At 44.1% G+C, this 60,684-nt stretch overlaps 2 protein-coding genes across 3 annotated transcripts; one reads left to right on the forward strand and one right to left on the reverse strand.

Moving 5' to 3' along the window:
• Positions 1 to 4,866: 4,866 nt before the first annotated feature.
• Positions 4,867 to 53,446, reverse strand: WDR93 (WD repeat domain 93). Its single transcript, XM_040257559.1, has 17 exons — positions 53,412 to 53,446; positions 43,170 to 43,539; positions 41,703 to 41,895; positions 39,412 to 39,476; positions 32,320 to 32,398; positions 29,823 to 29,941; positions 28,512 to 28,550; positions 25,900 to 25,984; positions 21,664 to 21,835; positions 19,971 to 20,041; positions 18,925 to 19,011; positions 17,562 to 17,681; positions 16,798 to 17,011; positions 14,507 to 14,570; positions 13,962 to 14,118; positions 13,404 to 13,605; positions 4,867 to 5,227 (listed from the first exon to the last, which is right to left on the reverse strand). The coding sequence occupies exons 2-17, from the start codon at positions 43,470 to 43,472 to the stop codon at positions 5,128 to 5,130; spliced, it is 2,070 nt and encodes a 689-aa protein (XP_040113493.1). The 5' UTR covers positions 43,473 to 43,539; positions 53,412 to 53,446; the 3' UTR covers positions 4,867 to 5,127.
• Positions 53,447 to 53,499: 53 nt separating this feature from the next.
• Positions 53,500 to 60,357, forward strand: PEX11A (peroxisomal biogenesis factor 11 alpha). Of its 2 annotated transcripts, XM_040257560.1 has the most exons (3): positions 53,500 to 53,683; positions 55,862 to 55,977; positions 57,941 to 60,348. In XM_040257560.1, the coding sequence occupies exons 1-3, from the start codon at positions 53,628 to 53,630 to the stop codon at positions 58,510 to 58,512; spliced, it is 744 nt and encodes a 247-aa protein (XP_040113494.1). In that variant the 5' UTR covers positions 53,500 to 53,627; the 3' UTR covers positions 58,513 to 60,348. The 2 variants fall into 2 exon arrangements, with proteins under 2 accessions (XP_040113494.1, XP_040113495.1); XM_040257561.1 differs by lacking the exon at positions 55,862 to 55,977 and having other exon boundaries at positions 53,592 to 53,683; positions 57,941 to 60,357.
• Positions 60,358 to 60,684: the final 327 nt, after the last annotated feature.

Genomic DNA, 60,684 nt, shown 5'->3' on the forward strand with positions numbered 1-60,684 from the left:
TATCTCTGTAGAAAATGCGTTTCCATTAGTGCATACTTACTGTGCACCGGGTCTTTACACATTTTATTCCTAAGTAATTATTTTGCAGAAGGATAAACCAAGGATCAGCACTTAAACCCAGATATGACTTCCAGAATCCGAGCTCTCGGGCCTGGTTGGGTTTTGCCTGCTCCATTCTTTCTGGGGTCTACAGGACGCCAGCTCCAAGGGCTCACTGCATGGGTCTACTGCCCTTGTGCTGGAGTATCAAGGCCTAGACCCTGGGATTCTCCCATCTCCCTTCACTGTGGTTTCTCTCCCATGTTTAGGGACATAAAATAACAGGTGGGTCAGTCCCAATTTTAAATAGCTGTGACCTCCCAGAGGCCTGGCTCAGGCCAAGATGAGAGGTCCATTGGTTGTATCCAGATCCACAGAACTGACCTGGATCTAGGCTTGGATTCAGATGCGGGAAATGCTGTATGGGGGAAGGGGAAACCTGGGTTCAGTCAGGGGGTCTGATGAGCAGTCAAGCCTGGGAGTTGGTGAGGTGGGGTAAGGGGTCTCTCAGCCGTCTATGAATGCTCAGTTCTCCTCTGCCCCCCTCAAGCATCTTTGAAATACTGACCTTGGCATTTTTTTTAAAATACCTTTATTGAGATATAATTTATACCATGAAATGCATTCAAGTACATAATTCAATGGTTTTAGTATATTCATAGTTAGGTAACCATCACCACTGTCTTACTTTGGGTCATTTTTACTACCCCTCAAAAGAGACCCTGTAACCATTTAGCAGTGATTCCCTGTTACTCCATCCCCCTATTCTCCACCCCAACCCACTCATCTGCTTTCTTCTAGCTCTACAGATTTGCCTATTCTGGACTTTCATATGAATGAAAGCATCATGTTTTCTCGTGTATCAGTACTTCATTTATATTTATTGCTCAGTAATATTCCATTGCATGGGTGTAGCACAGTTTATCTATTTATAGGTTGATATTGATTTGTTTTGAAACCACTTCAGAGATCATTTCCAATGCTCTGGCCCAGGCCAGGAGGGGCAGTAACTCAGACTGGGGTGGGGGTCATAGTGTGTAATTCAGGAGTCCTGGCGCACCCTGGCCAGCATTTGGTTGTAGGGAGTGGGATCCAAAAGCAGAGGCCCTGCAGGGGGCGGGACCTCACACCTTCACTGATCCGCCCCCTTTCCCGCGGATCCGCCCCCTTTCCCGCGCCTCCGCCCCCAACTCTCTCTTCCCTCCCAGGGCCCTAAGGAACTGAGCGGGAAGTCTCCAGGACCCTGCCCAGTTTAGAAAAATCTATTTGCATAGTAAAGGCCCCGTGGTTTAGGACGGGGAATTAAAGTTATTAGCAAGTCTTTTCATAGATAAGTGGGGCTCATCGGCCAGCCCCCTCCCCTGGGGTGCGCCTCCCCTCGCTCTCCAGCCCAGGAGCGGCCCACTGTTTATTAGCACCTGGGTGTGAATTTCCATTAACAAGTCCCCGCTAATAAGAGGGCTGGAGATGGGAAGGGGCGCCTCCCACCCCTCCCGCACCCCACCCCCTTCTTGGGGGGCCCCGCTTGCATCCCCCGGGAGGAGGGCAGAGAGCAGCTCCCAGGTAGGTGAGCCCTGGGCGCTGTCAGTTCTCTGCTAACCTGTTGAGCTAAGCCGTTAGCGGGGCCGTTTGGAGGATGGGAAGTTGAGGACGATCAGGGGCCGCGTTGAGACTGGGACCTGGGTGTGACTCCGGGGCCAGTGTGCTTCCCCGCGGGCGCATCGCCTATGCGACAGCTGAGCAGGGACAGACGCGTTGGGTGGCGCGTCCCCTCACCGTGGGGGGCTGGTCCGGAGCGGGCTGCGCGCAGGCCTGCTGGAAGTGGGGTGGGGGTGGGCGTGGGGGTAGGGGGGCGGAGGGTGGCATCAGCGGCGGATCCTGCCTGGCTCTAGTCGCCGCTGGCCGCCTTCGCAGCCCCCAGGGGTCAGAACTGTCATGGTGGAGAAGCTCATATATACGGAGCAGCCAGACGAGCCGGGGCTGTGTTTAAGGCTTTAAATTCACCAACTGGGGGCGCTTCCCTGGTGGTTAAGACTCCAGGCTTCCAATGCGGGTTCCATCCAGGGTCAGGAACCTAGATAGAATTCCACATGCCCTGAGGAAAGGTCAAAAGGTTAAAGGAGAATGCTATTTATATATATTGCTAAAAAATAAAATGTTTAAAAAAATAAATCCAACAACTAATTTCAAGTCATTTTAGCCTCAGATCCACAGGCGAGGTGGGCAGGTGGTGGGGCAGCTGTAGCTATTTTACAGATGACACTGGAGCACAGAAAAAGGACAAGGAAATTTTCGCAAAGCTAGTGTACCTGGTTGGGGCTTCCCAGGTGGTGCAGTGGTAAAGAATCCACCAGCCAACGCAGGAGATGCAAGAGACATGGGCCGGGGAAATCCCCTGGAGAAGGAAATGGCAACCCACTCCAGTATCTTTGCCTGGAGAATCCCCATGGACAGAGGAGTCTGGCAGGGTACAGTCCATGGGGTCTCAAAAAGTTGGACACAACTGAGTGACTAAACAACAACAAAGTATACCTGTTCATTGGGTGGCGACATTGGTGAGTGGTACGCAACAGATCTGGGCTTTGCTGTAGCCTGTCAAGCAGGTAGTTATGTATGTGTGTTGAGGGGTCTGAAATAAAGCTCCTAAAGCACATGGGCCACCAGTGCCATCACCAGCAGGGACCTGCCACTGCCTGCTGACCACATGTATTGCTCCCGTGAGACAGCCGTATTTTGTAGATGCTGCTCTCCCTTCCTTAGTTCGGGTGGCCATGACCTCCATGCCCCTCTAGGGATGGGCACGTGTGCAGGTTTAAATGGTCATCACAGTGAGTGGTTCAGGGATGTGACCACATGCAGGCCACTGAGGAGTAGGCTCAGGACTTTGCTGGAACCACCGAAAAAGGGACAGTCACCGTGGGTGCTGTTAGTGGTCATTTTGCCACCCAAGCAGAAGGGCCTACCTGAAAAAGGGAATCAAAACTGGGGGGTGGGGACTTCCCTGGTGGTCCAGTAGTTAAGACTCTATGCTCCCAATGCAGGGGACCCAGGTTCAATCCCTGGTCAGGGAACTAGATCCTGCATGCTGAAACTAAGACCTGGTGTAGCCAAATAAGTAAATAAAGAAAAATAGATACGAAAACAAAACAAAACAAAAATAAACAACCTGACCTGGGGCCAACCACATGGAAAGCATTATGTCTAGACTTTTACACTCCATGAGCCAACAAATTCTCCTTGTTGCTGGTTAGTTTGAGTTGGGTTTCTGACTTTTGCTATTGAAAAAGTCCACCAGGATTTGATAAGGTTGTTCCAAGTCTTGACTGCAGTCTCAATTTCCCTCTTTGTTAGATGGGGATAATCATACTTACATTTCACAAAGTGACTTAAGGCTTTTATCTAAAATACAGAGACCCAGGTAGATGTCCTGTAAATGTCAGTCCCCGTCACATTTAGGTGGCATGTAAAGCCAAGACCATCATACTAAATTTTCCTTCCTCATCCCAGAGAGACCTGCCAGCCACCATGCCTACTGTGTAGAGGAAAAGGATACTGTAGAGCGTTCTGTTTTCGTTTTTTTCCTGCTGTGTTTTCATTCTCGTGAGGATGGCGAGGGGCAGAATGTCTCGGGTGGGGATCTCTTCACCCAGGGAGCATTCAACTAGTCAGGTGTCATGTCACCTGCCATGAGGCAGGAGTCATGCCAACAAAGACTGTGTATGACTCAGGGGAGAAGGTGGATGGGGACACAGAAACAGTTCAGTTCAGTCGCTTAGTCGTGTCCGACTCTTTGTGACCCCATGGACTACAGCACATCAGGCCTCCCTGTCCATCACCAACTCAAATTCATGTCCATTGAATCAGTGATGCCATCCAACCATTTCATCCTCTGTTGTCCCCTTCCCCTCCCATCTTCAAACTTTTCCAGCATCAGGGTCTTTTCAAATGAGTGAGTTCTTCACATCAGGTGGCCAAAGTATTGGAGTTTCAGCTTCAGCATCAGTCCTTCCAGTGAATATTTAGGACTGATTTCCTTTAGGATTGACTGGTTGGATCTCCTTGCAGTCCAAGGGACTCTCAAGAGTCTTCAACACCACAGTTCAAAAGCATCAATTATTTGGCGCTCAACTTTCTTTATAGTCCAACTCTCACATCCATACATGACTACTGGAAAAACCATAGCCTTGACTAGACAGACCTTTGATGACAAAGTAATGTCTCTGCTTTTTAATATGCTGTCTAGGTTGGTCACAAACCATGCAAGCATCCAGCCTTGGGAGAGGCTGGGGCGCACTAACCGCCTGCAGTTCTCAAAGGCACCACACGGTGTCCTCAGAGAGGCAGGCGTAAGCTTTGAGCGGCAGGGGACTGACTCCACCCAATTTTCCTGGGAAGGGCAGTTTCTAGAAAAGAAAAAGGTACCTCTGCACCTCCCTCCTGGGCCCCCAGCCCCCCAGTCTCCTCTAGGATTCCCACGCAGCAGACAAGAGGCAGCAGTGGCAAAATTCCTGCATGCACCCACTTTGCCTCTCACACCTCTGTGACCTCAGGCAATCAACCACTCTGAGCCTCAGCCTCTCCAGAGCCATTCCACAAAGGTTATGCAACAGCAAAGAGAGGGCAGACAAGTGGGCCAAGAGAAAAGGGGGCCATACAGAGCCTGGCGAACTGGGTGTCTTGCTTATTTGAGCAGAATGGCTCCTGCTCTCCTTGGGGGCCTAGGAGGCAAACAGTCCTCACCAGGCCTGGGACTCTGGCTGACCTCATTGCCTGGGCCCTGCTGGGGGTCTGGACTGAGTGGGAATGAAGGATACACACCACAGCAGCTTTGGAGTCTGGAAACAATATCGCTGTTTATTTAGGTGACATCTGCTCTCCTGAGCATTCTGACAAGTGGCTTATAGGTTGAAGGCGCCCCCACCCCAAATCATGTCTCTCCCCTTGCTGGCTTGCAGAGGTCCCAGACTGCAAGGCAGGCCCCTGAGGCCTACTGAGCTGCAGCCCTTTGTCTTGTCTCTTGATCTCAGAGCGTTCCAGGGCAAAGCCTGCCTGCTGCCAACCTCTTCGGAGCCTAGGGCCGCAGCCTGGTCACTTCTTAAGGTCCTCTTTTTGGAGAAGCAAGGAATACCTCCGCAGCCGGGTCCAGTGCTCTTCCTCTTTCACCTTGTACTTCGCCAGGTTCTGAATACTGTGGGACAGGCCGTTGATGAGAGGAACCAGCTTTGTACCGCGTCCCCCGACTCCCTATTCCCCCCCACCCCACCCCCCCACCCAGGGCTTCTAGGTCCCCTGACCACCATGGGCTGATACGAGAAACTCCCCAGATAACACGTCTGCTTCCTGTCTGTGTTCTTAGGACTCAGCCTGGTGCACAGAAGGTACCTGAATCAGCTTTGCAGAAGGAATAATGGGAGTGATGGAAGGTGAATTTATGAACTAAAAGTCTATTTGCAGGACCAACGTTAAATACATCCGAATGCCACTAGTTCTGTGTAACATTTCTTGAGCATGTACTAGTGACCAGCACTGGGGGAAGTGTTGGAAAGATCAAAGTGGCTAAAACAGCTGCCCTCTCCCCGACCACGGTTTAGTGAGGTGATCAGTCACTAAGTCGTGTCCGACTCTTTGCAACCCCATGGACTGTTAGCCCGCCAGGCTCCTCTGTCCATGGAATTTCCCGGGCAAGAATATTGGAATGGGCTGCCATTTCCTACTCCAGGGGATCTTCCTGATCCAGGGAGCAAACTCTTGTCTCTTGCTGTCTCCTGCATTGGCAGGCAGATTCTTTACCATTAGCGCCACCTGGGAAGCCCAGTTTAGTGAGGTGACAAGAGGAAAAGAACATCTGTAACAGGAGGCAGTTAAAAGCAATAGAAGAAAGCTGTAGAGGAGAGCACTTCCTGCCTGGGGAGTGCTCCCAGCGGATAAGATTTCGGAGTTGAGTCTTTAAAAAAAATAAATGCACAGTCAGTGTGGCAGAATCAGAGAAGCCCAGGGGCACCCTTCAGGCTACATGCAGAGCTGCACGGGGAACAGGCAGGAGAGAGGTGGTCTTCCTTCTGGGGAGGGGCGCCACCTCGGGTGCCTGAGTGAGCGGACAACGTTTAAAAACTTAGAGCAAATGGGAAGAGGGACACTTCTGGGGGGAAGACAAGGACCACAGGTTTGGGTATGTTCTGCGGCTCTGCCAGTGGGGCAGCCACACGGAGATGTCTGGTACTCAGTGCATTAAAGCATTTTTTTTTTTTAATGTAAGTAACCTATGCTTTGCTTTAAAAAAAAAAAAAAAGCAAAGGATTCAAAAGTGGGTATACAATTAAAAGTAAACCTCCTTTTCACCTCAGACCCTTATTTTCTGTTCCTGAAGAAACTGTAATGAATGGCTCCTTGTAAATCCTTGAAAACTGTTCAGACACACAAGTACAGACATGCATGTCATCTCTCGTTTTAAACTTAAAAGGAAGAGTGCAGCACACTGTCTGCCTTTTTCATTGAAAATGTATCCTGGTGGTTGCTTCCTGGCAACACTCAGATCTGCCTCTTTCTCTTTCGCTATTGACGACCCCTGGAGTTTTCAGTTCCCGTGTGTGGGGTGTGTGTGGGAGTTGGTGGGCAGAGGGCAGGCAGAGGGTGTGCAGGTCTTGGCCCCTCACAGCTCATGTGCAAAGCCAGCTCCTTCATTTAGAACCTGGTGATGCTGGACAGGCGACTTGACCTGTCAGTCTTAGCTTCCTGGCTGTACTGTGGGGATAAAGTTAACCATAGTAAGAAACAAGATGTGTCTCAAAGTACTTAGCATAGTACCTGGTACACAGCAGGTGCTCAGGAAAGGTTAATTCTTTTCATTTTTTAAAACTGAAGAATAGTTGATCTACAATGTTGTGTGAATTACTGCTGAACAGCAAAGTGATTCAGTTACATACCACCCATCAGCAAAGCCTGAGGGAAGAAGGGGAAACATCTCACTCCACAACTTCTGTTTGGCTAAACAGGCAACCAAAATTACTCCTAACCAACATCATGAGAAACGCTGGACTAGAAGAAACACAAGCTGGAATCAAGATTGCTGAGAGAAATATCAATAACCTCAGATATGCAGATGACACCACCCTTATGGCAGAAAGTGAAGAGGAACTAAAAAGCCTCTTGATGAAAGTGAAAGTGGAGAGTGAAAAAGTTGGCCTAAAGCTCAAGATTCAGAAAACGAAGATCATGGCATCCGGTCCCATCACTTCATGGGAAATAGATGGGGAAACAGTGGAAACAGTGTCAGACTTTATTTTGGGGGGCTCCAAAATCACTGCAGATGGTGATTGCAGCCATGAAATTAAAAGACACTTACTCCTTGGAAGAAAAGTTATGACCAACCTAGACAGTATATTCAAAAGCAGAGACATTACTTTGCCGACTAAGGTCCGTCTAGTCAAGGTTATGGTTTTTACTGTGGTCATGTATGGATGTGAGAGTTGGACTGTGAAGAAGGCTGAGCGCTGAAGAATTGATGCTTTTGAATTGTGGTGTTGGAGAAGACTCTTGAGAGTCCCTTGGACTGCAAGGAGATCCGACCAGTCCATTCTGAAAGAGATCAGCCCTGGGATTTCTTTGGAAGGAATGATGCTAAAGCTGAAACTCCAGTACTTTGGCCACCTCATGCGAAGAGTTGACTCATTGGAAAAGACTCTGATGCTGGGAGGGATTGAGGGCAGGAGGAGAAGGGGACGACCGAGGATGAGATGGCTGGATGGCATCACTGACTCGATGGACGTGAGTCTGAGTGAACTCTGGGAGTTGGTGATGGACAGGGAGGCCTGGTGTGCTGCGATTCATGGGGTCGCAAAGAGTCGGACACAACTGAGCGACTGAACTGAACTGAACTGAAAGACAAATCAGGCAAAATGATTTACAATGTATTAACAAAGAACTCTTTAAAATCAAAAGAAAATGAGGACTTCCTTGGTGGCCCAGTGGCTAAGACTTCCCGCACCAAGTGCAGGGGGCCTGTGTTCAATCCCTGGTCAGAGAACCAGATCCCACTTGCCACAGTTAAGACCTGGCAGAGCCATATATGTAAATAAATTAAAAAGAACTCAGCCATGAGAAAAAGAGCCAGGTCAATTTGCAGAAGGAGACAGAGAAACATAGAATAGATATAACATAAAGATGCTCAACCTCCTTAATTTCCAAAATAAAATAGTTACGAACTATGAGTTTTGTCCCTCATTTCTTGGCCAGTCTGGGGAGGGGGTTAAGGACGCAGGGTGAATCTGCCCTTTCAGACGTACCTCCCCTGTAACTCTGAAAGTCCACCTCCAATTTATCCCACAGAAATACTAGGAAAAACTCACAAAAATGACTGTGGGAGGATGTTGGCTGGGAAATGGAGCCAGAGTGACCCCCGTGGTGGAGTCTGTAGTGGGCCAGGACGCAGATGGGGGAAGAGGGCTTCAGGAGTGGGGTGTAGTCACTGGGAGCTGGGCTCTGGGTGGAAGAGGAATAAGGCTGCTCAGAACTGAGAAGGCGCTGGCTTGTTTCCTAAGTTGGGAATGCAGTGGGGACACATGCCTGTGACTAAGACAATGGAGGGAAGAGGTCACCGACCCAATGGACAAGAAGGTCTGGGGGAGGAGATAGTGGTGGATATGAGCAGGAGGCCGCTTTTTCTGAATCAGGAGGGAGATGGGGTGTGGGGGTGGGGGTGACCGGGGTGAGAGGGCAGCCAAGGTCCTGGGTGCTCTGGGAAGTGGGAGGCAAGTTTATCCACCAAGGGCACCGCAGAGGTGTGGGGAGCGCGTGGAAGCTGGGCGGGTGGCTCCCGTGGCACCAGTGCCCTTTCCTTGGGCTGAGTGCCAGTGCTCAGCAGTGAGGAGGGACCCAGGAGGATACCTGGCCCCCTGAGGCTAGGTACTGACTGTCCCCGGGGACAGCCCTCCCTGGAGCTCCAGACACCCTCCCTCCACCATCAGGCAAAGAAAGGGTTTTGCTTCCCCATGATGGCATAACAAATATGACTGCAGTCTATTGCTTTGAAGCAATGCGTGTACATCCAACTTCCAAAAAGATGGGCTGTCCATCTGCAAAGTGGGAGAGCAGACGGAACATCTGTAAGGCCTCAGGCAAGACCTCTGAATTCCAGTAGCCTTACAGCCTACACATGTGGGGTCTATGGGTCTATAAATAATTTTCCAGACGTTTGTCCCTCTGTTTCTCGAGAAAAGCAGAACTTCCCTGGTGGTGCAGTAGTTAATAGTTTGCCTGCTAATGCAGGGGACATGGACTCAATCCCTGGTCTGGGGAGAGTCCGCATGCCGCGGGGCAGCTAAAGCCCGTGCGCCACAGCTACGGAAACCTGTGTGCCCTGGAGCCCTGCACAGCAGCTGGAGAGGAGCCCCTACTCACTATAGCTAAAGAAAGCCCGGGAATAGCAACAAAGACCCAGCACAGCCACAGTAAAATAGATATATTAATTAGTCAATTAATAATAAAAGAAAGGCAAAGGAAGGTTAGGATGGGCCCACAATTTCCCTCCTAGGGACAATGAAGATGGGGCAGCGGGTGTATTCTTCCTCCACCCTCAAGGGAAATGTCATCTGGTGTCCACATGGGATCTGCCCAATCCCTCGCCAAGGGAGTGTGTGCTCTGTGGACGTGCAACTGTTGGGTCAGCCCAGAAGCCCACCTTCTACTTGGCTACAGGGAATAAAGGGGGCATGGAGGGAAGAAAGAGGGGTGAGGGGGTTGTTTCTAGCAGCTTCCTGTGTCCTAAAATTTCTGGCTTGTGATCAAAAGTCTGACCCAGCCAAGAAGGCAGACCTGACATCAGGGAGTGGTACCAGATGGGAATGGTGCCCTGGAGGCTCAGGAGGGATGGGAACAGAAGCCAGGCCTGTGGAGGGGGCAGGCGGTGGTGCACTGGGTGCTAACTGGCCTTCTTCCCAATTCCAAAAGGCATGCTTCAGTTTCACACTGGCTATTTATAAAAGTCCCAAGTGCACGTTTTGCAAAAACACTTTAGACAGAGTATTTCAAGTTTGAACTCTGAATCTATTGCCGCATAAATCCATTGCCTTAAAGTTTCACCTAGTTTTTGGGCCAAGGGAAACTGTGTCAGTCACAAGGAGTAAACAGAGACCAAAAAAATGATTAAAATCCTTGGACATATTTATGTGCAAGAAACAATGAGAATAAAATATTAATGACAGAATCTACGTTGTGGGAATATAAATGCTTACCGACTCTTTTTCCGGAACTGAGGTCTATTTAACATAATAAAGTATTGGCGGTAGGATACTCTTTGGAAAAGCCCCAGACGTCAGACCTCAGAGCAAGCAGAACAGGGAAAGTGGAGGCGTCAGTCGCTCAGTCATGTCCGACTCTTTGCGACCCTATGGATGTAGCCTGTCAGGCTCCTCTGTCCATGGGATTTTTTAGGCAAGGGTCCTGGAGTGGGTTTGCCATTCCCTTCTCCAGGGGATCTTCCCGACCCAGGGATCGAACCTGGGTCTCCTGCACTGCAGGCAGATTCTTTACTGTCTGAGCCACCAGGGAACAGGAAATGCCTTGTCTAAATCAGTGTTTCCTAATTTATCTCTGGGACTGAATCCTGTGATCAGGCCCAAGTAAACGCCCCTTCAAGCTGAGCTGCCCCAACCACACCATGCAACCCCTCTCGGCTCCTGCTGGGTCCTTGGACCAAGGGAGCACTTCCCTGAGCTTTTCCCTTAACCAAGCTTTCACTGCTCTTTCAGCCCTGAGCCCTGCACCTGGCCCCCCAGCCCCCTACCTGGTCAGCCATGCTGACTCCGGCTCACTTCCCAGCAGAAGGTTCCCTGGGAGGCAAGCCCTTCCACCCCACCCCGCTTCTGCAGTCGCTCCTGGGGAGGGGCTAGGGTGTGGGACCTAGGAGCTAAGATGTGTTGATAAAGGAAGAGACACGGTTGGGAAGGGGATATAGAGGAACACCTTCTATACCCGATGGGGGCCAGGATGGGTCTCTGGAGACTGGAGGGGGTCAGGGCAGAAGGGACTGCCTTCTTAAGAGAGCAGACCCAGCCATGGGGGAGTGGGGAAGGATATTATAGACACCCTTCCCATGGAAATTTATGTACATAGACATTAAAAACCAAAGCAACAAGGAAGGTTTTCTTAAAATTAAAAGTCATTAAGTTGTATTCTGGAGTGACATAAAGCCAGATGAAAAAAGTGAACATGATCTCTATGTAGTAAAAATGCTTATGATAAAAGCACAAGGAAATGTACTGATGCATTAATGGCAGCGCTGGGATCTGGGGTGTTGGGGTGATATTAACTTAAATAATAATTAAATTATTATTTAATTTAATAAAGAAATTAAAGTTCATTTATTGTCCTGTTTCCCAAATTTCTATACGTGCATATGTATATATAAATCGTAGAAGGCTGAGCACTGAAGAATTGATGCTTCTGACCTGTGGTGTTGGAGAAGACTCTGCAGAGCCCCTTGGACAGCAAGGAGATCCAACCAGTCAATCCTAAAGGAAATCAGCCCTGAATATTCATTGGAAGGACTGATGCCAAAGCTGAAGCTTCAATACTTTGGCCACATGATGCAAAGAGCTGACTCATTGGAAAAGAATCTGATGCTGGGGAAGATTGAGGGCAGAACGTGAAGAGGGCAACAGAGGATGAGATGGCCAGATGGCATCACCAACTCAATGGACATGAGTTTGAGCAAACTCTGGGAGATGGTGAAGGACAGGGAAGCCTGGTGTGCTGCAGTCCATGGGGTTGCAGAGTCAGACACAACTGAGCAACTGAACAGCAACATAAAACTGAGAAATAATGAGTAACATTTTTTCAGTGGGTAATTACTCTGTTATGGTAGTAGCGCTACATGAGGAGCAAACTTATCAGGCTAAGCAGGGTTAGTTAAGCAGATGTCTGAGTGGTAATGTCCACCTGTGCCCTGACTGAGGGAGGAAATGGTCAGGGGCTAAGGCATCATGAGTTGCTCAGGTCCTCGGCTGCCAGGCAGGAGGTGAGCTGCCCGGAGCTGGAGCCACTGGCCTCTGGTCCCTTCCCACAGGGAGGGCAGTCAGTTGGATTTTGGGTGAAGTGGGAAGGCTCACTCTTCCTAGGCCAGTGAAAGGAGGGGGTTAGACAGAGAGGACAGAAAGGGGAACACGCTCCTTAAACAACTTCTCTGAGCCTTATCAAGCAAGAGCACCAGGAAGCTCCCTCAACCCAGGAGAATGGCCCCACTACAGCCATGACCTGACCTCATTCTCTCGACTTTTTTTTTAAGCCATTGTTTGAAATTTTCCCAAAACATCCATATGTTGGGTAAAAAAAGTTGCAAATAGGAAAAATACAAAGAAAAAACATCACACATGCTTCATTATCCAATATAATGTGTGGATGGATTAGAAGAGACCCCAGCTGGACTTGTCCAGTGATCCAGTGGTTAAGAATCTGCCTGCCAACACAGGGGACACAGATTGGATCCCTGGTCAGGGGAGATTCCACATGCCTCAGAGCAACTAAGCCCGCGGGCTTCAACTACCGAGCACTCGCTCTAGAACCCGGGACTGCAACTACCGAAGCCCGTGTGCTTAGAGCCCATGCTCCACCACGAGAGAAGCCACAGCAACGAGAAGCCCTCACACCGCAACTAGAGAAAGTCCCGTGTGCAGCAAGGAAGACCCAGTGCAGCCAGAAATAAATAAGTAAATAAATGAAATTTTTAAAAAAGAGAGACCCCTGCTTTCTCAGAATGGACTGCGTACCATTAGTGATGCTTTTATAGCAGGAAGGAACACAAGCAGAGTCCCCTTGGAGCTGGGGGTTACAGATGGGGAAAGAGGAGAGGTGTATCACGTAATTGTTTCTATGGATGATGGAGAAAGGAAAGGGGGCTCAGACAAGGGGCTGGCAAACATCTTCTCTACAAGGCCAGCTAGGAAATGATTTAGGCTTTGTGGGTCATCGCGTCTCTGCTGCAGCTGCTCAGCTCCTCTGTAACTCTTACATAAGCAGATGAGACATAAAGCAGTGGGCATGGTGTTTTCCAGTGAAACTCTATTCACAAAAACAGGCAGTGGGCCAAATCTGGCTGTCGTTTGCCAACCCCTGTCTTAGATGACCATGTCTGATAATCCAAATCTACTTAAAAAAAAAAAAAAAAAGAATTGAAAAAGCAACAAGAAAAACACAGCCTTGACAGGAAGAAAACACCAGCTTGAAGCCTTTCTTTTCTACCAGCCTGAATTCATTACTCCTTTTCTTCCAACCTGAGTGGGGTTTAAATGCCAAAAAGGATCTTATGATCAAGCAAACCACTTATTCCATGGTCCAGAGACCACCCCTGGTGCGGAGACCCAGAACTTTACCTCTTTTGGAAGAATTTCTCGCATCTCTCCTCCAGGGGCAGTGCCTGGGCAAATGTTGGGTGGTCCAATATGCTAGCTTGAGGAATGGTACAGTTTCTTGACAAGTTTTCTAGGAGTGGGTAGTCCTCAAAATTAAAATAGAAAATAGAATTTGGGATGTCTTCAGCTTTGCTGGCAGATCCAATTTCATCTGGATGGTCTCCTGGGATGAAACAGGAACATGGTGTTCTGTTATAGTGATTACCTTTTCCATGCACCTTGCGGTCAGGGTGGGTGCGAGGGGGCTGCTTTCTGCTTACAAAGCCTGGATCACTGGGGTTGGGCTAAGAGGGGCTCACTTGATCTGGCGCAGCAGGAGTGCAGATGGGAGACTTGCCCAGCATTTTATCTAAGCGCCAGTGAGGACTGAGCGGCGGTGTCCTGGCCTGTGGGGGCCGGGATGAGGAGTGGGGAGGAGACTGGACGGGGTCACCCTAGCTTTATGCGAGGACTGAGAGAGCTGGAGGTGGTCAGCAGGCCACAGGTCTGGGCGGCAGCCCTCATGGGCCCCCTCCGTACCTCGGAGCAGGAAACACGGGTGGTGTAAAGACACGACAAACACTGGGTTCCAGGGGGCCGCCAGGGAGTAGGATCTGGGGAGAGCAAAGGAGCAGACGATCTGCGACTTGGCCACGTCCATGAGGAGCACAGAGCCGTCTCTGGAAAAGGTCAGCACCTGGGGAGCAGAGATGGTGAGTGGGGACTTCTCCAGTCTGCCACTCATCCCAGTGTGAAATAAGAGAGGCAGCTAGAAATAAAAACAAATGGGGAATTTATTCACCTTGGGCACCCAGCCTCTGGACCCAGCTGGAGCCGTTAGGCGGGGTGGGGAGCAGGAAAGCGGGTGTCTGCTCCTGTGGAGCTGTGGCAGCAGCGGTAAAGAAGCCGCTTGCCGGGGCTCACCTGTCTTCCCCACTGAAGTGGGAGCTCCACGAGGGCAGGGGCTTTCTCCTCCCAATCTGTGCCCAAAGCTGCTCTAGTGCCCAGCACACAACAGGCCTTCAGCAGAGATTTTTGGGAAGGAAACATTCACTAAAGAAGAATGAGGGGCCTGAGGAACCTACCATGCCAGGTAAGGCTTGGACCGGAGCCACAGCACAGATGGCTTCATCCAGGTACTTCACCGGCCTGTAGCAAACAGACACACAGACATCCAGACTCAAGGAGCTTTCAAGTTTTGCCATCCTCTCCTAGGCATATACCTATATCCAATACAGACAAGTTCTTCTCTAGAAGCATCAGGAGGTACCATCTAAATATCCATTGGTAGGAGAGTGCTTAAGTAATTGTGTTACATTATATGATGAGATACTATATAGCAATGAAAATAAAAGAGCTGGAGCTGCACACAACATGCATCATTCTCCTGAACAATACTGCAAAGCAAGTCACAGAATAAATGGCAATGGAAAACAAATTGGAGAATACACAGAATATGATCCCATTAGCAAGTTCCCTAAAATATGCGCAGCTGGACTGTATATGGCTTAGAGATACACTCATATGAATGTGGTTAATTCTTGAAGGAAAACAAAGAAATGATGAATTTAGGAAAACAGTGTGGTAGATTGAAAAAAAATTAGACATAATATTTGGCAGTAACTCCCATTTAAAAAAAGGTGGAAAAAAAAATAAAAAATAAAAAAAATAAAAAAAGGTGGAGTCTGTTATACAGAGTGAAGTAAGTCAGAAAGAGAAAAACAAATATTGTATATTAATGCATATATATGGAATTAAAAAGATGGTCTGATGAACCTATTTACAGTGCAGCAATGGAGACACAGACAAAGAGAACAGACTTGTGACACAGGGTGGGTAAGGAGAGGGTGGGATGAATGGAGAGGTTTGCACGGATACATATACACTAGTGTATATAAAATAGATAGCCACTGTATGACTCAGGGAACTCAGACCGAGGCTCTGTGATAACCTCGAGGGGTGGGATGGAATGGGAGGTGGGAGGGAGGCTCACGAGGGAGGGGACATACGTATACCTATGGCTGATCCACGTTGACGTATGGCAGAAACCAACACAATACTGTAATTATCCTTCAATTAAAAATAAATAAGTCAAGGGGGAAAATGTGGAGTCTGCTTTTCCACTGCTTAAATGTGGGCATGGCCAGATGACATGCTGTGTCCACTGTAACACAAGCAGTGCACAAGGCTTGGAAAGCCTCAGTGAGCCTCAACGGCGGCTGGGAGCCCTGAGGTTTACTGAGGAGCCTGAGACAGCCGGCAGGAGAGGCTGCGAGGAGGAGTGCCTTGGCCACCAGCTGCCAGCTGCCGGTATGTGAGTAAGGCCCGCTAGTCGGCCCCTTGCCCATGGGCATCTGTGAGAGTCAAGGCAAGCCCAGAGCAGGTATTGTCCAACTGAGCCCAGCCCCAAGTGCTGACCTACAGCATCAGAGGCTAAATGGTGACTGTTTCCTTAAGTCACTAAATTGTGGAGTGGTTTGTTATATGCAGCAATAGATAATTAAAATCAACCCTGAATATTCATTGGAGGGACTGATGGTGAGGCTGAAGCTCCAATACTTTGGCCATCTAATGTGAAGAGCCGACTCATTAAAGACCCTGATGCTGGGAAAGACTGAGGGCAGGAGAAGAAGGGGACGACAGAGGACGAGATGGTTGGATGGCATCACCGACTCAATGGACATGACTTTGAGCAAACTCTGAGAGATGGTGAAGGACAGAGAAGCCTGTCACGCTGCAGTCCATGGGGTTGCAGAGAGTTAGACACGATTTAGCGACTGAACAACAACAACCACTTTTGAGGTGGAGGAGAGAAGGATGTGATCCAGGAGAGGCACACAGAGAGCCTTAACTGAATTGGAGATGATCTATTTCTTAAGCTTAGTGATGGGGACAGTGGAGTTCCCACCCCCACCCCATATGTATGCTAAATACACACCCTCATGCATACTATACAGGTTATCTGCATGCATAAAATACTTCACAATTTAAAAGAGGGAGGCCTTTGAAGAAACTGATTACCAACAATATTTTGGCAAAAATGACCCTCTTCTTGGTCACGTGGGATAGGAAAGATGTCATTTGTGCCAACACACAATTTATATACCTAGAACTCATATATATATATATATCCACATGTATAGGGTTGGCCAAAAAGTTCATTTGGGTTTATTTTCTGTAACATTTTATGGAAAAACGCAAATGAACTTTTTGGCCAACCCAATAAAAGACTTTAGTGATTCTGAGAAGCTCACTGAGACAGTGATGAGCAGAGGGAAAGTGAACTCTAGTCTGAGAGGTTGTTTCAGTTTTTTACTATTAAATAGGGCACTATGTCTGGCAGATCACGTACCTCGCCCTTCCCCCAACCACCCACCTCTCCACCAGCAGACTGATAGTGGAGTTCTGGATCGCGGAGGCTGTCACCAGATGGAGAGACGCGTCTGTACACAGCACCACGCATTTCATGTGGCATTTCACTGAGCCCTCGGGATACACATTCTGTCCTTTGTGGACTAGGAAGTATTTCAGGAAGTGGATGCTTTGGCAGAAGCAATTTTCAGGAAGAGCAACAACTCCAAGAGTGAGTCCTGGAGGAAGGGAGGGTACGAGCAGGTCAGGCAAGGGGCAGAGGGAGGCAGCCATGCGCCCGAGGTCTGTGACCAGCGAGTGTGTGAGGGACAGGAGGCAAAACCAAGCACTGAGGGGCTTCCCTAGTGGTCCAGTGGCTAAGAACCTACCTTCCAGGGCAGGGGATGTGGGGTTTGATTCCTGGTTGGGGAACTAAGATCCCACAGCCCGCGGGGCAACTAGAGAAGCCTGTGTGCTGCAGTAAAGACCCAGCAGAACCAGAAGAAAAACCAAACAAAACCCAGGCAGCGAGCATCCTTCAGCGTGAAGGCAGCCTGTCCACTAGGCTGTCCGTGTTTTAACTAACATTTCCTACAGAGAGGAATTCATAGCCAATGCCCACGGGGAGAAGGGAGCCCCCTTCAGGAGGACCCCTTCTAAATATGTGGGGGAACCAAAACCAAGGACGGGGACAAGTCAGCACAGGCGCGGCAGGGAGGAAGTGTTAACCCGGGCAGGTCAGGGCGTGTAACGGAGGCGCAGCGGCGGAGCGCGCGGGGCGGGGCTTACCTTGCGCCAGGTCCCAGAGCGAGAGCACGCCGTCCTCGCAGGCCAGCACCAGGTAGGAAGAGCAGGGACTGAGCTGAGACACCACGATGGGCGCAGCGCACGGCCACACGCCCTCGGGGTCTAGAGGGGAGGACGCCACTCACCAGGCCGCCCCCGGACCCCTGTCCCCACCCATCTCCGCCCCCCGGACGACCTGAGACCCAGACTGGTCTGCCTGTCTGGATTCACCATCTCTCTCCTGCCTGTGCCATGCTGCCTCCTTCCTCAGGATAATATAACAAGTTATATGATTATTATACTACAGTTAACAGGGATCGGGGCTTCCCTGGTGGGTCAGTGGTAAGGAATCCGCCTGCCAAGCGGGAGACATGGGTTTGATCTCAGCATTGGAAAGATTCCCTGGAGAAGGAAATGGCAATCCACCTCCGTATTCTCCTGCAGAATCCCATGGACAGAGGAGCCTGGAGGGCTACAGGCCATGGGATCGCAAGAGTCCCACAGGACTGAGCGACTGAGCATGAGCAGGGACACTGAATGAGTACTTACTAGGTGCTAAGCACCGGAGCGGACACTTCAGGGGCGTCATTTCATTTAATTCTCACAGGGATCCTATGAGGTGGGTCCTATTAGAACCCGCATTTTACAGATGAGCAGAATGAGGCAGAGAAACAAGTGACTTGCCCAAAGTCACGAGAGCCAGGCAGTACAGAAGTGGAGATTAGAAGCCAGGTTTCCTGGGAGAGGGACGGAAGGAAAGAAATTCTTCCTTTGTGAGTTTTTAAACATTACTTCTGAGTATAACTGAAGGACAGCATAGTGTTAGCTCAAGGAATTCACACAAAGTGAATTTGCTTATGGAACTGCCTCCCTGAGTTTGTCAAAAACAAACCACCACCACTCATATTTCTTAAGTGCCTTTCAACTTCAAAAGAACCTTCATGTAGAGAAACTGGATTTTGCTATTCACGACTAATGCGTGCAGTACGTAAGGATGGTGTAACTGAGTGGTTTTCTGCTTTGGAGGAGAAAACGGGGATTGGGGCATCAAGTGACTGGCCTGAAACCACACTGATCACAGACACATGCTGGAACCAAGCCCCCCCGTTTTTTTACCTTCACTGCCTAAGGAGCCCTGTAAGCCGGACGGGGCTCTGTCCCCATGGACATCATCTTTAAGAAACATGACAGATCAGAGACACAGCCTTGGGGTTACACCACAGCTAGCAAGCCACCCACTCTGTCTGCACAGCTCTGGTCCCCTAAACACCACGTGACTATCAGTCACGTGCTCTTGGCTAAGCTGAAGAAGGACACGATCTGAGAGCCCTGAGCTTAGGCGACTCCCATCCCGGCAGTAAAGTACCAGCTTTATCCTTCAGCGTCCGGTTAAGTGAATAGAAGAAGAAATTGTGATGATCAGTCCAGTGTACACCAAGGACACAGGCTAGCCCTGGGAAAGCAGAGAGGAAAGAGGTGTCACAGAAGGAGTCTGGGTGGACTTTGATTTGGGTGGAGGGGTTTGCCCAGGAGGTCAGTTTGAAATGGTTTGTGCCAATGGGCAGCACCCAATTGAGGGGTGAGCTACCAGCTGAGGGGCTGGGCACCCCCAGGAGGGCTGCTCCTGGGGCCAACTCATCTTCCTGTGCAGGGAGGATGGTCACTACTACCCCTCAGCTGCTTTCACATCTTCTAGATAAATTCCTGTCCACTAGGCTGTCAGTGTTTTAACTAACATCTTCTACAGAAAGGAATTCATATCCAGAGAGTTGGACCATAAAAAAGGCTGAGTGCCAAAGAACTGATACTGGAGAAGACTCATGAGAGTCCCTTGGACTGCAAGGAGATCAAACCAGTCAATCCTAAAGGAAATCAACCCTGAATATTCATTGGAAGGAATGATGCGAAAGCTGAAGCTCCAATACTTTGGCCACATGATGCAAAGAACCGATCATTGGAAAAGATCCTGATGCTGGGAAAGATTGAGGGCAGGAGAAGGGGGTGACAGAGGATGAGATGGTTGGATGGCATCATTGACTTAATGGACGTGAGTTTGAGCAAACTCCAGGAGATGGTGAAGGACAAGGAAGCCTGGCATGCTACAGTTCATAGGGTTGCAAAGAGGCGGGCAGGACTTAAAAGACTGAACAACAACAAAAATCTAGAAGCAGCCTGGCGGGATGTGTGCACACCGTCCTCTGTAGCAGCTCACACCCTGAAGACGGTGCCAGCGTCCATCATCAAGGAATCTGGGCTCGGGTCACAGGTGTAACTAGAAACCATTAAGCTGCAGCTGGCAACCCTCTTTCCACCTCAGTCCCTCCCAGCAGGCAGGGTGTGCTGAGCAGAGCTTCTCTAGGAGGCCTTGCTGGGCATTCCCCTGGGATGACCACCTGCTTCCCCTTCCTTTACCTGGGGATCTCTTGACTCCCGCGGGCATTGGGATTACGCGACTGGGAAGGAGGAAGTAGAACGTAGCCATACTGGGAAAGAAAGAGACACTGGTCAGAGCCGTGGCAAAGAGAAGTGCTGGCAGCGTCTTGGTACTAAGACCAGAAGTGAGTAGTTCAGAAGGACCTTCCAGGGCGTTCAGGGCCGTGAAGCAGATCATATTCTATGTGCTGGTCCTGGTGGGTGTGGACCCTTGGAGTTTGGTGAGGGTTGGACAGGCAGAGTGGTGGGAGTTACGCCCAGGCCAGGAAGAGCCCCCAGTATGGGCAGAGCCATTCCTGTCCTGGGGGAGGACCCCTTCATGATCAGACTTGGGTGAAGTGTATAAATGCTCCTATCCCGGGTATACTAAGTTGGTACTTTTTTTTTTTTTTAGTTTCTCTTAGGGCCTAGCTAGCCCTGGGACTTTGTGCGAAGTGAGAAAATTCAGGTCCACGTGACAGCAAGATGAGAGGTTTCACTCCCCACGTGAAGAAAGAACATTTCTGAGACCTACCATAGTTGTGAGGAGAGCTGCCTGCTGAACCTGCTCCACCAGATACTTCAAGGACTCAGGCTCAAGTTTTACAATCACTGAGGCCTAGCTGCTCACTGAGATTAGAAAGTAGCGTGTTTTAACAATTACACATTAATGTATTACATTTAGAAAGACTGGATGGAAGTGGAGGAAAATGTTATTAGTGGTCAATTTTCTTTTTCTCTCTAGGATCATCTGTGTTGTCTAGATAATCAGGAAAACAATTTTTTTTAAAGGAGATGCTATCATACAAAAAAATTATAAAATAGGGAGTTCCCTGGTGGTCTAGTGGTTAGGATTTGGTGCTTTCACTGCCATGATCTGGGTTCAACCCCTGGTCAGGGAACTGAGATCCTGTAAGAAGTACTGCATGGCCCCCCACCCCATCCCCCAAAAAGAAATCTAAAACTACTTTTCATCTGCATAGACGCCTATTCCTTCTTTTAAATCAGTTCTAATGAGGTGGATGAAACTGGAGCCTATTATACAGAGTGAAGTAAGCCAGAAAGAAAAACACCAATACAGTATACTAACACATATATATGGAATTTAGAAAGATGGTAATGATAACCCTGTATGTGAGACAGCAAAAGAGACACAGATGTATAGAACAGTCTTTTGGACTCTGTGGGAGAGGGCAAGGGTGGGATGATTTTGGAGAATGGCATTGAAACATGTATAATATCAAATGTGAAACGAATCACCAGTCCAGGTTCGATGCATGATACAGAATGCTCAGGGCTGGTGCACTGGGATGACCCAGAGGGATAGTATGGGGAGGGAAGTGGGAGGGGGGTTCAGGATGGGGAACATGTGTATACCCGTGGCGGATTCATGTGGATGTATGGCAAAACCAGTACAATATTGTAAAGTAATTAGCCTCCAATTAAAATAAATAAATTTATATTTTAAAAATCTATGTTATCATCCTTTGTTCTAATTATATTTAAACAACCTCCATCCAACTTTTCAAGATTTTGCTGAAGTTCTCAGAGAAGTCCCCCAAACCATCAAGAGCTTTGAGACTCTGAATTAATTCAGGCCCTTCGGTTGATTTCTGCATGTGCCCACAGAGGAGAAGCTGCCAGGGATGGGTCGTTCTGGCCTCACCCCCGCACCCCCCACCTCCAGGCTCACCTGACAGGTTCAGGCTCCCATTCCCCATCCAGGTACTTCTTGTAGGTGGCTTTTAAGATTGCCTCCCGCTTCTCCCACTGGCTCGCCTTGATATAGTGATTCTGCCCAGAGCCCAGCCCGCGGCAGCCCGCTATCTTTGCAAAGGCTTCCAGGGGGCTCTTAAATGTGGTACCTAGGTTGAAAATATCCCAGCATTGGTTAAACCATCTGACGTCCTCCTTCCTGTTTCTCCCTCCTCCTCTGTGCTTCCCGGTTTCCTGCAGAATCCCTCTTCCTCAGAAATCTGTGCTTGCTCTGCCCAGGTGTTCAGCCTTCTCCCCGGCCTCCCTCCTACTCCACTGGCTCACAGAGCACAGGCGAAGGGCAGCTGCTCCCCCTCCCACTCCTCCATCTCCATCCTGCTGTTGTTTCCTGTTTCCAGACTACAGAATCTCCAGAGGCCAGGGAAATTTCACAGTGTCACTAGAGACCTTAGATCACCATTGCTGTCTCTCCAGCCAGGCAAGGCCCCAAACCTTCCAGTCACTCGCACTATTCAGCCGTGGCTGAGGACCCTCAATACACAATCCCAGCCTCCTCCTCTGCTTACACTGATCCAACTGCCTTCCTTTCTCTGTCAATCATTTTTATCATTCTCCTTCCCAATAACCTTTCATTTCCTTCTTTCTCATCTGCTCCTAAATCCACAGTGGGGACTTCCCAGGTGGCTCAAGTGGTAAAGAATCCACCTGCCAATGCAGGAGCCATAGGTTCGATCCCTGGGTTGGGAATATCCCCTGGAGGAGGAAATGACAACCCACTCCAGTATTCTTTCCTGGGAAATCTCCTGGACAGAGGAGCCTGGTGTTGCTATAGTCCATGGGGTCGCAAAGAGTCAGACAAGACTGAGCGACTGAGCATGCAGACCCACAGTAAACCTAGGCGATCTATTTTCTGGGCATGAACCCTAATTTTCAGAAGAGGTGCCCAGGAGGTCCCACAGGGCCCCAAGTCCCGTTCTCCAGAGGCAACCACTGTTATCTGTTCTTGTACAACTTTCTAGAAACAGACCCCTTCTAGATGGCAGCATGTGTGTGTTAGTCGCTCAGTTGTGTCCGACTCTTGCGACCTCCTGGACTGTAACCCACCAAACTCTTCTGTCCATGGGATTTTCCAGGCAAGAATACCGGAGTGGGTTTCCATTTCCTTCTCCAGAGAATCTTCCTGACCTAGGGAATCAAACCCAGGTCTCCTGCACTGCAGTTAGACTCTTTACCATCTGAGCCCTCAGAGAAGACCCAGATGGCAGCATATTAGTACATTATATAATGTATATAGTATAATATATATTATTATATGTATTACATGTACATTTGTATGTATTTTTTAAGACAAATGATAACATATATTAACTAGCAGTTCTTGAAATGTGGTCCCAGATCAGCAGGGTTAGAAATGAAACGCTGTGGGTAGGGCCCAGCAATTTGGGTTTTTATAAATCCTCCAAGTGAGTCTGATCCAGCTAAAGTTTGAGAATTGCTGTCATATCCTACACCTCTTGCATTTTGTTTTTTGGTTTGTTTTGCATTTTGATTTAATGAAATATCTTAGGAGATCTCTTTATTTTAGTATTATAGATCTTCATTGTTTGTTGCTTATTTGCATTTATTAAACCCTTTCCTTGTTGTGAACCATAACACATTCAGAAAGGAGCATAAAAATGTATCTTTTCCTTTAAATACATCTTAATAAATTATGCTAAAGAAAACATCTGTCTCTCCTGAGGTCAAGAAACACATTATCACATCTCCCTACTAAAAGCTTCCCAAGGGCCCTGCTCCAATCATAACCCCCTGAGAAAAGCAGCAACAATTCTCTTGGCTTTTAGGTAATCACTTCATGACATTTATGTTACTTTTATGCTACCTAAATATGCATCTAAACACTACAGCTTTGTTTTGCCTGATTTTTGAGCTGTACACAGTGGAATTATACAGTGTCAATTCTATATATGCCCTCTTTTGCTTAATATTGTGAGATTTATCCATTTTGTTGTGTATACTTGTGGTTTGTTCCTTTTCATTGCTGTATAGTATTCCACTGGGTGGAAAATATATACATATATTAAGGTTTATTTACATGTTCTTTTGTTGATGGATTTTCAGTTGTTTCATGGTTTGTGGTTATTGGAAATCATGCCATTATTATTATTCCTGTACATTCTTCCTGAAATACCTTCACTTTCAAGGCAATCAGGTATACATCTAGAAGCAGGGTGACTAACTCATTCTGGTTTGTGCAGGAGTTTCCTAGTTTTAGCACCAAAAGCCCCATGTCCAGGGAAATCCCTTAGTCCCAGACAAACTGATATGGTTGGTTACCCAGTGTAAATGCTGGGTCAGAGGATGTAACTTTTCTTTAACACGAACACTAAATTGTTTTCCAGGGTGGTTGTACTGATTTTCACTGCTATCTATGTATGGGAGGTTTGATTGTTTCACATCCTCACCAACTTGGTATGATCAGTATCTTGTATTTATTTATTTTTAAACAATATCATCATTGTTTTTTATTAGCAGAATTATTCCTTACTCCTTTTGTTAGAAAAACACCCTGCAGTGTGTGTGCAGATCTGTTTATAATCAATATCTTTTAATTTTAGCCATCCTGGTAGGTGTTAAGTGGTATCTCATTGTGTTCTTTTTTCTTCTCTCATTATGGTTTTAATTTGCCTTTCCCTGGTAACTAACTATGCTGAACATCTTTTCATATGTTTATTGGCCATTTGAATAATCTCTTACCTATTTTATACCAAATTACCTGTCTTTTTCCTAACAATCTGTAGGAATTCTTAATAGAGTCTGGATATGGACCATGCATAAGTCTTATATGTTTTGAAAATGCCTTCTCCCAATACATAATTTGCTCATTCATGCTGTTAATGATGTACTTGGATGATTAGAAATCCTTAATTTTAATATAGTCAGACTTATCAACTTTTCTTTTATCAAAAGTACTTTTTGTCTTTGGTCTAAAAAGTCTTTCCCTACCCAGAGGTCATAAAGATATTGCCTTATATTATTTCCTAAAAGTTTTATTGCTTTATCTTTCATATTAACTTTTATGATTCATCTGGGATTTAATTTTGTATATCATGTGAGGCAGGGGCCATATGGACAACCAGCACCACTTACTGAAATGACCATTCATTGCTCTGTACCACCACCTTCATCAGATATCAAGGGTCCATTTCGGCCTAATTCTGTCCTGCCCTCTTGATCCTGTGTTTTTCATCTAATCTTTAAATCTACTCTATTCTATCAACTATTTCTATGTTTTATATGTATAGAACACATAAGACTTATGAATGGTCCATATCCAGACTCTCTATATATATTTTATATATATGTTTCCATCTATTAGTCACTCATCTCTTTTTCTACCTTGTTTTAATTACTGTGACTTTGTAATAAATCTTGATGGAGAAATCATATCACCATGTCCTTCTATGAGAGTGAATTGTCTATTCTTGGTCTTTTGCATTTGTCTCTTTGCTTTTAATGGCTGCAAAGTACTCTGAGTGTACCAGATTTACCTCACTAGTCTTATGCCTCTATAAATAGCACTGCAGTAAACATCCTTGTAGGTATATCTCCAAGGTCATGTGTGAATATTGAGAGGATAGACTGTATGTCCTCTGTCTAAAGTGTGGACTTACCCTCTGGTCCTCTTACCCAACTCCCACTTAATTCTTAAAACCTTCTCAAATGTTCCTTCTTCTGAAAGAGCCTGTGCCTATTCCCCAGGCAGAGTTAGTTACTCCTTCCTCTATGCTTTTATGGTCCTAGATGTTCCCTACTGCTGCACTTAATCGACTCCTACTATGATGGTCTCCTCCTATTCTCCCTTTGTTCACCAGCAGCTTCTAGAGCATGGGAGGGAGATGTGTCTTACTCATCTTTGTGCCTGGTGCATTGTTGGCCCTCAGCAAATACTGGTGAATGAAGTAACACAGGAATGTAGGAATGAGTGAACCCCACCAGCACTCGGGAAAGGTGTCTCTTTCCTGATGTCCCAATTCTTTTAGTTAATTATATCCTTGTAACATTTACATTTTTAATCTTTAGGTCCCAGAGCCTATGACTTGTAAATCAGATATTGCTGCTAATAAATGAAAAATGTGGAGAAAGACAGAGAAAGAAAAAACTAAGAAATCAATGGCAAAAGGAAAGACAGTATTCATGGAGTTATACGTACCTGTAATTGGTTTGGGTGGTTTGATTTTCATTATTTGAACTGGAAGACTCAACTTAATATCTCCTCTAAAAGAAATGTTCATATCCTACAATAAGGAAAAAGCACAGATAATAAGCCAACAAAGGAGATACAACAGGATCATTAGAAACACTCATTTCAAAAGAAGGTGAAAAAAGAAGAAAAAGAAAGAAAAACAGGTGGAGCAAATAGAAACTAAACAGCAAAGTGGTAGATTTATACATAAATACATCAAAAATCACATTAAATATAATGACCTAGAGGGTGAGATGATTTGGGAGAATGGCATTGAAACATGTATAATATCATGTAAGAATCGAATTGCCAGTCTATGTCCGATGTAGGATACGGCACGCTTGGGGCTGGTATGCGAGGATGACCCAGAGAGATGTTGTGGGGAGGGGGGTGGGAGGGGGGTTCATGTTTGGGAACGCATGTACACCTGTGGTGGATTCATGTCAATGTATGGCAAAACCAATACAGAATTGTAAAGTAAAATAAAAAATTAAAAATTAAAATAAATAAATATAATGACCTAAATGGCCTAAACACCCCAATTAAAAGGTAGAGCTTGACAGATTGGATTAAAAAGGCAAGACCTAACGATATGCTATCAAAAAGAAACTTATCTTAAATATAAAGATTTTAAAAGTATATTAAAAATATATCTTATAAACGAATCAAAAGAAAGCTGAGGTGGCTATATTAATATCTGACAAGATAGATTTCTTAGCAAAAAATGTTACCAGAGATCAAAGGGTCATTGGATAAAGATAAAATGGCCAATTCTCAAGGGGATATAAAATTCTAAATGTTCCTTGCCGCTAATAACAGGGCTCCAAAATACATGAAGCAAAAATTCTTAGTGTGAAAGCAGAAATAAATCTACAATCTCATAGATTTCAACACTCTTCCTTCAATAATTGATAGGATAAGCAGACAAAATCAGTAAGAATATAGAGGGGAAAGCAGTAAGGATATAGAAGACTAGAATAACTTGGACCAATGACAACCGACTGCATGTTCTTTTCAAGTGCACATAGAATACTTAACAGAATTAACCACATTTGGAGCATAAAACAAGTCTTAATAAATTTGAAAGGTTTCAAATTATATGAAGTATGTTCTCTGATCATAACAGAATTCGGTTAGAAACCAAAAAAAAAAAAAAAGATATCTAGAACATCTCAAGTATTTGGACACTAAATAACATGCTTCAAAAATAATCCACTGGTTTCAAAAAAGAAGTTAAAAAATGCAAATTAGGAAGTATTTTCAAAAATGAAAACTAAAATATCAAAATTTGAAGGAAGCAAGGTTAACCAGGCTGTGGAGAAATTGAATGAATGTAAATTGTCATGTCATTTTTGGAGGACAATTTAATAGGATCTATATTAAAACTAAAATTGCACACATCCTTCAGAAGCACTGAGGTACAGAAAGAAGAGTTTACAAAGATTTTCACTGTGTTATATACAAGACACAAGTTAGGAAAACCTTCAATAACATCAATGGATGAACAACCAAATAAACTACGGTACATCTTTAGTAGGAATAGAACAGAGGATGTCAAAAGAACAAGGTAGTTTTGTTTAACATTGCAAAACTTTGCCAATAAGCTAGTTAGTATAAAAATGCAAGTTCATAAGAAAATCTATATAGTATGATGCCACTCATATAGAAGAAAATTCCCATAAAATGAAAGTATATTTTTCAAAATAAACTGATATCTAAATCAAACTATATACTAAAGGCCTATAGAAAACACACACCAAGCTAATAATGGTGATGATCTCTGGAGAGGGCTGCTGAGTCTGCATTACTTGGTTCTTCCCAAAGCAATGTGTTCACATAGCATTTGTATAATTTGAGACAAAACGTAATTTTAAAAGGGATAAAGGAAAGGCCTCTGGAGAGAGACTTCCATTTGGAAGTTCACAATTTCTCTTCTGGTAGGCTTGAATCCCAAGAGCTAAGCCTCTGGAAAGCTCAGAGGCAGAGTCAGGAAGCTCCAGGGAAGCCAGTCTGTGCTCTGCTGTATCCCAATACAAACGTGACCTCCAACACCAAAATAGAACAAAACCCCCCAAACATTGGTTTGGTAGATTGGGCTGCTTACATTGGCAGAGGCAAGTTGGATTCTATGGGGCCTGAAGTATATATGATTTAGGGGTCTCTGTAAGAAAGAGAATACAAAGTGCCTATGGCCACCTAATACAACTCAGTTTGGGGGCCATTGTGACAGAGGGAAAGTTTGAGTGAGAAGAGATGGTGGTGCTCCTAGGTGATTATGGTTAAAACATGTTACTTTTTCCAATTTTACAAAAGTACGTGGCCATGTGAAAACACTGGTAGGGCCCCTATCTCAGGGAAACCCACCCCTGAACAAATGACTTGGGTCAATTATCCTCAAGGATAGGGAGCCATCTTCAAGACAATGAGGCACAAGATCAAATCACAGAGAATCCGAAAACAATGCCCTGCTAAGAATATTTTATTAATATATTTGACATTTAAGGTACCTTTTAAATCAAAATAAAAATTTCTAACATGCAAGTTAAATCTCTTTGGAGATATTCTTTAAAGCTTCTTACCATATCTAAACTATCTGCAGGCACAGAATCAGGAGTGTTCTGGGGAGAAAAATGAGAAATTAATTCATGATGGGTTTGGTATATGCTCCCTTTCTTCCTTTAATTTTTTGAGTTGCTCCTTCTTCCCCTCAATTACTCTTGTGAGATGTGAACTCATCCCCATAGACATGGAGGGCCAGTATTTGTGTGGTCCTCTGGCCTGTAGGATTTTAATACATGATACCCGTTCTCTAGGATCTTAAAACCTATTTGGGGAAACAAGAAATCATTAGTGACATTAAGAAAGAATATGAGTAAAAGGGAGAGGGTTAGCTAGGAGACTATTACAAAAACTAAGTTAAAGTGAATATTTCTGATTGACAAAATATATCAGTGATGTTGACAATTATTATTTATAAGTAACTCTAAATATAATTCATGGTACAAGAGCTACCACTGTAACTGGCATTAGTTGATTGCGTCTATGGTTTTTCCTGTGGTCATGTATGGATGTGAGAGTTGGACTTTGAAGAAGGTTGAGCGCCGAAGAATTGATGCTTTTGAACTGTGGTGTTGGAGAAGACTCTTGAGAGTCCCTTGGACTGCAAGGAGATCCAACCAGTCCATTCAGTGTTCTTTGGAAGGAATGATGCTAAAGCTGAAACTCCAGTTCTTTGGCCACCTCATGCGAAGAGCTGACTCATTGGAAAAGACTCTGATGCTGGGAAGGACTGGGGGCAGGAGGAGAAGGGGACGACAGAGGATGAGATGGCTGGATGGCATCCTTGACTCGATGGATGTGAGTCTGAGTGAACTCCGGGAGTTGGTGATGGACAGGGAGGCCTGGTGTGCTGCAGTTCATGGGGTTGCAAAGACTTGGACACGACTGAGCAACTGAACTGAACTCCCAGTGTATAGAAACTGAGTGAATTATGGTGACAAATCGCCCCCATTCCAAGGTGCTTTTCCCACTTGGATAGTAAGTTAATCCCTCAAAAAATGTATCTGTTGGGCACTGAGTGGGATGCCATGGGGATGGTTGACAAAAAGAAGCAGAAGGTACAACAACCTAGAAATTTACCATCTAGTTAGGAGAAAAAACTTTCATGCACAACAGGATAGTATATGAGAAGTGTCAAAGAGAGGTACAAGAATAGATTCTGTAAGAGTTTAGAAAACACGAAGCAAACTGACTTGAGAGACACAGGCCAGGGTGCCTCTTGTCCTGTCTTACAGCCTCCAGATGGGCTCCTTCATCTTGAAATTGCAAGGAGGAGGTGTGCTAGATGTGGGCAGGGAGGAAGATATCAGTTCAAGACAGGTGTTACCTACCAATTGCAGCTGCTGTCTGACTTTTTTCTTTGTATTTACGGCAAGTTGGGGGTACTGCACTTCCTTGATCCAAGACTCCTTGGGCAGCTTATACACATCCAGCCAAATGTCCCCGGCTCCTGCATTGGGAAACCAAGGAACCGATGAGCAACTGCAAGCAGGCAATGAGTTTCCTCAGAGAAACGGCTCATCTTCTCAGAACCACTGGCACAGAGGCCAGTGGGCACCTTCGGAACAGCAACTTTGACAAACAGAAGGAGACGTGATTCTGTAGTGGTTGTTGCCAGTCCTCACTCGCAGAGAGCCCTGAGCTCCTCTCCCCAGGCCACTGCCTCTAACCGGAGATGTGCTTCTAACCCTCACTGCACCGGTGTAACAGTTTCAACCTGACTGTCCATGCTGCCTGGTCCCCACGCTTTCTAGGTTCCAAATGATAAATTCCACTGATGTTTTGTGTTATAGCTATTCCTACCTGGGGAGGAAAGTGGCATATACAGAATCAGTAACTGAGAGGGGTATGGCTGACAAAGGGCTAGAACTGAATTGTGAGAGATGCCTCAAGAGAATTCTTCTGACCAATATTTGAGGAGATGACAACCCATGGGGTGGCTGTGAGCACTTTATCTTGTCAAAGAAACATGCTCAGCTTCTGTACTGAATACCTGCCAACCCAGGAAAAGTTACTTTCCTAGAATGGGATTCTGGCTAAATTTTCCTTAAAAAAGTAATCATATCAACATCTTGTTTTCAGACTTTTGGACTCCAGAGCTGTGGGGGAATAAATGTCTGTAATTTTAAGCCAGCCAGTTTGTGGTACTTGGCTATAACAGCCCTAAGAAACTACTACAGATAGTACAAAATTTCCTTTGGTGCATAAAGCATTACAAAATATGTATCTTTCTCCAGCTCCTAACATCTGAGGGACCTGGAGCAAGAATCTAAATAGAGGCCGAGATGCCAAATGTCTAATTATTTAAAAGTTAAATGTCAAGCTAATAATCATTTGGATAAAATACTTTCTATTACCACAGGAATAATTGCAACAAGCAAGATCCAATGTTGAATGCTAAAACTGGTGGGCAAAACTTTAATGACAAACAGGATATTTGCATAATCTCCAAGTGAAAAGTGAAAGTGAAGTTGCTCAGTTGTATCTGACTCTTTGAGACACTATGGACTGTAGTCTATCAAGCTTCTCCATCCATGGGATTTTCCAGGCAAAAGTACTGGAGTGGGTTGCCATTTCCTTTTCCAGTAAATCTTCCTGACCCAGGGATCAAACCTGGGTCTCCTGCATTGCAAGTAGACGCTTTACCCTCTGAGCCACCAGGGAAGCCCTGTAATCTCCAAGTATCTTCCCCTAAATGTTTATCAGTCACTGTGGAGGTTTCAACATAGGTCTCAAAATTCTCTGATCATCCTACATCCAGAAAATGGTGTTTACATTCTCTCCCCTCGAGTGTGGTCTGGACCTAGAGCATGGAAAGGGAAAAACAGTCGCTCAACAGTGGAGAAAGCTGGCAGATCACTTTAAGTGATCAGGGTTAACATCAGCAGTGATATTATCACATACCCCCCAGTATAATTCAATGAAAAGAGTATTTCATCTCTGTGAGATCTTCCCCCAAATCCTTAACCCCAGTTTGAATTATGAGGAAAAATTCAAACTAAAAATCAGGGCCATTGCACAAAATACCTGACTAGTACTCCTCAAATGTGTTGAGGTCATGAAAAGCAAGGTAAGACCAAGGTAAGACATCATACATAAAGGTACAGTGTAAAAAGATGATGACCGAATACAATATGATATCCTGGATTGTACCTTGGAGCCAAAAAAAAATTATCTAGGAAAAACTGGCAAAATCTGAAAAAAAAAAACATCTGTAGTTTATTGTATTATACCAACATTATTTGCTTAATTTTGACAAATGTACCATGGTTATATTAAATGTTGGTATTAGAGACACTGGGTGAAGGATATAAGGGAACTCAGTCATATCTTCGCAACTCTTCTGTAAATTATTTCTAAATAAAAGGGTTGGAGGGCTTCCCTTGGCTCAGTGGTAAAGAATCTGCCTGCCAACACAGGGGACACAAGTTTGATCCCTGGTCTGGGAAGATCCCATGTGGTAAGGAGCAACTAAGCTCCTGTGGTAAGGAGCACCACACCACCGAGCCTGCACTCCAGAGCCTGGGAGCTGCAACTACTGAGCCCACATTCTGCAACTACCGAAGCCTAGAGTCTGTCCTAGATTCATCCTAGAGTCTGTGCTCAGCAACAAGAGAACCCACCACAATTAGGAGACCACGCACTGCAACTAGACAGGAGCCCCTGCTCTTCAAAACTATAGAAAAGCACACACAGTAGCAAAGGACCAGCACATCCAAAAATAAATAAATAAAATTATTTTTAAAAGTAAAATGTTTTTTGGAGAAAGTGATTATCTGGAAGATACTGGAAATGTGAATCTTCTGAAGAGGCTTTGATTAGTCTTACCTTGTAGGAGCAAGGCTGCAAAGTTCCCTCCTTTAGAAATTTCCATCTTTATACAGGTGGTTTGCTTGCTGGCGTCCTCCTAAAAAGAAGAGAGAAGCTGATAGAATAAGTTCAGCCTGATGATACAGGAGAGTGTATTTCAGGGCCTTTTGTAGTTCACATCAGGAAAAAAATCCTTCTAAAGATTGAGGCATAAAAAGATGCCTCAAATTGCTTCAGACTTTCCATTTTTGTATAGGAATTGGACAAGACTGCATGTAAAGTGGAACTCAGTTTTCCATCTAAAGGATTTTGGACTTATTTCCTGGTTTCATAAATACTCCTGATCATTTGCAGTGATTTCATACTATCTGATCTCCTGGTCCGGTTGCAAACCCTACAGACCTATAGCAGCTCTTTTCAAAATATGTTGAAAAGAGCTCTACATGACAATGAAAACTGGTCAGTTGCTTGAAAAAAAGGCTCTGTCTTGGCTATAGTATGGCCATAGTCTGATTTGGCTCATAAACAACATCTATTTCTCACAATCCATGATTTCCAAGGATTTCTGGCAGATTCAGGGTCTGCTAAGACCTAGCTTCCTGGCTTATGGACCTCCTGCCACCTCTGTGTCATGTGGTGGAAGGGTTGAGGGAGCTCTCTTGGGCTGTAATTCCACTCATAAGAACTCTGCCCTCATGACCTAATCGCCTCCCACACTGGGGATCAGAATTTCAACATGAATTTTAGGGGTACAAAAATATTCAGTCCATATCAAGCAGAGACTGAATGGAACCCTAGTATGAAACCTGCTTGAATTTTCAGCAAGGTGAAAAAGACTCAGTGTATACAGGTGTGCTATACCTTTCAGGGGCTCTAAGACTAGCAAATTTAGGTGCCTAGAAGAATTAGGCTAGTAAGCCCCCTAAGTTATTTAAGGAGAGGGAGTTTTAAACATTTGGTTTCTCTTTTACTTTCTTGTTTAAAAATGGAAGTATATTTGATGTACAGTATAGTGATTCACAATTTTTAAACTGTATACTCCATTTATAGTTATTATAAAATATTGGCTATATTCCCTATATTGTTCAAAATATCATTGTAGCTCATTTTACACATAACAGTTTGTATCTCTTAATTCTGTAATCCTATATTACTCCTTCTTACTTCTCTGTACCCCTTGTAAGTACTAGTTTGTTCTCTATATCTGTCTGTTTCTTGGTTTTTTCTTTTTTGTCATATTAACTAGTTTGCTATATTTTTTAGATTCCACATAAAAGTGATATCATACAATATTTGTCTTTTTTCACTTAGCATCAGTTCAGTCGCTCAGTCATGTCCGACTCTTTGCGACCCCATGAATCACAGCATGCCAGGCCTCCCTGTCTATCACCAACTCCTGGAGTCTACCCAAACTCATGTCCATCAAGTTGGTGATGCCATCCAGCCATCTCATCCTCTGTTGTCCACTTTTCCTCCTGCCCCCAATCCCTCCCAGCATCAGAGTCTTTCCCAATGAGTCAACTCTTCGCATGAGGCGGCCAAAGTACTGGAGTTTCAGCTTCAGCATCAGTCCTTCCAATGAACACTCAGGACTGATCTCCTTTAGGATGGACTGGTTGGATCTCCTTGCAGTCCAAGGGACTCTCAAGAGTCTTCTCCAACACCATAGTTCAAAAGCATCAATTCTTCGGTGCTCAGCCTTCTTCAAAGTCCAACTCTCACATCCATACATGACCACTGGAAAAACCATAGCCTTGACTAGATGGACCTTTGTTAGGAAAGTAATGTCTCTGCTTTTGAATATGCTATCTAGGTTAGCATAATACCATCCAAATCCATCCATGTTGCAGCAAATGGCAAAACTTCATTCTTTTTATGGCTTAGTAGTATTCCATTATGTGTATGTATATATGTATTATTTTGAGTTTATTTTTGTATAAGTGTTAGAGAATGTTTGAATTTCATTCTTTTACATGTAGCTGTCCAGTTTTCCCAGCACCACTTATTGAAGAGACTGCCTTTCCTCCATTGTATAATCTTGCCTCCTTTGTCATAGATTAACTGACCATAATTGCATGGGCTTTCTATCCTGTTTAGTTGACCAATGTGTCTGTTTTTGTGCCCGTACCTACTGTTTTGATTACTGTAGCTTTGTAGTATAGTATAAAGTCAGGAATCGTGATTCCTCCAGCTCTGCTCTTCTTTCTCAAACTTGGTTTGACATTTGGGGTCTTTTGTGTATTTCCATACAAATTTTTAAATTATTTATTCTAGTTCTGTGAAAAATACCATTGGTGTTTTGATAGGGATTGCACTGAATCTGTAGATTGTCTTGGGTAGTATGGTCATTTTTAAAACATTTTTATTTATATATTTTAATATCAACTTGTAGGTTTTATAGAAATTTCAAATGCACATGAAGACAGAAAATAGTATAATGAACCCCATGTATCCATTACTCGACTTTATCAGTTATAATATATGGGAAATCTTATTTTATTACCTCCTGAATTCATTAAACATTTTTATTTAATTAATCCTAACTTTTTAATATCACTTACTAGCCAGTATGTTTTCAAATTTCCTCAATTGTCTCATAAGTGTCTCTCCACAATTGGTTTGTTCAAATCAGGATTCAAATAAAGTCTATGTAGTATATTTAGTTAATTTATCTCTTAAGTCTCTTTTGATTTATAACTGTTACCTCATTTGTTTTTCTTTTTGCCATTTTTTTGTTGACTAAACCAGGTCATTTGTCCTATGGATTTTTTCACTTTCTGGATTGGACTGATTGTATCCCATGGCATTATTTAATATAACCTTGGGATCCCTTGTATTGCCTATAAACCAGTAACCAGATCTAGAGGTTTGATTAGATTTAGGTACAATTAAAACAAAAGGCAAGTATACCACACAGGTGTTCTGTGTCTCCCTCCAACATCACACCAGGAGGCTCATAATAGCTAGCTTGTCTTTCTTTTAATAACGTTCACACTGATCACTGACAACAGGTGTCATCCTGGCTCATCAATTATAAAGTTCCCCATTAGTACTGATGTAATGATCTAGACCATTCCTCTGCAAAATGGCTAAAAATTGAGATAGTCTAGTTCTATCATTCCTTTCACATTTGTTGAAATTAAAAGTGAAAATCACTCAGTCGTGTCTGACTCTTTGTGACCCCATGGGCTATATATTCCATAGAATTCTCCAGGCCAGAATGCTGGAGTGGGTAGCCTATCCCTTCTCCAGGGGATCTTCTCAACCCAGAAATTGGACTGGAGTCTTCTGCATTGCAGGTGGATTCTTTACCAACTGAGCTATCAGGGAATCCACATTTGTTAGAATTCTATAAGGAAAATCTCTCCATTTTTTCTGTCATCATTGATTTGATTATCCAGAAATACGGCCTATGTGGGAAAGTCAAGAGAAATGCTTGAAGCTCTCGCTGATGAGTTTTCAGAATACAGACTTTGTACCCTAGCAACTTCCAAAGGCAATAATGAAGTCCCTAAAAGATATATATGTTATGAATTAATTTTTTAAACACTATTGGTGTGTTATAATTCATTAACATTACTTTGTGTATAATGTCCCTGTCAAGTTTAGATATCACGGTTCTGCTGGTCACAGTTCTGAAACGAGTTGATGAGTATTCCTTGTATCTTTTTTTAAAAGAGATTTCTTTTTACATAAAATTTAAAAACAGTTTTCCCTGGTGGTTCAGACAGTGAAGTGTCTGCCTGCAATGTGGGAAACCTGGGTTCGATCCCTGGGTCGGGAAGATCCCATGGAGAAGGAAATGGCAACCCACACCAGTACTCTTGTCTGGAAAATTCCATGGATGGAGGAGCCTGGTAGGCTACAGTCCATGGGATTACAAAGAGTCGGACATGACTGAGCAACTTCACAAAGGCACAGATATTAAAGGTACAACTTGATGAGCTTGGACATATTTACATGATGAGTTTGGACATTTTATAGTATAGGGTCCCTGGGCAGGGCGGCAGTGGGGTTTCTCAGAGCTCTCTGGGGTCCACTCTCTGCCCCTAATACTGATTAAACTCTAACAGCATCCTTTAATTATCTATTTTTGACTGTGCTGGGTCTTCACTGTTATGCCCGGGCTTTATCTAGTTGGGCAAGTGGGGGTTACTCTGTTGCAGTGCATGGGCTTCTCACTGTGGTGGCTTCTTTTGTTGTGGAACATGGGCTCTAGTGCCTCAGCAGTTGCAGTAGTTGCTCGTGGGCTCTAGAGCTCTGGCTCAGGAGTTGTGGTACTCTGGCTTAGCTGCTCCATGGCATATGGGATCTTCCCAGACTATAGATCAAACCTGTGTCCCCTGCATTGGCAGGCAGATTCCAGTCTACTGTACTACCAAGGAAGTCCCCAACAGAATCTTTTGATGAGTATACGTTTAAAATTCATTTTATTAGGGGTATGATAATAACATAATAAACTGTACATATTTAAACTGTATATTTTGATTATTTTAGACATATATAGATCCCTTGAAACCAGCACCACAATCAAGATAAGGAACATATCCATTCCTCCCGCCCCTTTGTAAGCCTTCCTTCCACCCCTCTCCCAACCTACCCCAGGCAAAAACTGGCATTCCCTGTCCCTAGATTAGTTTTGTATCTTCTTGAATTTTATAGAAATGGGATCATACACTATATATGAATTCTTTTTTGTCAGACTTCTTTCACTCAGCCTAATTATTCTGAGATGTAGCCATGTTGTTATCTGTATCCCTTTTTACTGCTGAGCAGTATGTGCCAAGATCGACTTAGCCATTTACCTGTTGATGGGTGCGGAGTGGTTTCTGGTTTCTGGCTAGGACAGAGAAAGCTGCTAGGAACGTCCATGTACAAATATTCATATGGAAATGTACTTTCATTTCTCCCAGGCAAATATCTGGGAGTGGACTGGCCACATCATATGGTGGGTGTACATTTAACATCTTTTTAAAAAATAACTAGTCTTGCACCACCAGCAGTATATGAGAGTCCCAGCTGTTCCACAGTTCTGCCAACACTTGGTATGGTATGTCTTTTCAATGTTAGGCATTCTAGTACACATGCAGTGATAGGTCGTGATTTTAATTCGCATTTTCCCTAATGACTAATGGTAGTGAACATCTTATTTATCTTCTATATATTATTTGGTGAACTTTTTTTTTCTTCAAGATATCTGCTCATTTTAAAAACCTGTGTTGTTTTTCTTATTTTTGAGTTTTGAGAGTTCTTTATATCTTCTAGATACACGTTTTTTATCAGATATGTGATTTGCAATTATTTGCTCCTAGTCTATAACTTGCCTTTTTATTCTTCTAACAGTGCCTTTTGTAGAACAAAAGGTTTTAGTTTTGATGAAGTCTGATTTATCAATTTTTTTTCTTGTATGAAATACAGTTTCGGTATTGTAGTTAAAAAAAATCTTTGCTTAACAAAGGTCACAAAGACTTGCTCCTATGTTTTCTTCTAGAGGTTTTATAGTTTTTGATTTTTCATGTAGCTCAAACGATTCATTTTGAGTTAATTTTTGCATATCACATGAGGCCTGAGAGCTTCCTCATAGCTCAGTTGGTAAAAAATCCGCCTGCAAGGCAAGAGACCCCAGTTCAATTCCTGGGTTGGGAAGATCCACTGGAGAAGGGATAGGCTACCCATTCAAGTATTCTTGGGCTTCCCTGGTAGCTCAGCTGGTAAAGAATCTGCCCACAATGCGGGAGACCTGTGTTTGATTCCCAGGTTGGGAAGATCCCCTGGAGAAGGGAACAGCTACCCACTCTAGTATTCTGGCCTGGAGAATTCCATGAACTGTATAGTCCATGGGGTCACAAAGAGTCAGATGCAACTGAGAGACTTTCATTCACTCACATGAGGCATGAGAAGTTTCTTTGATGAAGTCCCATTTCAGTTTTTTTTTCTCTTACAATTAGTGCCTTTTATGTCCTAAGAAATCTTTGCTTGCTCCAAGGTTGCAAAAACCATTTCCTGTATTTTCTTTTAAAGTTAAGTCTATAATTCATCTCTAATTTTTATATATGATGTGACATAGGGTTGAGCTTCATTCCTTCCCTCAATTTGTTTATCCAGCATTCCAGCATCATTCCAGCATCCCACACACACACTGAATTGCTTTGGGCTCATCAGTAATATTTTTTATAAAATAAACTGCAATTAAAAATATACTCTTAGTAATACCTCCTCCTTTTTAGGTTTGTTAATTTAAAAAACACTCTCAAAAACCTACAGTATACAGGCAAGTTACTAGGAATAAGAAATATATGGGTCCAGTCCTGTGCTCTCGAGGAACTTACCTCCAGGAGAAGAAACAGTCATATAAACAAATAAGTATGGAGGGTGGAGAAACACTGTGATAGAAATTCTGTCTTATATGGTGGTGACACAGGAGGGAAAGGTCAACTTCTCTTGGGAAAGTATCTCAGAGAAGAGGATGTCTGAGCTGGTCTTGAGGAATGAGAGCAATTTAAGAGGCACACATAGTAGGCAGGGAAACAAGGAGAGCTTTCTAGGTGGAGGGAAGAGTATGGATAAGAGAACAGGATGTGAAGCAGCCTGGAAAAATTAGGGTCTTGTAAGTAGCTATTAGGGGTTCCCTGGTGGCTCAGTGGTAAAGAATCTGCCTGCCAATGCAGGAGACATTGGTTTGATGCCCGGGTTGGGAAGATCCTCTGGAGAAGGAAATGGCTATCCACTGCAGTATCCTTGCCTGGAGAACTCCATGGACAGAGGAGCCTGGTGGGTTATAGTCCATGTGGTCGCAAAAGAGTTGGACATGACATAGCAACTAAACAACAACAAAGTTGTTATTAGATATGTTGATCTGGTGCTCAATTTGGACTGGAGTTCCTTAGTAATTTTCTTCTCTTGACAAGAGGGTAAATAAACCCAAGGCATTCAGTATGTACTCTCCGATGGTGAGGGATCTTTCAGTTGGATATTCTGGAGGAGGCTCCCTCGCCAGGGAGGTCTCTACTTCTCTCTACTCTAGGATAGCTGTAATTGCCTCCATGTTAAAAGTAAACTTGATTTGCTACAGCTTTTGGCCCAGCTATTGATGAAAGAACAGGAGCTTACCGATTCATTGATGGCTTTGATGAGATAAAGACCATCCTTATAAAAATAAAACAGTCGAACGATACCTGAAACAGAAAAATAAGGAAGATTGAGAGACAGACAAGTGAGCTGAAGACAAATTGGAATTTTATATATTTTACTTTCTGAAATATCATAAGCTCATGCATTATTAGGCTTCCTCCCTAGCCCCTCCACTGCCGTGATCATCTTGGTTTCCTGGGCTTCTTTCACCCCTCACTTGAAATGTTCAAGCTGTTCCCACTCTTAGGTCATCTCTAGCTACACTGGCCCTACATTCTTCTTTTAGGATCTGTTTGTAAGCACTTCAGCTACACCAATCCACTCCCTGATTTCCGTCCACCTGTTTTAGCACATCACATTGTCATCCAATCACTTCCTAAGGCCGTGGTGGTTTAGTCGCTAAGTCCTGTCTGACTCTTGTGACCCCATGGACTGTAGCCCACCAGGCTCCTCTGTCAATGGGATTTTCCAGGCAAGAATACTGGAGTGAGTTGCATTTCCTTCTCCAGGGAATCTTCCAGACCCAGGAATCGAACCCAGGTCTCCTGCATTGCAGGCGGATTCTTTACTGACTGAGCTACGAGAGAAGCCCTCACTTCCTGTGAGTGTTCATTATTCCTCTGTCAAGTGCGTGGATTCTCTGAGGGAAAGGATAGTTTCTTCCTCTTCTCTGTGCCTCATCTCTCAAAGCTCAGCAAGCTCCTCATGAAGTTAATTGTGTCGATTCAGTAAGTAATTCGGTCATTCTAATTCCCATTTAACCTAAGGGCTCTAGTATATGATAGTCACCCACAAATTTCTTGCCACTTTCTTGAGGTGCCTCCCAGACACTCATAATCTACCTCTATTGCCATAATACAGACTTTGAAGAGGCACCTGGTCCGCTGTGGGTGAAAGTCTAACTCAACCCAATAAATATTCATGGGATATCTGCTCCAGGACCACAAAGGTGCAAAGGACAACCAAGGCAGTCTCTGCCCTCCCGTTTATCACATTCAGAATCACAGAGACATGAAACTAACTGGATATAATGCAGTGTGATAAATGCAATCCTATCGTCAGACCAAACTCCTCCTGAATATCAACATTCCTACTCCAGGTGCCTCAAACATGTACATGCACAAATGGAAGCTTTCAACTCACAGTCCCCTGGAACCTTACTCTTCTATAACTGCTTTTCAAGGAATGGTATCATCTCTTCTACCCCATTATCTAAAGGCAGAACGGAGTCATTTTTCTTCACACCCCCCACTCCCCAACTCCACACATATGTTCCATCTCTCACCAAGTTTTTCCATTATATTTTCCTTTTCACTTTTTAAGCTTTTTATTTTGAATTAATTTTAGACATATAGAAAAACTGCAAAAATACTACAAAGCATTCCCTTATACCCCTCACCTCACTTCCCCTAGTGTTAACATCTTACAGAACCACAGGGCACTTTTCATTTAAACAGCTCCTGCCTTAGTTCAGACCTTCATAATTTCTCTTCTCAATGGATGCACTAGCTCTTCCTGGTCTCTCTACCTTTCCATTTGGGTTTTTCAAACTCCTATCTGGGTGCTCTTCCTAAAACGTCAATGGAATCAGGTCGTTCTCCTACAGAAAGAGTATCCGCCAGGACACCGTCCATAGTTCTCTGCACAAAGGTTCCCCTGCCTGGTTCATCCTCAGGCTGAGTGGGGAAAGCAAGCCTCGTGTATGTGAGCAGCAGGACTGCTGAGTGCTGGAATGGGTGTGGACTCTGGGGCTACACTGCCTGGTTCAAATCGTGCCTGTGCCACTTTCTCTGTTGTTATTTAGTGGCTAAGTCATGTCTGACTCTTTTGCAAACCCATGGACTGTTGCCTGCCAGGCTCCCCCGTCCATGGAATTCTCCAGGCAAGAATACTGGAGTGGGTTGCCATTTCTTCCTCCAGGGGATCTTCCCAACCCAGGGATCAAACCCACATCTCCTGTATTGGCAGGCAGATTCTTTACCACTGAGTCACCCAGGAAGCCGGCTTTCTGTGTTACCTCTTCTGAAAAACAAGAATAATAAACTATACCTATCTCCTAGGCTATTGTGACGGTGAAATGGACCAACATATGTGAAATGTTAGAACAGTGCCTGGCACACCACACTGTCCTGCAGATGTTGGCTGCTACTACATGACCAGGGAGAACTCTCCATGTCTGGTCCCTCCCATGCCTGGAAAGAAGATTAAACTGAACAACAATCTACAGGTACCTGTAAATTAGGCTAAAAAGGAAAGAGAGGAACATGTACCCGTTTCATCCACAGAAGCAATAAGTATTTCACTCCCCAAATCTGTGGCCAAAATGGAAATGACATCAACCTTAAGTTTCTCCCAAACATATAATTGTTTAGCATTATGCAGATTATAGATAGAGAATCCTTTGCTTCCTCCAATAAACACATAGTCCTGGGAAACATCCATGCAGTTTGGCATTGTGTTGAGCTGGAAAAAGCAAAACAAAGAGAAAAGGAACAGTTTTCATTTACTGCCATCTGCAAGTAATATGAGTGAACTTTTCTTTTTTGGAAGCACTGTGCAGCTTGTAGGATTCTCAGTTCTCCAGCCAGGATGGAATCTCTGCCCCCTGCAAGGGGAGTGTGGAGCCTTAACCACTGGACCACTAGGGAAGTCCTGAGCTAACTCTTCAAAAAGGGATGCAGGTCCTTCCTAGTTATCCCACCCAAATACTGCTGCTGCTGCTGCTAAGTTGCTTTGGTCATGTCCGACTCTGTGCGACCCCGTAGACAGCAGCCCACCAGGCTCCCCATCCCTGGGATTCTCCAGACAAGAACACTGGAGTGGGTTGCCATTGCCTTCTCCAATGCATGAAAGTGAAAAGTGAAAGTGAAGTCACTCAGTCCTGTCCGACTCTTTGCGACCCCATGGACTGCAGCCTACCAGGCTCCTCTGCCCATGGGATTCTCCAGGCAAGAACACTGGAGTGGGTTGCCATTGCCTTCTCCACACCCAGGTGCAGTGCCCATCTAAATATCTTGCCCAGATATCAAGAAAGTCATAGTATTCTACATTTAGGGGAAAGGGGCAAGAGAAAGCAAGGATGTTGAGAAGAAATGCTCGTTCACAACACCAAGCGTGGCCACAGCCCTGCGATAAGTGGACCAGTGGCCCCATTCCCTTTACTTTGTTCTTCTACAACACTGTGGAAAGAGTTGTAGCTGACACCTGGGCAGATTCTCAACTACCAAGCAAGACAGTGATTGATACACTCCGAAAGATTTTCAAATAACAATAGGATGTAAAAGGTAGATGTGCATAATCTTCAGTTAACCAGAACACCCATTTACCCAGGCAACGACTAGATCCGTTTCAATCAACATCAGCATGCCTCTAATCGTTCCAACATGCACCTGTCCTACAGGTGAATGAAGATTCCTGGCAGGAATTCCTTCCCTGGATCAGGTGTTTTCATTTATTACCTTAACACTCAGTTGAGGGGACTTCCCTGGTGGTCCAGTGGTTGAGACTCTGCCTTGAAATGCAGGGGACACGGGTTTGATCCCTGGTCAGCGAGAGAGCCCACATGCCCCAGTTAAGTGAGCCCCTGTGCTGTAACAAAAGAACCCGCATGACAAAATGAAGATCCCACATGGTGCAACGGAGACCCAGCACAGCCAAATAAATAAATAATTAATAAAATAAATGTTCAAACCACCACTCAGTTGAGAAACAAGGTCACCTTGGCAGCTGCTCCATACCTTACTTTCTCTAAGTGGATGGTAGATGGTGGGCTGGATCCGGTGGAGCTCAGCTTTGTTTGAGGTGTCCCTCGCCTCAATAATTTCCCACGAACGGTCAAACAGTGAGTTCACCATCTTGTTGATCATTCGATACGGCTGGGGTAGGGAATCTTGCTCTTGATCTGGATTCTTGAAGACCCAATCATCTTCATCGTCCTTAGACCAGTCCTTCTCTGTCGGGGACGGCACCTCCAGTGTCCCCTTTTGGGTAAAGATGGGAAGCTTCATCTTCTGACTTCGACTTCCTTTGGGACTTGCCATCACAGAAGATAGCGTTGGAAATGTCTATGAAATTCTGAAAAGCTGGTCAAAGAAGTAAGCCGAGGTACTTAAGAGATAAAAGGGGGAAGTTATCAGAAGACAGCACAGCATCCTCCTTAGCGTATTCACTTATGGGCACTATTTATTCTAGAGCCTGGCACCTTCCTCATTACCACATCACTAAGATATGCTCTTCATTTTAATAAGGATATCAGCAGAGACAGGCTTTGACTATTCATATCTTTCAGGCCACCCCAAGATGACATGTGCTATGATGAAAGAAAAGGAATTTGACTTCTTGCTGCCTTTCTTCACCTCCTGATAAGAGAGTGGCTTTCTGCCCCAAATTGAATACACCCTTTCTCTGCAACTTATGCCTTCTCCTGGCTCTTCCATCTCTGCAAATGGCTGTGCTAAAGCCAGCTGGGTAGGGGGCCATGATTCTCTGCTTATTTTCCTTTCACCTCCAGTCAGGTACAGCTCAAACACTTCCATTCCTTGCTGTCCAGTTTACTCCTTCCTCTCTATTCCCCCTGCTGCCACAGCTCTGTAGGCACAGTGCCCAGAGCCTATGAGATTTTTCAAGGGCTTACCTAAATATTTGAGACCTGAAAAGAAATGGACTGAAAGAGAAAATCCCACAAAATCAAAATAAATATTTATAAAAACATTGACAGCATATCAACTCCACTGTGTGTACATAATATCTAAGTCTATAAGAAAAGAACAAGCAATCTGTATTTTATAAAACTCAAAACGGTACAATTATAAAAAGGTTTTCAAATGTTACAGTTAATAAAAGGCATTTAATGTGGAACACGGGGTACATTTTAAGATGTTTAATGGGTAGTGGAGTAGGGTCTTGTACTGTTGGAGTGCCTTGGGGCCCTGGAAGCCTTATAAAGGCCCTGGTACCATCACCCTGTCTCACTTGTGAGAGTATATTTGTGATGTTTCCATGCAAAGTGAGAAGAGACAGACTATCTGGGTCTGAGTCTGAAAGGAAAGAATCATCTGAAATTAGCAGTGGAAACACTAAATAGAGCTCACATAGGGCCAGGAATAATGCCTGTTTCCACCAGCAAGAACAGAAAACCTCATTATTCATAAATGACGGGTAGAGTACTCAGGAGAATCTAGCCAAGTAGTGGGAAAAATTAACCCTATTTAGATACTGTTCTGGTATTGCCCAATGAGTCTTAGAAGTCAGAAGATCAAACTTAATGAAATAACTTGACTACACATCAGAACAAATATTTATAGGAATACAAACATGAAACCAAGCCCAGATAAAACTAAGTTCCCTTACTGAGTTTGTGATTAATCTCTCTACCTGAAACTTTACTCCCTTGCCTCTCTCCTTTGACTTCACTCCACTTCTTCTCCCCTCTGACCTCAGTCCTGTACACTAGTCAACCAGAATCAGATGACTAAGATTGCAGTTGCCGATAACATCATAGATGTACTAAGATCGCTGTTATACACCTCATCATTAACATACAAACTCGGGTTGTTTCTCCAGGGCAAGATTAAGCTCTTAGATCCCCGAGCCTTGGACTACCTGGCCAGAGAATCATGAACTGGGTCATCCACAGCTCCCAAAACTATGACTAAGACATGTCATAGAAATGTCACAAGACAACGATAATCCCAATTTCTTTTGTTTTGCCCAAGGTCCCAATCCCCAGAACTGAGAGAACAAGACATCCACAGTAATGCAAACGCAAAAAGGGAATTTATTGCTAGCTCGAGCCAGGACCCTGGCTGCATCCAACACAGTGGAATAAAGCCAGAGCCCCGAGCTCTATATTACAGTAGTATTTATAAGTTTAGGACAAAGACAGGGAATTGGCAAGGTTGGATTGGTTACAAGGGTTTCTTTGCATCTATTAATTGGCTAGATTTTCGCACGCGCGGGCTTTCTTAGGAGATATCTATCTTCATCCCAATTGGCACAGACCAGGCTACTGGGAGCATGCTGACAGGCTGAGTCCTCCCGTCAGGGGTAATAAATTTTGATCCCAGCCGGTCAGTGTCTCAGCTGTTTCTGGGATGCTTGCTCCAGCCTATTTTAGTCATGGCCTCTATCAGGCCTCAACACTTTGTTTTTCCACGTTAAAATATCCGTAACCCAAAAACCAAGAAGGAGTGGATCCAAGACTCATTTCCCACTCCCTTGCTTGGTGCCCTGCAATAAATCCTTCAGTTCAGTTCAGTTCAGTTCAGTCGCTCAGTCGTGTCCGACTCTTTGGGACTCCATGAATCGCAGCATGCCAGGACTCCCTGTCCATCACCAACTCCCAGAGTTCACTCAGACTCACGTCCATCAAGTCCATGATGCCATCCAGCCATCTCATCCTCTGTCGTCCCCTTTTCCTCCTGCCCCCAATCCCTCCCAGCATCAGAGTCTTTTCCAGTGAGTCAACTCTTCGCATGAGGTGGCCAAAGTACTGGAGTTTCAGCTTTAGCATCATTCCTTCCAAAGAAATCCCAGGGCTGATCTCCTTCAGAATGGACTGGTTGGATCTCCTTGCAGTCCAAGGGACTCTCAAGAGTCTTCTCCAACACCACACTTCAAAAGCATCAATTCTTCAGCGCTCAGCCTTCTTCACAGTCCAACTCTCACATCCATACATGACCACTGGAAAAGCCATAGCCTTGACTAGATGGGCCTTAGTCAGCAAAGTAATGTCTCTGCTTTTGAATATGCTATCTAGGTTGGTCATAACTTTCCTTCCAAGGAGTAAGTGTCTTTTAATTTCATGGCTGCAATCACCATCTGCAGTGATTTTGGAGCCCCCAAAATAAAGTCTGACACTGTTTCCACTGTTTCTCCATCTATTTCCCAGGAAGTGATGGGACCCTTACTTTGCTGTAAACACTTGCTGTCAGAATTTGGTTTTCTGTGTCATGGACATATGAGCCCTTGCTCAGTTACAAAAATAATCAGCATCCAATGGAGTAAAATTCACAATGTCTACGATCCAATTAAAAAATGACTGTGGTATATCCACATTACAGGATACTACTCAGTAATAAAAATCAAAAAACTACTGATAAACACAAAAACATGGATGAACCTCAAAGGCATTATACTGAATGAAAGAAACCAGTCTAAAAACTTATGTGCAGTGACTCCATCTATAAGGCATTCTTGAAAATCAAAATGAATAATGGGGAACAGAACAGTAGTTGTCATGAGTTATAGGTGGGGGAGTGATGTTATTTTAAAAAGAAGAGCATGAAGGAATTTTGGGGATAGTGGGACTCTTTCATCCAGATTGGAAAGAGCTCTGCAGAGCTATTCCAAGACAATATGATTATCTATAGAGAAAACCTGATGGAATCTTTAAAAAAAATTTTACTAGAGCTAATAAAGTTAGCAAGGTTGCAGAATAAAAGTTTAATATACAAAAATCTACTCTATTTCTATATAATGGCAACAAACAATCAAAAATTAAAATTAAAAATGCTATTGATAATAGTATAAAAATATGAAATACTTAGGGTTAAATCTGACAAAAGATGTACAAGACCTGTGCCCTGACAGCTACAAAATACAAAATGTGTGTGTTAGTCGCTCAGTCATGTCTGACTCTTTGCGACCCCATGGACTGTAGCCAGCCCGGCTCCTCTATTTACGGAGTTCTCTAGGCAAGAATACTGGAGTGGGTAGCCATTCTCTTCTCTAGGGGATTTTCCTGACCCAGGGATCGAACCCAGGTCTCCTGCATTACAGGCAGATTCTTAACTGTCTGAGCCACCAGGGAAGCCCATAAAATATCACTGAGAGACCTAAATAAGTGGAGAGAGAGATCTTATTCATGGGCTGGAAGACAATGTTTTTAGGGTGTCAATTCTCCCCAAATTGATTTATAAAAAATTAAAATAATCCTTATGATAATCCCTGTCAGCATTATTTTTTAGAAATTAAGAAGTTGATGTTATACTCTATATGGAAACGCAAAGTACCTAGAATAGCCAAAATTACTTAGAAAAAGAAAGAATTAGAAAATTAACATTACCTACGTCAAGACTTAAAAAGCCACAGTAATCAAGGCAGTGTGATATTGGCACTTTAAAAAAAAGACAAAAAGATAACAAATAACAAGTGTTGGTGAGGATGTGCAGAAAAGGGAACCCTCATACACTGCTGGTGGGAATATAAATTAGTGAAGTCATTACAGAAAATAGAATGGAAGTTTCTCAAAAAAATAAAAGTAGAATTACCATTGTCGTTGTTCAGTTGCTAAGTTGTGTCTGACTCTGCAACACCACAGACTGCAGAACTACACAAAAAGGTCTTAATGACCTGGATAACCAGGACGGTGAGGTCACTCACTCAGAGCCAGACATCCTGGAGTGTGAAGTCAGTGGGTCTTAGGAAGTATTACTAGGAAGAAAGCTAGTAGAGGTGATGCAATTCTAGCTGAGCTATTTCAAATCCTGAAAGATGGTGCTGTTAAAGTGCTGCACTCAATATGTCTGCAAATTCTGAAAACTCAACAGTGGCCACAGGACTGGAAAAGGTCAGTTTTCAGTCCAATCCCAAAGAACTAACATATGATCCAGCTATTCCACTTTTGGGCATTTTTCCAAAGAAAACAAACAGGCAAAAAAACTATTTTGAAAAGATATGTGTATCCCTAGGTTCATTGCAGCGTAATTCACAATAGCCAAAATATGGACGCAACCTAAGCATCCTATCGATAGATGAATGGAAAAAGAAGATGTGATAGAGACAATGGAATATTACTCAGCCATAAAAAAGAATAAAACCTTGCATTTGCAACAACATGGATAGACCTAGGGGCTTCTCTGGTAGCTCAGTCAGTAAAGAATCTGCCTGCAGTGCAGGAGACTCGGGTTCAATCCCTGGGTCGGAAAGATACCCTGGAGAAGGAAATGGCAACCCACTCCAGTATCCTTGCCTGGAAAATCCCACGGACAGAGGAGCCTGGTGGGTTGTAGTCCATGGGGTCACAAAGAGTTGGGCACGACTGAGCGACTAATACTAGACCTAGAGTGAACTATGCTAAGTGAAATAAGTTAGACAAGAAAGACAAGTACCATATGATTTCACTTGTATGTGGAATCTAAAAAACAATACAGACTTCCCTGGTGGTCCAGGGGCTAAGACTCCATGCTCCCAATGCAGGGTGCCTGGGTTTGATCCCTGGTCAGGGAACTAGAGCCCAGATGCCACAACTAAGAGTTCACACTCTGCAACTAAGACCTGGTGCAGCCAAATAAATTAAATTAAAAATACTTAAAAAAATACAAGTGAACAAACAAAACAAAATAGTCACAGATACAGAAAACAAACAGGTGGCTGCCAGAAGCAGTAGGGGATGGAGAGATATGTAAAATAGGTCAGGGAGATGGAGAGGTACCAAAAAAAAAAAGACAAATATATCAATGAAACTAAATAGAGAAGACAGAATTAGATTCACACATATATGGACAGATAAATAATGTTGCATTGGTTAAATATCTATATGGGGAAAAAAGAACTCTGATCAATACCTTGCACTATATACAAAAATTAATTCAAAGTAGTTGATTAGTCACTAAGTCATGTCCAACTCTTTTGCAACTCCAAGGGCTATAGCCTGCCAGGTTCCTCTGTCCATTGGATTTCCCAGGCAAGAATTCAAAGTAGACCATAGGCCTAAATGTAAAACTAACCATAAAACTTCTAGAAGAAAACATAGGGAAAAACCTATGCAATCTTCAGTTAGACAAAGATTTCTTAGATATGACATTAAAGCACACACTCCATAAGAACAAACTGATAATTTATACCTTTCAAAAACAAACTTATGTTCCTCAAAAAACATTTAAGAAAATAAAAGTTAGCCCAAAGACTAGGAGAAAATATTTGTAGGCAAAATGTTTGTATTCAAAATATTTTGAGAATTCTTAAAACTCAATAATAAGAAAATGATACAATTTTTTCAAATGGGCAAAAGATTTGCATCGACACTTAACAAAAGAAGATATACAGATGGCAAACAGGCATATTAAAGATGTTCTTCATGGTTAATCATTAGGGAAATGCAAATTATAATTACAGTGAGACAGTACTACCCGTGTATTAGAATGCCTGAAGTTAGAAAGATAGACCATAACAAATGTTATTGAAAATGAGGAAAACTGGAACTCTTCCAGCTGCTGCTGGGAAAGTAAAACACTACAGTTTAGGAAACAGTTTAGCATTTTCTTAAAAAGTTAAATTTATATCTACCACAATATCCAGTCATTCTACTCCTAGGTGTGATATAAGGGAACTGAAATCATATGTCCATACATAGACTTGTAAATGAACATTCAATACAGTTTTACTTCCAGGAGCCCCAAACTGAAACCCACCTAAATGTTTACCAACAGGTGAACAGACAAACTCCTGCACATTCACATCCCATTCATATCAGTGGGAACACGAAATAGTAGAGTCACTTTGGACAACAGCTTGGCAGTTTCTTACAAAGTTTAAAACACACTAATAGGATTCAACAATGCCATTTCTACGTATGTATGCAAGAAAAATTAAGATGTTTCATATGAAGATCTGTACTTAAATATTTATAGCAGCTCTATTTATAACTGCCTCAAACTGGAAACAACACAAATGTACTTCAGTGGATAAAGAGACAATAAACTATAGTACATCCATACAATGGAATACTACTCAGTGATTAATAATTTACAAACTACTGATATATATAACATGGGTGAAACTCAAATGCATTATGCCAAGTGAAAGAAACCAAATAGAAAAGCTACATACTGGACTTTCTTGGTCCAGAGGTTAACACTCTGCACTTCCAATGAAAGGGCATGGGTTCGATCCCTGATTTAGGCACAGTGTGGCCTAAAAAAAAAAAGAGGCTACATACTGAATGATTCAATTTATGATACTGTGGAAAAGGCAGAATTGTAGGTATAGCAAAACAAACTATACAAATCTGTGTTTAGCAGCACTCTATGCTCATCTCTATCACCTAACATATCGCTGTGCTGTACTTTGCTCTTTTCTTGTATCCCTCATTAAATCTATTGCCATAGGCCTAGAGCTTAGCACAGTGGGTGGTACAGTTTAGTTGCTTCGGGGCCAGGCTCTCACATCCTGCCCAGCTGTCATCCCTGAGAAAGCCAGGCATCCAACCCAACTAGCTCTCAGGCTCCTCAGGCTGCCCAAATGGGGAGACCAGGTCTCACAGACTGTGACCCAGACAGATGGCCACTGCTAGAGGGTCACAGAGACAGGGATGGGGGAGAGGTTCACTGCTCCTCCTTGGGCCAAGGCTAGTGGAAGGCCTTAGTGAGGACTCTGGAGCCCTCAGGACATAGTTCCCAATCTGTTTCCTGGACCTTCCAGCTCACCCACTAGCACAAGGCGGTAAGCTGGAGAGCCTCCAAGAGAAAGCCTGAATCTGCCTCTTACCTCACTCTCCACCTGATGACCACCACACCATCAACCCCTGACTCAATCTCTTCTCCAATGGTCCCTCTTGACAGTTACCAGTGGGCAGGGCCCACTGTGGTGCTGACCAATAGCTGGGCAGGACCACTAACTGTGGCTCACTGACAGTTGGTTGCTTGTGGTCAAGGCCCACTGAGGCACCGACCAATGGCTGAGCAAGACCTATTGCCTAATAACAGTACAGAGTAAATGAGGCACAGCAATTGGGAAGTGAGTGCCTCAAGGCTGTATATTGTTACCCTGCTTATTTAACTTATATGCAGAGTACATCGGAGAAGGCAATGGCATCCCACTCCAGTACTCTTGCCTGGAAAATCCCATGGACGGAGGAGCCTGGAAGGCTGCAGTCCATGGGGTCGCTGAGGGTCAGACATGACTGAGCGACTTCACTTTCACTTTCATCGGAAAAGGAAATGCCAGCCCACTCCAGTGTTCTTGCCTGGAGAATCCCAGGGATGGGGGAGCCTGGTGGGCTGCCGCCTATGGGGTCGCACAGAGTCGGACACGATTGAAGTGACTTAGCAGCAGCAGAGTACATCATGCAAAATGCCCGGCTGGATGAAGCACAAGTTGAAATCAAGATTCCCGGGAGAAATATCAATAACCTCAGATATGCAGATGACACCACCCTTATGGCAGAAAGCAAAGAGGAACTAAAGAGCTTCTTGATGAAAGTAAAAGAGGAGTGTGAAAGAGCTGGCTTAAAACTCAACATTCAAAAAATGAAGATCATGGGATCTGGTCCCATCACTTCATGGGAAAATAGATGGAGAAACAATAGAAACAGTGAGAAACTTTATTTTCTTGGGCTCCAAAATCACTGAGGATGGTGACTGCAGCCATGAAATTAAGGACTGCAGCTCCATGGAAGAAAAGCTATGACCAACCTAGACAGCATATTAAAAAGCAGGGATATTATTTTGCCAACAAAAGTCCATCTAGTCAGAGCTATGGTTTTTCCAGTAGTCATGTATGGATGTGAGAGCTGGACCATAAAGAAAGCTGAGCCCCGAAGAATTGATGCTTTTGAACTATGGTGTTGGAGAAGACTCTTGAGAGTCCCTTGGATGACAAGGAGATCCAACCAGTCCATCCTAAAGGAAATCAGTCCTGAATATTCATTGGAAGGACTGATGCTGAAGCTGAAACTCTAATACTTTGGCCACTTGATGTGAAGAACTGACTCACTGGAAAAGACCCTGATGCTGGGAAAGATTGAAGGCCGGAGGAGAAAAGGATGACAGAGAATGAGATGGTTGGATGGGATCACTGACTTGATGGACATGAGATTGAACAAGCTCCAGGAGTTGGTGATAGACAGGGAAGCCTGGTGTGCTGCAGTCCATGGCGTCACAAAGCTTTGGACACGACTGAGCAACTAAACTGAACTGAACTGAAGGGCTGTGCTCATCCTGCTCTGTTACAACTGGGAAAGAACTAGAGATCAGCTTTCTCCACAGTGCCATATTCCATCTGGGTTTCCAGGTATTCCAAGGAGTCCAAGAATCCTGAACGTGAAACTGGTCTTCTAGATCATTATGATGGTGCATTGTCAAGGTAGGAGAAAAGAACATATCTTATACAACAATTGTTACCTTGATTTAAAATTTAAATATTTAAGCATATGGTTTGTGGGTCTCTATTTGTACTTTCATCCAGGGCCTACAAATGTGAGGGGCAGACCTGACCATGGGAATAAAGTTTTTAAAAAAAGACGCCCTTACTTTGTGACAATAAGTGAGTAGTAAGTCACTCGGTCGTGTCCAACTCTTTGTTACCCCGTGGGTAGCCGTTCCCTTCTCCAGGGGATCTTCCCAACCCAGAGACTGAACCCAGGTCTCCTGCATTGCACGCGGATTCTTTACCAGTTGAGCCACAAGGGAAGTCCAAGAATACTGGAGAATTCTATAAAATTACTGTTTATGGAAGAGTAGGGATTCATGTCTTCAAGCCTCAAAAAGGAAAGTTCAGTGGTGTAGTTTTATTGTAATCTCTTTTAGCCCCCACTTCCTTCATATTAACCCTTCAGAATTCCCTCGAGGAGCAATCTTCTTTCAGTGTTCATTCAATAATCCTAACAGAAAATTCTCTCACTCTACCTAGCTCTCGTGCTAAAATACACCCTATGAATTGGCTTATCTCTGCTCTAACCATTTCCTTCCCCAGATCCGGAACTGGTGTTGCTCAACGGAAAACAGAAGTACAGAGCCGGGAAATGATTAGGCACCTCAGTCCCCAAGCAAAAAGTTCAGGGAAACCTCCTTTCAGGACTCCGCTGTGGAGGTGCCTGGGCACACAGGATCTGCGGGGAGGCGCAGGGCGTCCTAGGGACGCCTGAGGTTGAGGAGACAGGTCCCCTCAAATCCCCCGCTCAGAGATCCTAAAGATAGAGGGGAGTCCTGGGACATGTGAGGAGCCGCGGCACCCGGATCAGAAGCCGATATTTCTCTCACCTGGACCAGCAGCGTGGCGTCGCCGTAGTAACCACAACTTCCGGTCCCAACCGGATGTCCACTAAGCCCTCTTTGGAAGGTGTACACGCCCCCGTGGGGGCGGGGAGACTCGGTCCCTCGGGGGTGGAGAAACCGACGCTCCCGCGGGGAACTGTCGGCTGCCCCTGAGGGCTAGTGACGGAGCCCGGTGCGACGCGTGTCCTTGGGCTGGGTGCCATGGACGCCTTCATCCGCTTCACCAACCAGACCCAGGGCCGGGACCGACTCTTCAGGTGAGTTAGGTGCCCGCGGCCTCCACCCCTTCCCCGGTCCCCTCACCCGGGTCGACGGTTCCCAGTTCTCCACACCCGGAGAGGGCGGTAGTAGCCCAGTGGACGAAAGCGGGAAAGCCGCTCCCGGCTCCCGGCGGTAGCGTGGCCCGGGAGCTCCTCCTCACCCTAACTTCAGTGAGGTTGGGCCGAACACACCTCCCTTCCCGTCCGGTCCCGCGCCTCCAGGCCGCCGGCTGCGGTAAACCAGCCGACGAACCCTCCTCTCCTCACCCCAGGAACAGTGGGTTTTCTCCGCTCAATATTCCTCCAAGGAGTTATTTCAAACTCGAGGTTAACATCTGAGCACTTGGTAGTGTCTTGAAAAGCTCCATTAGTGTCTTGAAAAGCTCCATGAAATACTTATGGGGAGGAATTGTGTTTGTCATCCGTATCTCAGCGAGATACCGCCTGTGAAAAAGTTTTGTGAACCGTAAAATGCAGTGTGGAGAGCCTCAGAAAGAACTGACCACCCTTCCGAGGTACACGCCGTGCTGCTGAAAATATTAAAGAGATTGTGGCTTTAATACTAGCTCCTAACGTTTCTTTTAGGGATTTGGTTGAGTCGTGCTTAATAAAAAGAAATTAGTCACAATTGCAGTTTTATTTAACAGTTTTTTCTTCTTCTAAGTGTACAGTGCTGATACATACAGATGAATAGTAAGCACCCCAACAATTATGAGACTTTTGGAACCGGGCTTAATGCCAGATGTTTTCTCAGTGTTACAACTATTAACCCACTTAACTGTCAACAGAACCCTATTAGGTTAAATTCTTGAAATCATTCCCATTTCACAGAAATGGGGAAACTGAAGCAGAAGGAGTTTAATAAGGACTAAGTGACTGAACTGAGAGATTTAAAACCACACAGTTGACTTCAGGACCAAGTTCTTTTAACTATCAAGCCATACTATCTTTCTAACTAATTTGGTAGATTTTCAAAATGGTCGCATTATATACAAACTTCATTAAAACAGAAGCCTCCAGTTCCAGTGTGCTTAGAATATACCCTGCAAATTTTATCAATGAGGTTGGTTAATAAATAATTGCTTAGTATATACTTATGATATGTACTCAGCATGTACTTAGCTCAAGGTCTCAGATTTCTAGTATTCATTTCCTAATCCCTTTGGTGATCTACAGCTTTTGTGAATACACTGGCATTCAGAAAATAATGTCTTGTTTTTGGACACATTCCTATTATTAGGCCAGATCTGAGAAAAAGGGATTCATTGACCTGACCAGCTTGAGCCCTTTAACCAGGAAACATACTTACAAGAGAAAGAGAGATTGTTTCTTATTACTTCAGGCATAGTAACACATTCACCATTTTTATTGAGAATAATATTTATATAGCATCAGGGGATTCAGATGCAGTTACAGTAGGAAACAGGCATCTATCTACTTTATTTACTAGAATGCCAAATGCATTTAGATGTTTGGTTATATGATATAAAATTTTTCATTTGTTATGTTTCTTTTTTTCTTCATTTGTTATGTTTCTGTCAGTAAGGCATTGCTGTTTGTACTCACAACAGTGATCACTTTATTGAATATTTAGTATTATTAAACAGGAGTCTGTATTTTATGTAAAATGCTAATTAGTTTGAAAGACAAATCTATACTTATTTATGTGTTGGTCTATATTTGCTTCTTTTATAAAAAGCTAAATAGTATGCCAGTGGGGGACTTTTCATTGGTTCTGGTTTGAGTGTGTGACCTGTCACATTAAGTAGTTGGTAAAAATTTCCTCTTAGAAATCTGAAAATCTTTTAGAAATTTACACTGGAGAAAATAAAGAATATGGATCTTTGCAGACTTAACATGAGGTAGACTTTTCTGCAGTTTACTCTTTTGACTATGTCCATTTGTCTGTGCCAGCAACAGGCGTTCTGAGGAACTGTTCACCCTATTTTTGCAGATTTCTATTTCATTACCTTTGTGTTGCATTTTCATCACATGTTCTACCCTTTGGCCCTGTGAAATGAATGTTGCAGAATTTTGCTCTTGTAAGAGCTGCTGCATGAGAAATTGTCTTGGAAACTTTGTTTTCAGCAAGACATGTTTCTCTTTCCCTTACTTCATGAATCACATTTTATTTGGCTTGTAAATCATTCTCCTCATTTTTCTTTTCCATTTCAGAGCAACTCAGTACACATGCATGTTGCTTAGATATTTGTTAGAGCCTAAAGCTGACAATGAGAAGGTTGTAATGAAGCTCAAGAAACTGGAATCCAGTGTGAGCACTGGCCGTAAATGTAAGTACCCTGTCCCTTGAGGGACAGTGGCTCCTGGTTTAGAATCCTCAGACCTTGTAATTCACAAAAATACTTGCTAGGTCATGAATTTCTAGTCAGTCAAGCTTATTGATGAAGATCACTAGTAAGGCTGCCCTCATGGAATGATAGGCCATAAAGATGGAATATTTTAGGTTCACAAACACTCTCCTATGTTCACATTTGGTGTGACATCTTGTCTTTCTGCTTCATTGTAACCAGTGGGACATACAATATGTTAGTTCACCTTTAGTTCTTAGAATCACAAAATATTCTGGCCATCTCTGACATGAACTTCTGGCTCCTGGGAGCCCTGAGAGAATACAGTAGCTATATCCTTGACCCCTTCCCTTTTCCTTTTTCTTGAGGGATTGCTAGAGGAAATGGATGGATACTTTTTCTTAAGTCATTTATGGGGTTGTTTTCATGTAAAACGCAAAAAGCAGTCAGTGTTGTACTCATTTAATTCATTTTGAGTATCTGCTTCATGTAGGTATAGTTCTGAGCTTTATGGAAGAACTAAAATCACATGGTCTAATGATAGAAGATTTAGTACCAAATATGTTGGTTGAGAAAAAGAAAGGTGTTTTGAGGAGGTGGAACTTGAGGTGTGGCAAGAGAGAGAAGGATTAGGAGAGCATTCTTGAAGGGTAGTTTTCTCTAGTGGAGGCTCAGGACTGCTCTGAGCAAACCATTGTGTTGGAAGATCAACGAGGAAACTAGTTTGATAAGACTTACTTTGTCACGCAGAGGGATGGGAAGGAGCTCTTCTGGGTGGATTGGAAAGCCAAGATTAGAAGTTCTCCCTCTTTGGAATGTTGGGGCTCAAAGGTCCTTTAAAAATTATTGGTCTTTGAAGTTTAGAAAGGACTTACCCAAGGTCACTAAGCTACTTAGTGCAACAGCTAGAACTGGAAACCTGGATTATTCATTACATATTTTGTGTTATTTTTGATAAAACAATACCAAACATTTTTCTGAGATCAGTGTTTCCTGAGAGTAGCTACTTCTGAGAATTTACTCGGTCTAAGGTATGTTCATGTATGGAAAGTACTTTTGTATCCTCCATAATGTTTCAGATTGTAATATATACAAATATTTATTGATTGGTACATCACTGATCGAGTTATATGCTCTGATAAAGGAAATGCCCTGGCAATGGTTGATTTAGTTGAACTAGGCGTCACATACGACAGTATTATTAGTTGTGCTACCCACTAAATCTTGTTATCTCTACTTTGGCTTTTTGACAGTAGGGAGCCATAAGGGCTTTGGACCAGAGAAATTGCAGGATGATGTTTTGTTAAGTCACTAAGTTGTGTCCAACTGTTTGTAACCCCATGGACTGTAGCCCTCAAGGCTCCTCTGTCCATGGGATTTCCCAGGCAAGAATACTGGCATAGGTTGCCATTTCCTTCTCCAGGGGATCTTCCCAACCCAGGGATTGAACCTGCGTCTCCTGCACTGGCAGGTGGATTCTTTACTGCTGAACCACCAAGGAAAGAGTTTTTTTAAAAAGCAGTCTTTTAACTGGAAAGTAAATAAGTGTAAGGCATCAGACTCTCCAAAAGAATGTTGTATTCCAGAGTTCATGTTACTGCAGTACCTTCCTTCTAAAGAAGTACAGCTGGTAATATGCAAATTGTAACAACCCACATTTATGATTGACCTGGCCTAAAGTATGTTGTCATTTGTTAATGTTGTCATTCAAATGGAGGCAATAAGTTTAAAGGGTTGCTGTTTTTTTTGCCTTCCAGGATCATCTTAGGTGTCCTTAACCTACTGCAAAGTGCTTTTCCTTTCCTGAGCAAAGACTGAGCCACAGATGACAGTCAGTTGTTAAAAAAAGCAGTGCTGACCTCTCACCCTGATACAGGGCTTCTGCCTGTAAAATCCTGTTACATCTGATTAAATAACCATTAATTCTTGTGGGTTCTTCTTGCAGGGTTCAGACTAGGCAATGTGGTGCATGCTCTCCAGGCGACACAGCAGAGCATTCGTGCCACTGACCTGGTACCCCGCGTATGCCTAACATTAGCCAGCTTGAACCGTGTGATTTATTTCATCTGCGACACCGTCCTCTTCGTGAGGAGTACAGGGCTCGCCTCTGGTGTTAACAAAGAGAAATGGCGAAGGTGGGCTGCCCGCTATTACTGCTATTCTCTTCTGCTGAGCCTGGTCAGGGATCTGTATGAAGTCTCCCTGCAGATGAAACAAGTTGCACACGACAGGGCAAAGAGGGAGAAGTCAGCATCCCAGGATACCCTCAGGTACAGTGTGGCTGACGAGGAGACAGAGTGGCTCCAGTCCCTTCTTCTTCTCTTATTCCACTCTCTGAAGAGGCATCCTCCCTTGTTTCTGGACACAGTGAAGAACTTCTGTGACATCCTGAACCCCTTGGACCAGTTGGGGATCTATAAGTCCAATCCCGGCATCATAGGCCTCGGAGGCCTCGTGTCCTCTGTAGCAGGCATCATCACTGTGGCATATCCTCAGATGAAACTGAAGACCCATTGACATGGTTTCAGGCTGAAGACAAGTATCTGCTTTGAAGACAAGCTGTAAGTGAAATGGACATTTGCACTAGGCACAGCCGTGTCATACTGTGCTTGAGGACTTATTCACATGAACATTTAGTGACTGTGACGTGAACAGAGGTGGGGCCAAGGATGGTGAAGGGGAGAGCTTGAAGATTTATGTGTTTTCTAGAGTGCGGGAGTGACTTCTAAATTTCTGTGTATTTTTCCTTCATCTCACATTTATTGAGCATCTCTTATGTTCATATTAGGAGCTCAGTGTTTGCTAAGTAAATAAAAATTGAAAGAGAAAAATTGAAAAGATCTAAACTAACAAGTGGACACTAATATGTAATGACTGCAATTCGGGAGACCTGAGTTTGTTCAACCCCTGGGTAGGGAAGATCCCTGGAGAAGGGCATGGTAACCCACTCCAGTACTCTTGCCTGGAGAATCCCATGGACAGAGGAGCCTGGTGGGCTCCAGTCCATGGGGTTGCACAGAGCTGGACATGACTGAGTCCTTGTGCTTGGCTGCTTTTGCACAACTCCAGTAGGTCTGGTGCACAGCCCTCTCTCAGATCTAGTAGAGGCCCCTGATCTGGTCACTCACCCCGCTTCCTCCATAGCTGTCAGTGCCAGGATGGAGCAGAGCTGGCCTTCTAGCCTCTTAACTTACCTTTCACATCACTGCACTCCTGTCCTTCCTCTGTCCAGGAGTAAAATCAGAAATGCATCAGGTGTCTTCATGGTATAAATTGTCTTTAGGTAATGCAGCAAGGAAAAACAAATAAAAAGCAGATAGAAAGGACATGAAGTAAAAATAATGTGGAAAGTTACAGTTGGTACCTATGGGTCAGCTTGTGACAGAGGAGGAGACTGAGGTTAAAACTGAGGACAGGGACTTCCCTAATGGTCCATTGGCTGGGACTCTGTGCTCCCAATGCAGGGGGTCCAGGGTTCAATTCCTGGCCGGGGAACTAGATCCCACATGCTGCAATTAAAGATCCTACATGCCACAACTAAGACCTAGCACAGCCAAATTTAAAAACAAAAAACAAAAAACTGAGGCCAGACCTCGTTTCTCTGACTCCCAATCCAGTGCTCTTTCCATGTGTCACTCTCTTCCTGATTGGGTAGAAGTGTGAGGCTCTCCAGAATCCCGTACAAAAAGCCTTTTTTTTTTTTTAAGAACATTTGTTGGCTAGTGGTTTATATTCTGTTCTACGGATATCTAGATCCACCAACTGGATTATTTAAAGCGATATAACAGTATGGGCATTTATACATTAATTTTCATTGAAATTTATGAAGTTAAACTTCATGAATACTATGAAGTAGAAGGATCATAACATTCTATAAGTCAGACTTCATATTTGTGGAGTGGTTGGGAAAAGTGGAAAAGGGCAGTGAGCTATGAGTGAGGAAGACACCAGAATACTGAGTGGATGCCACTTGCTCAAGCAGGATGTTGAGTTCTTTCTTGTGATTGCAGATCCTCTTAATTTGAGGCAAGTGAGGTAGAGAAATAGGGTAGCATCAGATAAGAGGCCAGTGTCAGCCTTACCAGTAAAGCCATCACATTTATCTGAATAGCAATGAGAAATGTACACTCAGTAAATTTTCCATAAATGTGATTGAGATTCTTAAAAAATAGATTCAGGTACTTGGCTGTCTATTTTTTGAGTAACCAATCAAGACACAGGATTTGACAAAGAACATTTTGAGAATTTTAAGAGAAATGAAAGCTGCTAGATTGGGGCAAATAAAAAATATTAACTATAATTACTTTGTCCATATCTTCTACTGTAATAAATTATGTCTAATAAATCTGTAGAAAAAGTTTATTCATGTATCTGTGAATGTGTTCTGGGAATGGACAAGAGTTAAAGTAAGGTGGTCCTAAGATAAGCAGTCTACACAGTCGATAGAGTGAATTCTGATAAAATAAGCTCTTGGCTGGAAGGTCCAAGTGCAGGAGAAGGATGAAGAAAGATTTAAGTATAGAACATCCTGGTAGAAAAAGACCTCTAAGACAATCTTGTCCAGACTGCTGAGGGTCCCATATATTATCCCTGTCAGTGGGGATAATATATTTTGCCTCTGCCTGGAAAAGCTTGACTCTGTAATGGCATTTTAACAGTGTGACCATCTTGGTAGTTTTGTCCTCTGCA

The sequence above is a fragment of the Oryx dammah genome, unplaced genomic scaffold, assembly GCF_014754425.2.
Source record: "Oryx dammah isolate SB20612 unplaced genomic scaffold, SCBI_Odam_1.1 HiC_scaffold_16, whole genome shotgun sequence".
NCBI lineage: Eukaryota > Metazoa > Chordata > Mammalia > Artiodactyla > Bovidae > Oryx > Oryx dammah.

Excerpts from the sequence above, each read along its gene's own strand:
- PEX11A (XM_040257560.1), top strand. The coding sequence starts at position 53,628 with ATGGACGCCTTCATCCGCTTCACCAACCAGACCCAGGGCCGGGACCGA. Across the intron at positions 53,684-55,861 it reads GGCCGGGACCGACTCTTCAG|AGCAACTCAGTACACATGCA; the intron begins GTGAGTTAGGTG and ends TTTCCATTTCAG. Across the intron at positions 55,978-57,940 it reads TGTGAGCACTGGCCGTAAAT|GGTTCAGACTAGGCAATGTG; the intron begins GTAAGTACCCTG and ends TTCTTCTTGCAG.
- WDR93 (XM_040257559.1), bottom strand. The coding sequence starts at position 43,472 with ATGGCAAGTCCCAAAGGAAGTCGAAGTCAGAAGATGAAGCTTCCCATC. Across the intron at positions 41,896-43,169 it reads ATCCACTTAGAGAAAGTAAG|CTCAACACAATGCCAAACTG; the intron begins GTATGGAGCAGC and ends TGCTTTTTCCAG. Across the intron at positions 32,399-39,411 it reads TCAAAGCCATCAATGAATCG|GAGGACGCCAGCAAGCAAAC; the intron begins GTAAGCTCCTGT and ends TCTTCTTTTTAG.